At 47.6% G+C, this 71,425-nt stretch overlaps 4 protein-coding genes across 8 annotated transcripts in view; all 4 read right to left on the bottom strand.

Annotated features, from left to right (window-relative positions):
- Nucleotides 1–6,044, bottom strand: part of ADAT1 (adenosine deaminase tRNA specific 1) — a 19,047-nt gene extending 13,003 nt beyond the window's left edge. For 2 of the 3 annotated variants that reach the window (XM_040329576.1, XM_040329575.1), the window contains exons 1-3: nt 5,828–6,043; nt 4,589–4,743; nt 1,819–1,875 (exon numbers count right to left, since the gene is read on the bottom strand). In XM_040329576.1, coding sequence (XP_040185510.1) covers nt 1,819–1,875; nt 4,589–4,743; nt 5,828–5,835 — 220 coding nt within the window. In that variant the 5' untranslated portion in view covers nt 5,836–6,043. Of the gene's footprint in view, nt 1–1,818; nt 1,876–4,588; nt 4,744–5,827 lie in introns of all 3 variants that reach the window. The other variant, XM_040329577.1, reaches the window with a different exon arrangement.
- Nucleotides 6,045–11,659: 5,615 nt separating this feature from the next.
- KARS1 (lysyl-tRNA synthetase 1) lies at nt 11,660–45,876 on the bottom strand. 2 transcript variants are annotated; one of them, XM_040329573.1, is made up of 15 exons: nt 45,753–45,849; nt 40,733–40,915; nt 38,145–38,271; nt 29,600–29,762; nt 27,663–27,756; nt 25,824–26,010; nt 22,468–22,593; nt 21,427–21,546; nt 20,952–21,114; nt 19,079–19,252; nt 17,462–17,547; nt 15,998–16,083; nt 15,741–15,867; nt 13,240–13,383; nt 11,660–11,858 (listed from the first exon to the last, which is right to left on the bottom strand). In XM_040329573.1, the coding sequence occupies exons 2-15, from the start codon at nt 40,870–40,872 to the stop codon at nt 11,775–11,777; spliced, it is 1,821 nt and encodes a 606-aa protein (XP_040185507.1). In that variant the 5' UTR covers nt 40,873–40,915; nt 45,753–45,849; the 3' UTR covers nt 11,660–11,774. The 2 variants fall into 2 exon arrangements, with proteins under 2 accessions (XP_040185507.1, XP_040185508.1); XM_040329574.1 differs by lacking the exon at nt 40,733–40,915 and having other exon boundaries at nt 45,753–45,876.
- An 8,172-nt stretch (nt 45,877–54,048) lies between these two features.
- On the bottom strand, nt 54,049–61,232 carry LOC120917940 (carbohydrate sulfotransferase 5-like). The gene is made up of 2 exons (XM_040329572.1): nt 61,062–61,232; nt 54,049–55,350 (listed from the first exon to the last, which is right to left on the bottom strand). The coding sequence occupies exon 2, from the start codon at nt 55,339–55,341 to the stop codon at nt 54,202–54,204; it is 1,140 nt and encodes a 379-aa protein (XP_040185506.1). The 5' UTR covers nt 55,342–55,350; nt 61,062–61,232; the 3' UTR covers nt 54,049–54,201.
- A 6,898-nt stretch (nt 61,233–68,130) lies between these two features.
- Nucleotides 68,131–71,425, bottom strand: part of TAT (tyrosine aminotransferase) — a 27,618-nt gene continuing 24,323 nt past the window's right edge. For both annotated transcript variants that reach the window (XM_040329569.1, XM_040329571.1), the window contains exons 11-12: nt 71,284–71,382; nt 68,131–68,560 (exon numbers count right to left, since the gene is read on the bottom strand). In XM_040329569.1, the coding sequence (XP_040185503.1) occupies nt 68,417–68,560; nt 71,284–71,382 (243 nt within the window). In that variant the 3' untranslated portion in view covers nt 68,131–68,416. The remainder of the gene's footprint in view (nt 68,561–71,283; nt 71,383–71,425) is intronic.

Below are 71,425 nucleotides of genomic sequence, written 5' to 3'. Positions count from 1 at the left end.
TGTGTATGTGTCTCAATCCAGAGCACTAAGTGTCATTTCTGTCTGCTGCCTCCTTCCTCTGCTATCAGTATAAATCACTTCTGACAAGTTTTCCTGACACCAAGAGAAAAAAGGTGACAGCGGAGGGAACTCCAGCACACAGCCTGTGATTGACCAAAAAATTGGGTTGCCTCTTGTGTTTTCTTGCATTAAAATTCATTAAAGTGTATTAAAAAAAAAAAAAACTGCTGCGCAAATACCGCGCAAGATAAAAAATTGCAATGACTGCCATTTAAAAAATAATTATATATATATATACACACACACACACACACACACACATACACATACATACATACATACATACACACACATATATATATAAAATTGAAAAAATAAAATATATTTTTAAATGGCTGCCATAAAAATGATATATATATATTAGTTCTGTTCTAGTGAGACAGGGAGGAGGAGGAGACAGGGAGAAGGAGGCGGAGGAGGAGGAGACAGGGAGGAGGAGGAGGAGGAGGAGACAGGGAGGAGGAGACAGGGAGGAGGAGGAGACAGGGAGGAGGAGGAGACAGGGAGGAGGAGGAGGAGGAGACAGGGAGGAGGAGGAGGAGACAGGGAGGAGGAGGCGGAGGAGACAGGGAGGAGGAGGCGGAGGAGACAGGGAGGAGGAGGAGGAGACAGGGAGGAGACAGGGAGGAGACAGGGAGGAGGAGACAGGGAGGAGACAGGGAGGAGGAGACAGGGAGGAGGAGGAGGAGGAGGAGACAGGGAGGAGGAGGAGGAGGAGGAGACAGGGAGAAGGAGGCGGAGGAGGAGACAGGGAGAAGGAGGCGGAGGAGACAGGGAGAAGGAGGCGGAGGAGACAGGGAGAAGGAGGCGGAGGAGACAGGGAGAAGGAGGAGGAGGAGACAGGGAGAAGGAGGAGGAGACAGGGAGGAGGAGGAGACAGGGAGAAGGAGGAGGAGACAGGGAGAAGGAGGAGGAGACAGGGAGGAGGAGGAGGAAGAGGAGACAGGGAGGAGGAGGAGGAAGAGGAGACAGGGAGGAGGAGGAGGAAGAGGAGACAGGGAGGAGGAGGAGGAGGAGGAGACAGGGAGGAGGAGGAGGAGACAGGGAGGAGGAGGAGGAGACAGGGAGGAGGAGGGGGAGGAGGAGACAGGGAGGAGGAGGGGGAGGAGGAGACAGGGAGGAGGAGGGGGAGGAGACAGGGAAAAGGAGGCGGAGGAGACAGGGAGAAGGAGGCGGAGGAGACAGGGAGAAGGAGGCGGAGGAGACAGGGAGAAGGAGGCGGAGGAGACAGGGAAGAGGAGGAGGAGGAGGAGGAGACAGGGAAGAGGAGGAGGAGGAGGAGACAGGGAAGAGGAGGAGGAGGAGGAGACAGGGAGGAGGAGGAGACAGGGAGGAGGAGGAGGAGGAGACAGGGAGGAGGAGGAGGAGGAGACAGGGAGGAGGAGGAGGAGACAGGGAGGAGGAGGAGGAGACAGGGAGGAGGAGGAGGAGGAGGAGGAGGAGGAGACAGGGAGGAGGAGGAGGAGACACAGGGGTTCTCCACCTCATCCAACCAGAGTGAACGGCACCCGTGCTGAGCAAGTGATCTCTTGTGGTTACTGTGCAGCAGGGCTGATGCTTGACACGGGACCTGGAAGACAGCGGTGATCACTGTAGTAGCGGCAACTAATACAGAGATTTCCAGTGACATATGCATCATCCCATTGGCCCAAGCTGGACCACAGTAATTATGCAACAAAGTGGCATCTCTGACATTCGGCTTCATTGTTTACCAATTGGTTTCTCCGGCAGCATCCACATGTTATTAGAGATGATTACCTGTTTTGCTCAGTCTCGATTGGCCGATACATTTAGTCCCGGTTCCCAAAGCCACAACTGCCAATGAAATGCAAAGTTTTACAGTTAGATATAGACATGGGGTTCACCCTGGGACATTAAATGAGGTGATGATGATAAGCCAAAAAAAAAAAAACATATCATGGTAATAAAAAAGTAGATTTATTATATTTTATGTTCCAGTTTTAGGCTTAATTTCCATGGACGTTTTAACCACTTAAGACCCGGACCTTTATGCAGGTAAAGGACCTGGCCAGTTTTTGCGATTCGGCAATGCGTCGCTTTAACTGACAATTGCGCGGTCGTGCGACGTGGCTCCCAAACCAAATTGGCGTCCTTTTCTTCCTACAAATAGAGCTTTCTTTTGGTGGTATTTGATCACCTCTGCGGTTTTTGGGCCAGATTCATGTAGATTTGTGGCAGGGTATCGTATCCCGTTTACGCTACGCCGCCGCAAGTTTCCAGCGTAAGTGCTTGATTCACAAAGCACTTGCATGTAAGCTTTCGGCGGCGTAGCGTAAAGCTGTCCGGCGCAAGCCCGCCTAATTCGAATAGGGCGTGTACCATTTAAATTAGGCGCGGTCCCTCGCCGAACGTTCTGCGCATGCTCCGTTTGGAAATTTCCCGCCGTGCTTTGCGCGAAATTACGGCGCCCCGACGTGTTTTTTGAACGGCGACGTGCGTAACGTACTTTTGTATTCCCGGATGTCTTACGCAAAAAAAAAAAAAAAATTAAAATTCGACGCGGGAACGACGGCCATACTTTAACATGGATGGTGTAATTTTACACCATCTAAATAGCGCACTTAACTTTACGACGGGAAAAAACGACGTAAGAGAATGCGACGAACGCGCGTACCTTCGTGGATCGCCGTAAACAGCTAATTAGCATACCCAATGCGGAAAACGACGCGATCTCCACCAAGCGGCGGCCAAAGTATTGCATCCTAAGATCCGAAGGCGTACGCCTGTCGGATCTTAGCCAAATGCTGTCGTATCTTGGTTTGTGAATTACAAATTAAGATACGACGCGGCAAATTTGAAAGTACGCCGGAGTATCAGCAGATTCTCCGGCGTACTTATTCTGTGAATCTGGCCCTTTATTTGTTGCGCTATAAACAAAAATAGAGCGACAATTTTGAAAAAAAAACTCAATATTTTTTACTAGGACGAGATTAAAAAGGACAACGCTTCTGGATGAGCGTAAAAAGAGAAGCACTGCGCCACCTGCTGGACAGAGAGAGCAAGTTCTAAAAACTGGAGAACCAAAAGCAGCGATAAACGCACAGAAACCAGATTCTTCTCTCTATTAAATTCCTATAAGTTCTATAAATAAGCCCCTATTTTTAGCGGCGCTATACCGTCTTAGTTGCCGCGGAATTGCGGCGGCATTCGGCTGCTGTCGGTGCGGCATTAACCCCTGCTAACGGCTGAAAAAGTGTGAAAGCCCCGAGACTGAAAAACTCCTCAGTGTGAAAGGGGCCTTAGCGTTAGGACGCCTGCAAAGCGACCCAGTGTGAAAGGGGTCCGAGTGCTTTTAAGGTGCTTTTGAAGAGATTTCCATTCATTTCAACGGAGAGGGGCTTTTTTTCACCGCCCTGCCCCAGTGTGAAAGCATTTATTGATTTAAATGGAAATAGGTTTTCGTGAGCTTTTCAGGCGCTTCTTTTGGTGCTTTCACGCTAAAAAAAAGCACCTTAATAGCTCACGAAAACCTATTTCCATTCAAATCAATGAATGCTTTTACACTGGGGCAGTGCCCTGGCAGGGCGGTGAAAGAACGCCCCCTCCCCATTAAAATTCATGGAAATCTCTTCAAAAGCGCTCCGTGTTTTACTGGCAGTTTAGAATCACCTCAGTGTGAAAGGGGCCTACGGGTTAGTATACACTGCCTAGAAGGGAGCAGGCTCAAACACTCCATAATGAGGGATTATTTAAATTTATTTTAATAACAAATATGTCATACTTACCTCCTCTGTGCAAGGGTTCTGCACAGAGTGGCCCCGATCCTCCTCTTCTGAGGGCCCCCCCCCCAGCGGCGCTCCTTGCTCCTCCCTGCATTGAGTGCCCCCACAAAGACCCGCATTCCATGGGGGCACTCCCGAGTCCTGCTGCCGTGTCCATTGACAAAGACAGCAGGACTTGCCCCCACCCAAGTCCCGTGTCGCTGGATTTGATTGACAGCAGCAGAGCCAATGGCTGCGCTGCTATCAATCTAGCCAATCAGGACCTGAGACACGAGGCTGGACCTGGCGTGCTTCTCCCCTTTGCTGAAACGATCAGGTTTAGGCAAGTAAAAAGGGGGGCTCCTGCATAACAGGAGGTTTTTCACCCAGACCAATCCTGACATTTCTCTTCTACATTTAAAAATCTCATAATTGTTTTGTTTTTTTTTGCTAGAAAATTACATAGAACCCCCAAATATTATATATGTTTTTTTAAGCAAAGACCCTAGAGAATACAATGGCGGTTGCTGCAACTTTTTATCTTGCATGGTAATTGCGCAGCAATTTTTCGAACGCGTATATATATATATATATATATATTATATATAAAATCGTTCCTTCCCCAGGGTTCAGATTTAGAGTCGGTGACAAAGGCAGCTCAGCTGAAATGTCAATCATATCCCAGCTGTGGACTTCAGTAAGAACCTGAAACAGGATTAAACTTTGACCCCCCCCCCCGCCCACAAAACCTTACCGACAGTTCCTCTTTAGTTGAAATAATGCTTAAAAAAAGAAATAGAAATCACCTTTCTTGGTGCAGGGCGCCCCCTGTGCAGCGTCCACTTGTACGACAGCCGCCAGCAGCGTCCATTCTCTGCTCGGGTCCGGCTGGCCTTGCTTGGGTAACTTGGTCCGGTAATGGTCGTAGCACAGCGCTGCGATTTCATCCGCTGTCCACGTCCTGCGCCAACAGAGAGAGCCAGTCACATTAAATGCCACATATTCACTCCACCTATTAAAGGCCGACTCCACCTAACGCTGATATCTCATTACTCTTCGGGATATTCCCCCCCCCCCCCCAGAATTCTAGATGAGGTCACACTCCTTCCAAAATAAATAAATGAGGATGCAGCTGAAGGATTCAACCAATCAGCATTCACCCAAACCAGAAACATCCGTTTTATATGGAATTATTTAACAAACCCCTTCAACACCAGGCACGTTCACCCCCCTTCCTGCCCAGGCCAATTTTCAGCGCTGTCGCACTTTTACGTCAGGTTGAAAAAAAGACCCATCCAGTTTAACCCCAAAAAAATAAACAAACAAAATAAAAAACACAGTACAATCCCATACACCCAACTCCATACCTTTGAATTGCGTGGTCATGTGACACTGTAACCATGTGACATTTTTATAAATTGTTTTTAAAGCACTTAAGACCCGGACCAAAATGCAGGTAAAGCACCAGGCCCCTTTTTGTGATTCGGCACCGAGTCGCTTTAACTGACAATTGCGTGGTCGTGCGACGTGACTCCCAAACAAAATTGGCGCCCTTTTTTCCCCACAAATAGAGCTTTCTTTTGGTGGTATTTGATCACCTCTGCGGTTTTTATTTTTTGCACTATAAACAATTAAAGAGCGACAATTTTGAAAAAAAATGCAAGCAGTAGTGATTATCCTGCCATGCTGGGACTTATAGTGCCACACTGCCACCAGAGCTCTAAACTGCCCCAATACAAGCCAGGGAAACCTGTGGTTAGGTTCTGCCATGCAGGGACTTGTAGTGCCTCTACAGCTACCCTTTTATGGCCCAATACAAGCCAGTGCTGATTATCCTGGGACTTGTAGTGCCTCCAGAGCAGACAGCTGTCCCAATACAAGCCAGAGCAAGCTATAGTGAAAGCTCCTGCCATGCTGGGACTTGTAGTGTTCCTGGAGCTCCCTCTCTTTATATAGTGCAAAGCAAGTCCAGCCAACCTGAGGGCCCCCAGGCATGCTGGAGGTTGTAGTCCCACAGGTCCTGTTTGTTTATTTCTGTCAATTACCCAGCCATGCTGTTCCCAGGGTTGTCGCGCTCCTGATGACGTCACGCCCAGCAGTTCCTCACGGTGAGGTATTTCGGGGTCTCGGTGTCAGTTTCCCTCCCACAGGAGAAGCTCGTAGAGGGTTTCCTCCCACCACCGTTATCACACCGTATCCGCATTACTGACCCAACAAACTGAAAGCCAAAAGCATTGCGGGCGAGGTAGTGGGGCATTCTGGGAAATGTAGTTCCGGAGGACGAGTGAAGCCTGGAGAGAAGGCCGCACGGCACTACAACTCCCATAATGCAGCACGCCCCCCCTTCTACAGCTGTGACAGGGATTTGACCGCGGAATCCAAATGATTGCTGTGTTATATTAATAAAGTTTTCTATGAAAACACATTCCTCTCACTTCCGTTTTCTTTATTTATAAAATATACAGTTGTCTTTAAAAAATAAAAGTCCTTAATAAAACAATTCCTATCATTTCTAATGGTGGATTTAATGACGTATAAACTTGATGCTGTAAAAACGCTCCTGCATTTATACAGCAACGCCATACCTTTCATCGGTCCCTGGCGGCAAAGGAGCTTACAATCTAATGCCACGCCCAACTATAACACGTATTTCACAATATCCTTATTCTCCAAAGATAAAATCCACCACGTCAAGTGTAACTAACACTTTCTTTTTCCATTTTGGATAAAGGAGGGTTATAACCCCTGTCAGCAATTTTTTTTCCTGTGTCCCATAGGAGAGATTTTCCTCCACTTCCTGTCTTATCGGCCAAGCAGGAAGTGCGGGAATCCCAGAACTAACTCCCAGAGTTCTAATTGAAAGATTTTCCCCTTTCTGGGGAGAACCCAAAATGTGGGATTCTCTTTTACTTTGGAAGACAGGAGAAATAGAGAGCTCCTTAAAGTGGAGTTCCACCCAAAAGTGGAACTTGCACTTTAAGCACTCCTTGCCCCCCTTACATGCCACATTTGGCATGTCATTTTTTTGGGAGGGAGTGACTCATCACATTCAGCTCCCCATCACAGATTGCTCCGTAAGTCACGTTCTGTCGCCGCCATCTTGCTACACCCCACACTCCTGCACAGTCATGATAGAGTGAGAAGGGGGTAAGTGGAAATCTTGCTACACCCCACACTCCTTCACAGTAATAATAGAGTGAGAAGGGGGCAAGCGGACATCTTGCTACACCCCACACTCCTGCACAGTAATGATAGAGTGAGAAGGAGGTAAGCGGACATCTTGCTACACCCCACACTCCTGCACAGTAATGATAGAGCGGGAAGGGGGCAAGCGGACATCTTGCTACACCCCACACTCCTGCACAGTAATGATAGCGATTAGGGGGCAAGCAGACATCTTGTTACACCCACCGGAGTTTTAGATTCCACAGTTATTTTCAACACAAAACGGAGCCTATGTGCTTAAATACAGTATTTGCAAATCTGACGGACTGTTTACATGTTAAATGTGAAAATCAGAGGTGTTCTGTCACATTAGCAACCATGTGAGGTCATCAGGTTTGCTGCTGCTTTTAAAATTTAACATCTAAACAGTCCGTCGGATTTTCAAATACTCTATTTAAGCAAAGAAGCTCAGTTTTGTGTTGAAAATAACTGTGAAATCTAAATCTCCGGTGGGTGTAACAAGATGTCCGTTTTCCCCCTTCTCACTCTATCATTACTGTGCAGGAGTGTGGGGTGTAGCAAGATGGCGGCGACGGAACGTCAATTCCAGAGCAATCTGTGATGGGGAGCGGAATGTGACGAGACAGGGGGCTTCGGTAGGAGTGGGACTTCCTGTCCCACTTCCTCCTTCTGTCCAGGAACTGCCTAGGCGACTCCTCCTCTCGCCTTAGGCGGCCCCTCCCTCTAGGCGATCTCCTGGGATATGTGACAGGTTTCCAGGAGATCGCCTGTCCACTCCGGGAGCGCAGCGCGAATCGCGCATGCGCAGCACGTGCCCGGCCTTGAAGCCGAAAGCTGTCACGGTCGGGTGCCCACATTTTGAATGAAGGCGCCGGCAGAGAGGAGCAGGGCGAGGAGCGCCGCTCCATGCTGCCGCATTGCTGGACTGTGGGACAGGTAAGTGTCTGTTTTTTAAAAGTCAGCAACTACACCTTTTGTAGCTGCTGACTTTTAATAAACATAAAAAGGTTGGAACTCTGCTTTAATGGGGGTGCAGACAGTAATAAGAACCTGAAAGGGGGTCTAATCCCTCTCCTGTCTATTAGTTATATGTTAAGTGGCTACGTGGTTAGCACTTCTGCGGGTTTGAATCCCAACCGAGGCACCACCTGCATGGAGTTTTGTTCTCCCTGTGCGGGTTTTCTCCGGGTACTCCAGTTTCCTCTAACACTCTAAAGCAGGGGTCTTCAAACTACGGCCCTCCAGTTGTTCAGGAACTAAAATTCCCATCATGCCTAGTCATGTCTGTGAATGTCAGTGTGTTACAATGCATCATGGGACTTGTAGTTCTACAACAGCTGGAGGGTCGTAGTTTGAGGATCCCTGCTCTAAAGACATGCTGGGAGGTTAATTGTCTACAGTCTACATTGGCCCCCAGTATGTGTGTGTATGTATATATATATATATATATATATATATATATATATATGAATGAGAGTTAAGGACCTTAGAGTGTAAGCTCCTGCGGACAGGGAGTGATGTGACTGTACAATATACACTCACCGGCCACTTTATTAGGTACACCTGTTTTATTAGGTACACCTGTTTAATTGCTTGGTAACACAAATTGCTAATCAGCCAATCACACGGCAGCAACTAAATGCATTTAGGCATCCAGACATGAGGAAGACGACTTGCTGAAGCTCAAACCGAGCATCAGAATGGGTTAGAAAGGGGATTTATGTGACATTGAACGTGGATTGGTTGTTGGTGGCAGACGGGGCTGGTCTGAGTATTTCTGGGATTTGCACACACAACCATCTCTCGAGATTACAGAGAATGGTGAGAAAAAGAAAAAATATCCAGTGAGCGGCAGTTGTGTGGAGGAAAATGCCTTGTTGAGGTCAGAGGAGAATGGGCAGACTGATTCCAGATGATAGAAAGACAACAGTAACTCAAATAACCACTTGTTCCACCCAAGGTATGCAGAATACCATCTCTGAATACACAACACATCCATCCTTGAAGCAGATGGGCTACAGCAGCAGAAGACCACACCGGGTGCCACTCCTGTCAGCTAAGAACAGGAAACAGAGGCTACAATTGGCACCAAAATTGAACAGAAGATTGGAAAAAACGTTGCCTGGTCTTTTTGCGGCTGATCTCCCGGACTTTGGGGACCCGGTACCAGCCGGCCGTAGGGCCCTTGGACCCCAAGCTTGGCACACATGTAGCCCCACTCTTCCTCTACAAGTGTGCAAAGTTGGTTGTCCGGGGGACCTAAGGCCAGGGAGCACCGATTTTTCAAAGCCGGGCACCCCTTCCATAGACTCCCATGTTAAACGGTAATTTCTCCGGTGACTTTGGTCGTAGGTCCCCTTAATTAGCTCAGCATGAAAAAAAAACTTTCCTGGAGCATTTCAGTCCCTGGTAGTGCAACCGAATCAAACAATCGACTATAGGTGGCAAGGAGCTGTTACTGGGATCTCCAAGATACAGTTATGGACGGGTACAAGTCAGGAGATGGATACAAAGGCTTCATCAATGCCTAGAAACACAGAGAAGTCCTCCAAAGGATTTATATTGTGACCATTTTCTCTTTTGCTCCCTCCGTTTTCGTTTGTTAGCCTGGTCGTCGAGTGTCCTCTGTGGCCGCGTAGTGCCTCTTCTTCTAGGTGGTCCTCTTCTTTGATGGTGGTTCTGAGGCGATAAGCTCCCATATTGGTGGATATTGGCAAATTATGTAGATCAGTGATGGTGAACCTTGGCAACCCCCCCTCAGATGTTTTAAAAACTACATTTCCCATGATGCTCCACTACACTGCATAATTCATGTGCATCATAGGTGTGCGCAGCCTATTGTATTAGGGTGTGCACCCCAAAGCTCCAACACATATGCGTTTGATATATTAACCGGCCTCTTCCGCACTCTCCATCCTGAAACAATGGGAGGAGGGGGGGGGGGAGCACACAGGGGGACCCGGGAAGCAGCAATAAGAGGAACAGGGACATGTATTATTACCGATCCCATGTATTTTCCTCCTGTGGAAGCTTTATGTGGACGAGAGGGAGAGGAGGAGAAGCCTGCTTTCAGCTGCTGCAGGAGGAAAATACAGATCGGTTCCACTAAATTCCACCCCCACCACTTTTCCTGTCCAGGTTCTGAGGGTCGGCAAGGGAGGATTGTGGTTCAATGGCTAACAGGTGACAGGTTGCCAACACCAGGGTTAGGGTGTGCCCAGGCACACCCCTTGCGCACACCTATGATGTGCATAATGGGAAATGTAGTTCCAGAACATCTGGGGTGCCAAGGTTCGCCATCACTGATCTAGATCTTCTTGCTACATGTACTGATGTATGGTCTATATTTGATATCATTTTCTCATGTAATATTTTCTATTTTTCTGTCATTGATTGATTCGTATATCCCCCCCTGATGAAGCCATAAGGCGAAACATGTCGGGATAGCATACGTATATCAGATCGCTGTTTAACCAGAATCTTCGTCACGTGACCGCCATAATAGAAATGTTAAATATAATTTAAAAAAGCAGACATATGCATCCTCGGCTTTCGGGGGTTATACCGGGATGATGCCCGCAGCTGCATTTTTTAGAGCCGGCGATTGGCTTTCCAGTGATAACAACCGATGCGGGGGATGCATTAAGGGGGGGGGGGAAAACGAACCTTTACAACCCCTTTAAATGGTTAAAGGATATCTAAACTTTAAACTCATATAGCAGTTTATCAGTCCCTTCGATATGGTGGCAGTATTAGTCTGGTCAGTGATCGATCAAAATAGTAGTTAGGGGGGGCAGCTGAAGTGGTTAACACAGGGCTCGACAAAATCCGGGCGCCCGGTCGCAATTGCGACAGGAAATTGTGACCTGGCACCCGGGGAAGCTTAGGCCTGCAGAAGGCCGCAAAGCCGCGGCCTCAATTACCGGCCGGTAATTGAGGCCGCGGCATTGCGGCCTTCTCCAGGCCTAAGCTTCCTTCTGTGATCTGGCGCCATCTTGTGGTGGCTGTTGGCATTACAAGTAGTTACATTACAAAGTTCGAATGTGTTTTTCACTGCCACCTCCTTCCCTCTAATTAGAGCCCCCCGATTATTATATATATTTTTTATACTAACACCCTAGAGAATAAAATGGCGGTTGTTGCAATACTTTCTGTCACACCGTATTTGCGCAGCGGTCTAACAAGCGCACTTTTTTGGGGGGGGGAAAAAATACACCTTTTTTAATTAAAAAATAAGACAACAGTAAAGTTTGCCCAATTTTTTTTTTAATATTGTGAAAGATAATGTTACGCCGAGTAAATTGATACCCAACATGTCACGCTTCAAAATTGTGCCATGCTCGTGGAATGGCGACAAACCTTTACCCTTTAAAATCTCCATTTAAAAAATTCTACAGGTTGCATGTTTTGAGTTACAGAGGAGGTCTAGAGCTAGAATTATTGCTCTCGCTCTACCAATCGCGGCGATGCCTCACATGTGTGGTTTGAATACAGTTTACATATGCGGGCGCTACTCACGTATAAGTTCATTTCTGCGAGCGAGCTCGGCGTGACGGGGTGCGTTTTTTTGGCTCCTAGATTCCAAGCAAATTTGTCAAACCCTGGGTTAACATATGTGCAAAAACAGCTCTGGCAGCAAAAGGGTTAATCAGCGATCTACGTAATGGGAGAAAAAAAAACCTCCAGACAGACAGCGCACCTTTATAATTTATTTTCAGTATAAAGCAGAACGAGGCGTATCCAGGTGCAGACAGAGCCCCGGACAAAACCACATTAAACACCCTAAAATCAGAGAGATCGGCGAGGTTACACGGAGGTTCCCGCGGTCGGGCCGGGTGCCGCCTCCTTTTTATTGTCTTCTGGTTTCATTGCGGGGAACAGAAGCACCTCCTGGAAGAATAAACAAGACGGGGATTAGATACCTGGGAGGAGAAGAACACGCCCACACAATGGCCGAGCCAGGGCCGATCCTAGGGTCACAGATGCCTGGGTGCAGAAATATTTCTGGTGCCCCCACATGGGCGTGGTCATCTTTACTAACTCCTCCCCTTTACAAATGTTTCCATGGCTACGACTCAAACACAGAGATGCTCCCCTAAGAAGTCTTCAATAGTGTCCCCCATCAGAGCCCCCCCAGCAGGTTCCCACATCAGAGCCCCCCCCCAGCAGGTGTCCCACATCAGAGCCCCCCCCAGCAGGTGTCCCACATCAGAGCCCCCCCCAGCAGGTGTCCCCCATCAGAGCCCCCCCCAGCATGTTACCCCCATCAGAGCCCCCCCAGCAGGTGTCCCCCATCAGAGCCCCCCCCAGCAGGTGTCCCACATCAGAGCCCCCCCCAGCAGGTGTCCCCCATCAGAGCCCCCCCCAGCAGGTGTCCCCCATCAGAGCCCCCCCCAGCATGTTACCCCCATCAGAGCCCCCCCAGCAGGTGTCCCCCATCAGAGCCCCCCCCAGCAGGTGTCCCCCATCAGAGCCCCCCACAGCAGGTGCCCCCCATCAGAGCCCCCCCCCACAGCAAGTGTCCCCCATCAGAGCCCCCCCACTGCAGGTGTCCCCCATCAGAGCCCCCCCCACAGCAGGTGTCCCCCATCAGAGCCCCCCCCCCAGCAGGTGTCCCCCATCAGAGCCCCCCCCCACAACAGGTGTCCCCCATCAGAGCCCCCCCCACAGCAGGTGTCCCCCATCAGAGCCCCCCCCCACAGCAGGTGTCCCCATTAGAGCCCCCTCACATAAGGTGTCCCCATAGATCAGTACTTGTCCAATAGATCCCTGTAGCTCAGGCGCGCTGGGAGCAGAAGCACATTACAGGGGGGCGGGGCATATGTGGCATCTTTGGTTACTAGGAGGGTGGCACTCGGAGAGCATTTCTGGGAGTGTATGGGATGATTGGCAGCAGCTCCGCCCAACCCAAAAGCCTCTCATCACACCGCCTATGGGAGAAGAGCCGACACACGCAGAGGGGGCGGGGCAGACAGGAGACATAATAAATTAGTGGAGCCTAGTACCGCAATATGTTACGGTACTAGGCTCCGCTGTGGTACCCAGCCCGGATTTCGGGTATGCGCTCTTGTCAGTTGCCAGCGGAGAGAGCAAGCGGGATGGGGAACCGCAGCACCATCTACATGCGTTCCACCTCTGGACACAGACAAGGAGGAGGGCAGCACTTTGGAGCTTTGGCGCCCCCACCTCTGCGGCGCCTGGGTGCGGAGCACCCCATGCACCCTGCCAAGGATCGGCCCTGGGCCGAGCGTCCTTTACAAACCCAACATACCTTGATGTTGTTGGAGTCGGTTAAAAACATAGTAAGGCGGTCGATGCCCATCCCCCAACCAGCTGTAGGGGGCAGCCCATACTCCAGGGCGGTACAGAAGTTATCGTCGATGAACATGGCCTCGTCATCACCCGCTGCTTTGGCCTGGGAAAAAAGCACAAGAAAAAAAGAGTTTATATCAGATTTGTGGAGGATCTACTACACCATGGGTGCTCAACCTGGGGCCCTCCAGCCGTTGCAGAACTACAAGTCCCATGAGGCATAGCAAGACTCTGATAGCCACAAGCATGACACCCAGAGGCATGATGGGACTTGCAGTTTTGCAACAGCTGGGAGGTCCACCAATTGCATATCCCTGATTGACACCATGGGTGCTCAACCTGGGGCCCTCCAGCTGTTACAGAACTACAAGTCCCATGAGGCATTGCACAGCCAACAGGTACAAGGATGACTCCAAAAGCAGAGGCATGATGGGACTTGTAGTTTTGCAACAGCTGGAGGGCCACAGGTTGAGCTCCCCTGATCTACCCACTGGCCTAGGAACCCCCCCTGGGAAATCTCTGTATGAGCTGGAGTGCTGTTCTGGACTATACCCCTCCCCCCTCACCCTGCAGGACAATCACATGGAAAATTAAGGACACCGGGACCCCAAATGTCAGTCATTTCATGTGACATCGGCTGTCAATTTATCATTTTGGAACCTCAAAGAATGATTTCTAATACATAATTTCTCTTGGTCTGGGAACCCCCTGTAACCACTTGCACACCCCTAGGATGTATCCGTATACAGCGCCTGGAAAAAGTATTCATACCCCTTGAGATTCCCCACATCTTCTCATGTTACATCCAAAACCATAAATGTATTTTATTGGGATTTTATGTGAGAGACACAAAGTGTCACATAATTGTGAAGTGGAAGGAAAATGATACAAATAAATATGTGAAAAGTGTGGGGGGAGGGGCATTTGTATGGCGCCCCCCAGAGTCAATACTGTAGAAACCCCTTTCTCTACAAGTCTTTTTGGGGGGATGTCTCTACCAGCTTTGCACATCTAGAGAGGGACATTTCTCCTCCATTCTTCTTCTTTGTAAAATATCTCAAGCTCTGTCAGATTGGATGGAGAGCGTCTGTGATCAGCAATTTTCAAGTCTTGCCACAGATTCTCAATGGGATTTAGGTCTGGACTGTGACTGGGCCATTCTAACACATGAATAGGCTTTGATCTAAACCATTCCATTGTAGCTCTGGCTGTACTTTGGGGTCGTTGTCCTGCTGGAAGGTGAACCCCCGCCCCGGTCTCAAGTATTTTGCAGACTCTAACAGGTTTTCTTATAAGATTGTCCTGTATTTGTCTCCATCCATCTTCCCATCAACTCTGACCAGCTTCCTTGTCCCTGCTGAAGAAAACCATCCCCACCACATGAGGCTGCCACCACCATGTTTCATGGTGGGGATGGTGTGTTCAGGGTGATGTGCGGTGTTAGTTTTCCCCCACACATAGCGTTTTGCTTTTAGTCCATTTTGGTGTCATGTGACCAGAGCTCCTTCTTCCACATGTTTGCTGTGTCCCCTCCCCCACATGTTTGCTGTGTCCCCTCCCCCACATGGGCTTCTCACAAACTGCACACAGGACTTCTTATGTCTTTCTTTCTCCAATGTCTTTCTTCTTCTCACTCTTCCATAAAGGGCAGATTTGTGGAGAGACCACTAATAGTTGTCCTGTGGACAGATTCTCCCCCCTGAGCTGTGTAGCTCCTCCAGAGTTACCATGGACCTCTTGGCTGCTTCTCTGATGAATGCTCTCCTTGCCCGGCCTGGTCAGTTTAAGTGGACGGCCATGTCTTGGTAGGTTTGCAGTTGTGCCGTACTCTTTCTATTTTCCGATGATGGATTGAACAGAAGCTCCGTGAGATCTTCAAAGCTTGGGAGATTTTTTTTATAACCGAACCCTGCTTTATACTTCTCCACAACTTTATCCCTGACCTGTCTGGTGTGTTCCTTGGCCTTCATGATACTGTTTGTTCACTAAGGTTCTCCAACAAACCTCTGAGGGCTTCACAGAACAGCTGCATTTATACTGAGATTAAATGACACACAGGTGGACTCTATTTACTAATTAGGTGACTTCTGAAGACGATTGGTTCCACTAGATTTTAGTTGGGGGTATCAGAGTAAAGAGGGCTGAATACAAATGCCCCCCACACGTTTCATATTCATTTTTAAAGAATGTTAAAAAAAGTATTTTCATTTTCCTCCCACTTCACAATTATGTGACACTTTGTGTTGGTCTATCGCATAAAATCCCAATAAAATGCATTTACGTTTTTGGTAACATAAGAACATGTGGAAAATTTGAAGGGGTATGAATACTTTATCATCCCGCTCTAGAGTGAAAATGCTGCTCCTTCGCAGACACGACGCAGCGAGCGAGTGTTGTACTGTGAAGTGCAGCTCATATCCTGCGAACACATCAGGGATTTGCCCCGTGTGATTCAATCACCTGAGCTTGATCTTCAAACAGCCCCCTCTGCCGGATCGGGTCGTTCATCTCGGTGTAGGCATTGCAAATCTCTTTCTTCATGATAAAAAGCTCAAATCTTTCCGTCAGTCCCTTTTCTGACCGGTGCCTGACGCAGAAACAAGAACAAAGTTACATCAACGTCACCAACACATATACATATATATATAAAAAAATAGGAAGCAATTCTAGATGCAGAACAAAAAGCTTCTTCAGAAGGGATCTGGTGAGAATCTTACCATTTGGCAAGAGGGCTCATGATCTGAGGATGGTCAATAATATAAGTGGGATTGATACAAGTTACTTCCAGGAATTCACCAACCAGCTGCAATACAGAAATGCAGAAAGTTTAGTGATTAAGAATGAGAAGCTTTTCACAGATTTAAAGTAAAAAAACACCATAATCCTCCCCCCCACCCAGAGGCGCAACTAGAACCTTCAGGGACTCGTGCAAGAACCCACGAAGGGCATCCCTGAACCCCCCACCATCCAAGTCCCCGGCTTCCAGTCCTGGAAAGGTCTCCATCTACATCCTCCCAGAACCCTGCCTCCCACGTTCCCCCCTAGGGCCTGCATCCAGTGCGCTCTGACACAGCTGATCACAGTAAAGAGCAAATCACAGCAGCCCTTTGCCGGTGACTTGTCCTTAAGGTTCCCCTTGGTTCCGGCTATAACGGGAAAGTTCCTTCAAGGACTGCGCAGGCGCAAACTTGCCGACGGAAATCTCCGAACCTCGCCCGGCATCCAGGCTCATTCTTTAACATCCCCGTGGATTGGAGGATGTTAAAAAAAGAGCCAGAAGGCCGAGCGAGCGGAGGGAGCCGTCCGAGCGCAGCGAGGACGTGAGGCCGACTGGCCACTTTCCTCGAAATCCACGTCGCCCTGGATGCCGGCCGAGGTTCGGAGATTTCCGTCGGCAAGTTTGCGCCTGCGCAGTCCTTGAAGGAACTTTCCCGTTATAGCCGGAACCATCTCGGCAGATCACTTTGCGCCAGCGCAGGAACTTTCACGATAGCCGGAACCAGCTCGGCAGATCACCGGTTATTTAGCTGCTGGGCTTCACACTTCCTTTGGTGCACACAGGAAGAGATGGGCAGGAGGAGACAGGGCTGTATTAATGAGAGGGCATTGCCCAGGGGCCCCAGATGCATGGGGGGCCCCTGCACTTTCCACAAAGCAGCTGGTCCTTGAGCCCACGCTGCCCTAAAATTGCCCCATGATGGCACTGAGAGTGATAGATGCAAAGGGGAGGCAGTCTACCTCCTACCTACTTAAAGCCTGTTTACCCGCACTGTCATCATTATAGGGGCCCCAGAGCATTTCTTTGCCCAGGGGCCCATGATGGTATTAAGACGGCCCTGGGAAAAGAAGGAGCAGTTCGGCACTCTCCTCTCCCATCCGTGCGAGAGAGGAGGGAGGGGGAACTGACAGTGCAGGCTCTGGGCTGTATGAGAGAGACGCTCTCAGCTCAGAGTCCCGCTGAGGAGACACTGATGATCAGTGTAAACAATGTACAATTAACAGCTCTCGGGTTCCTCACACAGAGACAGCGTGGGGCCCTTTTTGCGTCAGAATTCAAAAGATCCTTAACAGCCAAAAAACACAATGTACTACGTAAACGTCTCTGAGCCAATACACGGACTTGTAGTCTTTGCCAGTACTCCAATCTGACCAGTGTGAACAGGCATAGTAAGGACCCCTACCTTGTCCAGTAGCCTTGCAGTGGTCCTTGGATGGGGGCATTCAACTTCCTTCTCTGCACAGATGTCATCTAGCAGCTTGCGAGTCTCTGGAAACACAAAAAATAACCGATCAATAAATAAGTCCAATAACCAGTTGCCGACTGCCCAATAGCAGCTCTACTGCTCTGTGCAGAACTTATCTCTATATCTATCTCTATATATATTTATATCTCTCTCTCTCTCGCTATATATATCTATATCTATATCTATATCTATATCTATCTATATATATATATATATACACACACACACACACACACATATATACAGATAGATAGATATATACAGTGGAACCTCGGATTGCGAGTAACGCGGTTAATGAGCGTTTCGCAATGCGAGCGCTGTATTTAAAAAAATCCTAACTCGGTTTGCGAATGTTGTCTCGCAAAACTAGCAGGATTCAAGCCAAAGCGGTGTGCAGTACTGCGTTTGGCCTGAGGTGGGCGCAGGAGTCGAGCGGAGCCGAACGGCACTGATCGGAAATACTCCGCTCCTGAGGTTTGCCAAGCTGTCCTTCGGCCTTTCTGTGCGTTTCCGAGGCTCTCCGGTGCCCCCCCACCTCTGGCCATATGTGGTAATGCACGCTATTGAAGTCAAGGCAGAACAGTTTTTGTTTCCATTGACTTCTATGGGGAAACTCGCTTTGATATGAGAGTACTTTGGATTACGAGCGTTCTCCTGGAACGGATTATGCTCATAATCCGAGGTTCCACTGTGTGTGTGTGTGTGTGTGTGTGTGTGTGTGTGTGTGTGTGTGTGTGTGTGTGTGTATATATATATATATATATATATATATATATATATATATATATATATATAAATCTAGATCTATAGATAGAGATATAAATAGATTGATAAAGATATATATATATATATATATATATATATATATATATATATATATATATATATATATTAGTGGAACCTTGGATTACGAAAATAATCCGATCCAGGAGAACGCTCGTAATCCAAAGTACTCGCATATCAAAGCGAGTTTCCCCATAGAAGTCAATAGAAACTAAAATTCATCGTTCCGCACTATGGCATGCATTTTTTATTGAATATGTTTTTATTAGCAGAAATTAAAAAAAAATGTTTTATATTTTCAATAATTTTTTTATGCCAAAACAATAAATAATAAACAAAAACGCAGACGTGATCAAATACCACCAAAAGAAAACTATTTGTGATTAAAAAGATGACAAATGGAATTGATGTACAGTGTTGCATGACTGCACAATTGTCAGTTCCAGTGCGTTTTTAATGCGCTTCCAGATCCTTCTTTTCTCATTGTAATGGGGTCCGGTGCGTTTTGGTGCATTTTTTATGCGTTTTACCGTGTTCCAGTAGTTCCGTGCAGGAAAAAAATGCAGCTTGTTTTATTTATTTTTTCTAGAACTGGAAAGCCCCGGAACTGACTGCACCGGTGTGAACTACGTCATTGGAAACCAAATAACCGACTTTTCATGCGTTTTTGATGCAGAAAAAAAAAACGCACTGGACTGCATGTGTGGTGAACTGTTAAAAGTTAAAGCAGAAAAACACAAGTTGCTGCATCCGGTGTAAACATTCCCTTACCTTCCGTATCAAACTGGTCTGTTGGGGGGAGTTTCTTGCCCAGGACTTTCTCCAGCTCGTGCACCATGCTGATCCTTCTGAAGGGGGGGGTGAAGTCGATTTCCTGGGCTGGTCCATCAGGTCCTTCCGGGTGATAGACGATTTTGTAACTACCGTGTATGTGCTTCACCATCCCTGCAAGAGAAATGAAATGAGATTTCCTCTAAATCCGGGGGGGGGGGGGGGGGGGGTCCAACCCACAGCACCAGAGAGTTTAGCATGTGGTCCAGGCCCATCTGGAGAGAAGCAGGGGATGCCGTACAAGCAAAGCCGGAGAGCTTCAGAAATACTTGGGGACACCTTGGCTGATCTCGGAAACCCTCAGAAACACTCGGGAACAGAGTATTTCCAATTGATTTCGAGTATTTCCGAATGGCTCCGAACTGTTCCGCGCAGTGGCGGTTCGTCCATAGAGGGCGCTGGAGCGCCGCCCCCTCTGGCTCTCACCGCCACGGAGTCTAATAACATACATTCATGCATTGCATGAATGTATATTATTGTTGCCGGCTGCCGCTGGTCTATTCAGAGATGGCCGGAACTTGAGCGCCGACAACCTGAATAACGGCAGCTGGTTGGCTGTGCGGAAGTGCCTATCAGAACCAGCGGCTTTCCGAGTACAGCCCTTGGCTCCCGGATGTCTTATCCTCGGAACGTACGGGGGGTGCGTCCGTTGGATAAGACTGACGGCTGTCTCAGCCAATCAGGTTCACCGATTCTGGTTATCGGTAACCTGATTGGCTGAAGCGTCACCAAGGCGGGAGACGAGGACATCAAGGGACGTGGAAGGAGTAAGGTAAGTGCATTTTACAGGGCACAGCGGCGACAAAGGGTACAGTGGCATCAATGGGCACAGTGGTGACAATTAAGGGGCACAGTGACAATGGGCACAGTGCCGACAATTAAAGGGCACAGTGGTGACAATTGATGGCACAGTGACTGCATTTGATGGCATGGCACAGTGGTGCGAATTGATGGCACAGTGGCTGCGTTTGATGGCATAGCACAGTGGCGACAATTGGCACAGTGACTGAGTTTGATGGCATGGCACAGTGGTGATAATTGATGGCACAGTGGCTGCATTTGATGGGCACAGTGAGGCTGCAATTTTTTTCTTTTTCTTTTTTTCGCTTGTGCCCCCCCCTAAAAATTACTACGAGCACCAGCCGCCACTGGTTCCGCGTGTCACTGGCGCCCCCCCCGCACCTCTGGCCAAATGTGGTGCTGCACAACCCATTAACTCGCAAACCGAGTCAAAAAAAAAAAAAGTTGCTCATTATTCAAAACGCTCGTTAACCGTGTTACTCGTAAACCGAGGTTCCACTGTATATGAATGTGTGTTAGGGACATTAGGTTGTAAGCTCTTGGGGGCAGGGACTGATGTGAATGTAAAGCGCTGCGTAAATTGGACAGCGCAAATTTCAAGTACCTGAAAGAAAGAAAAGAAGAAAAAAAAAAAAAGAGCTGGGCTTGAACAAAAGCGAGGTGTACTCAATGGCTTAGCGGCGCTTTACCGTTGGAATTGCGGCGGCATTTGGCCGCTAGCGGTGCGGTTTTGCCCCCAAAAAAGGGTTAATACATTTTTTTTGTCCGGCTGCAGAGGCGCATTGCCGGCGGTATAGCCGCAGTTTCCCATTGCTTTCAATGAGAAGGAGCGGTGGAGGAGCGGTAAACACACCGCTCCTCTCACCGTTCCAAAGATGCGGCTAGCAGGACTTTTGGAGAGGTCCTGCTAGCGCACCGCTCCGGGTCGCTCTGCAGACGCTATTTTTATCGCAACAGCGCCTGCAAACCGCTCCAGTGTGAAAGGGGTCTACATAAACAATCAATGTCTTACCTGTCAGCAGCTTTTCGGTGATTTCCATGAGGTCGTGGTAATCTGCATAGGCCATGTAGAATTCACAGGTTGTAAATTCAGGGTTGTGGGTCAAGTCGATTCCTTCATTCCTGAACTGTCTGCCCACTTCGTATACGCGGTCAATGCCCCCGACCACCAGCATCTGCAAGAAAAATTCCATTCATCACCATCGGACGTCCAGTCAGGATAAGTGAACCACCGCCCGGCTGCCATACTGCTAATAGGCCGGGCAGGAAGTGGTTAACCAGTTAAGACCCGGACCATTATGTAGGTTAAGGACCAGGCCCCTTTTTGCGATTTGGCACTGCGTCGCTTTAACTGACAATTGCCCTTCTGTCTACGTATATTGTCGTGTGGCGGTCCTTAAGTGGGTAATGTCGCCCACATTCAGTATAATCTGTAATAAAAAAAAACTTGCGACCCCCCCCCCCATCCTGTGTCACCCCACACCCACCTTGTGATAGAGCTCGGGAGCGATCCTCATATACAGGTCCATGTCCAGCTCATTGTGATGGGTGATGAAAGGTTTGGCAACGGCACCTCCAGGAATAATGTTCATCATCGGAGTTTCAATCTGTCGACAAAAGACACACAATCCTTAGAACGATATATGTGACCAGATGGCGTAGTTACTAAAAGGACGGTGTGCGCAGGGGGTGGGATCTAGAGGGAAGACCAATGAATGTGTTGTGGGGGTGGGTCAGGTCTTGCTGGACTGAAGGTCGATTCCCACCCCAGTCCCATGTGAAAAGCGCAGTGGAACCTCGGATTGCGAGTAACACGGTTAACGAGCATTTTGCAATCCGAGCGCTGTTTTTTTTTTTTTTTTTAAACCCTGACTCGGTTTGCGAGTGCAAAGCGGTGTGCGTAGTAGCGCGTTTGGCCTGAGGTGGGGGGTGACGAGGCCGCCGATGTGACGAGACCCGACGAGGCCGCAGATGGACGCCACGCAAGACACCAAAACTAAGTACTAAAATGTTTTTTTTTACAGGAATGCAGGTCCACTTTAGGGGTGCGCGCTATACGCCGGATCGCGCAATACCCCGGTAAATACGGTCGTTTTTATTCTATCCTATTCAATTTATTTTTCTTTATTTAGATTTAAAGGACACAATATGATATCCCTGAGGAAGATCAAATTTTAATGATTGTTTTGAAACGCGTCGGAGGAGCCACTTTTCCATTCTACCCCTGTTGGGGAATTTTGTATTGTGGCCTTTTTGTTATTTATATGCCTGTATTTTTTTCTGCTATGTGATATTGTATTGATATGAGTTTTTCTACCATTTTGTATAATAAATTAACTATTTTTTTTTTTTATTTTTTTTGATTATTACTGTTGCCCACATAATCCCAACCCTAGAGGTTTTCATATTCACAATTTTCATGGTGGCAATTACATGGTCACCGGTATAGGCTGGTCTATTTATCCTCGTAATCCGAGGTTCCGCTGTATCATGTCGTTTTATTACTATACAGAGGTGAAAATACTTACCTCGAGGAATCCCAAGTCATCCAGAAACCTGCGGAGGTAGGTGATGATTTTTGATCTGGTGATGAACTTTTGCCGCACGTAATCGTTGAGAATGAGGTCCAAGTATCGCTGCCGGAATCTGGTCTCCTGCAAGTCAAGCAAATCATGGATGGTGAACATTCCACAAACACACAATACAACATTCTGGCCTCTGCCAATGGCTGTGTGTCATCCGAATAAAAGAGGCCAATGACTCGGGGCAATAGAGAAGAGTTACATTTTTTTTTTTTTTTTTTGAATAACCAACATTTTATACTTGCCTGCTCTATTTAATGGTTTTGTATAGGAGCAGCCCTGATCCTCCTCTTCTCGGGTCCCTTTCCATACCTTATGGTCCTTCCCCCTTGCCCAGTGTTCCCATAGCAAGCCACTTGCTATAGGGGGTACTTGTGCATATTCACTCCCTAGCTGCCCCCCTATTCATTGACACACACGAAGCTAAAGCTCAGCTGCGCCTCCCTCTCACTCCTCAATGGCTATGATTGACAGCAGAAGTAAAAGGCTCCCGCTGCTGCCTCTGTCCAATGAGGAGGGAGAGCCGAGCAGCTGCTCTCAGGCATATCACTGGATCGAGATAACGCTCAGGAAAGTACCGTATTTATTGGCGTATACCGCGCACTTCTTTGCCCTGAAAATCAGGGCAAAATCGTGGGTGGGCGATATATACGCCGATACCCGCGCTGAGTTTGAACCCCCGAACTTGAAGAAAAGTTCCTGGAAAAAAAAAATACAGTTTGGATGCCCCTCGTCGGTGTCTTGCCCGTCGTCCATCGGCGGCCTCGTCCGGTCCGGCGTCCTTCTGCGGCTATCGTGGTGTCCTCCCCGCTCGATCCCCGCTTCCCGCGCTGAGTTTGAACCACTGCGCCGGCATATACCGAGCGCAGTACACTCGGGTATAGTCGGGCAGGCTCGGCTCCTCTCACGGTCATGTCCTGTGCTTCCTGTACGTCCTTTACGCGAGAGGAGCCGAGCCTGCCCGGCTATACCCGAGTGTACTGCGCTCGGTATATGCCGGCGCAGTGGTTCAAACTCAGCGCGGGAAGCGGGGATCGAGCGGGGAGGACACCACGATGGCTGCAGAAGGACGCTGGACCGGACGAGGCCGCCGATGGACGACGGGCAGGACGCGATGGACGACGGGCAAGACACCGACGAGGGGCATCCAAACTAAGTATTTTTTTTTTTCCAGGAATTTTTCTTCAAGTTTGGGGGGGGGGCGCGCTATACGCCGGGGCGCGCAATAGGCCGATAAATACTATAAGGAAAAGAGGGTGGGGCTGCATGTAGAAGGGCTTTTTTTTACCCTAACCTTTACCCGTCTATAGTGGAAAGGTGGTTACAGGCTTAAAATGCCGAGAGGGCACCCATGCCTCCTGCGCCACGCTCTGTGATCGCGGTGTCCTTCAGACTCTGTTGATCGCAGATCGGTGTAAAGGGCCAATCACAGTAGCCCTTTACCACGTTCATCAGCTGTCAGCCAATGACAGCTGATCACAAACAGAAGTCGGTTATTGTTTTTTTTTTTTTTCTCACGAAGAATAAAGCCGATAACCGACTTCTGTAAAAGGGACATCAGTGCCCAACAGTGCTGCCACATATCAGCGTCATCTATCAGTCAGTGCCCACCAGTGCTGTCCTGTCAGCGCCCACCAGTGCAGGAGAAAAATTACCTGCTTGCAAAACTTTATAAAAAACTATGAAAGATGTTTTGTTTTTCCAAAGTTTCTGTCTTTTTTTGTTTGTTTACCAAAAAATTAAAACCCTGGGGGTGACTGAATACTCCAGAGTTCGGACCCTCCAGAGTTCTCGCAATGGGTAGCGGAGGTTAATAGTGTATTGCCCTATAAGAAACTGGTCTACTCCCATAGGGGGTGCCCCTTAAAGTACAATAAGATTTGGGATAGGTGGCTCAGGGAAACTGCAACCTGTGCTTGATCAGGACTGATCATAGTATAGCCTTCTGGCCTTCTTAGATCTCCTACGGCAGGGGTGTCAAACTCAATTTCATCACGGGCCACATCAGCATTATGATTGCCCTCAAAGGGGCCGGTTGTATCTGTAAGATTAGATGTCCAGCACATCCCTCCCCTTTACATTAGATGTCAAGAGCCACCCCACAATCCGAAGTTGAGTCCCCCCCCACTCTGTTACATCACAGTGCACCCCCCTTTCCTTATGCTGCTGCTGGGAAGAAGCTGAATGCATTGCTTAAAAGCAGAAAGTAAGGGTCTGGAGGAGGACCAGAGGAGGGCTGGAGGTGCGAGGGCCACATGAAAAGGTCTGGAAGGCTGGATTTGGCCCGCGGGCCTTGTGTTTGACACCTGTGTCCTACGGTCTATTTACACCGGAAAGGGGAATGTATGTCGCAGCGCAACATGCACACTGTATGGATACGACCAACTGTTCACGGTACCAACAACTACGTTTTGAATTGATGCGTGCAATAATGGAGGATGTTGTTTCATGGCTTTATTGAGAGATACGGTTTGATATGCACAATGTTTGTCAAGACAGACTGTCGTATGTATTTTTTTCTTTTTGTTCAATAAAGCATTTGTTTAAGGAAAAAAAAAAAAAGGCAGCAGCTACAGTGAAAGTAGCGGCTGACTTTAAAAAAAAAAAAATTGCAGGTGAAATCCCGCTTAAAGGTGAAAAACCTCATTTAGTGTAGCAGCCCCCCCCCCCCCCTGTGCCCCCATTTTACTTACCTGAACCCGGTCTTTCCCACACCGGAATGAGCACAACAGTTCCAGCCTGTGTGTCAGGTCCTGATTGGATAGATTGATAGCAGTGCAGCCATCGGCTCCCGCTGCCGTCAATCAAATGGCTCCTCCTCTTCTTGGGTGCCCCCCCGAGGAAGAGCAGCTCTCCAACAGGGCACCCAAGAAGAGGAGGAGCCAGGAGCGCAGCTGAGGGACCCCAAAAGAGGAGGATCGGGGGGCTACTCTGTGCAAAGCCAACTTTTTTTATTGTACCTTTAGATATCCTTTACTGCATTTCAGTAAAACAATCTTCTGTCTTTAGAAGCACTTTAAGCAGAGAACTGCTGCCACCAGATAAACTGACCAACCAAAGAGGACAGCTTGATAATGAGATGGGGGAATGCCTGGAAATGGCCGTCCATTGAAACATCTCTGTTAAAAGAAATAGGATTTTTGTACTCACCGTAAAATCCATTTCTCTGAGTTCATAGACGGGCACAGCATCCTTTGACGGTAGGGAAGCGGATATAACCCTACTGTCAAAGGATGCTGTGTCCGTCTATGAACGGAAGAGAAAAATGGCCGTCCATTGAAGAGAAGAGTGTGGTGCCGTACCTTGTCTTTCAGGCCGAAGTGCAGGTGCGGCAGCATGTGCAGACAGGGGGAGAGCAGCGTCATCTCTCTGGGGATAATACTCAGTTCCCCCTTCTTGGTTTTCCCGGGGTTCCCCCTCACCCCGAGAATGTCTCCTCTGCGCAGCTTGTTATTTATTGCTATAAACTCTTCTTCCGACTTGTAAAATCTGTTGGGGAGGAAGATATGGTCGTTACATGGCATGACACACGTGGCTTTAACTCCTAGATCGTGAAATATTGTCTAGCATGTTCCAACAAAGGCTCAAAAGGTTCCCGGTCCGAAGCTCCGTGACCGCGGGACCCGATCGCCGCTGGAGTCCCGCGATCGGTCCCCGGAGCTGAAGAACTGGGAAAGCTGTGTGTAAACACACCTTCCCCGTTCTTCACTGTGGCACCGTCATCGATCGTGTGTTCCCTGATATAGGGTACCCCAATCACATCTACAGCCACACCCCCCTACAGTTAGAAACACAGATGAGGTCATACATAACCCCTTCAGCGCCCCCTTGTGGTTAACTCCCAAACTGCAATTGACATTTTCACAGTAAACAATGCATTTTTATAGTATTTTCTGCTGTGGTCCCAAAAATGTGTCAAAATTGTCCGAAGTGTCCGCCATAATGTCGCAGTCAAGAAAAAAAAAACGCTGATCGCAGCCATTAGTAGTAAAAAAAATAAAATAAAATAAAAATACAATAAAACTATCCCCTATTTTGTAAACGCTATAAATTTTGCGCAAACCAACCGATAAACGCTTATTGGGCTTTTTTTTACCAAAAATAGGTAGAAGAATACGTATCGGCCTAAACTGAGGAAAATATTTTTTTTTTTTTATATATTTTTGGGGGATATTTATTATAGCAAAAAGTAAAAAATATTGCATTTTTTTTTCAAAATTGTCCCTCTATTTTTGATTATAGCGCAAAAATATAAAAACCGCAGCGGTGATCAAATACCACCAAAAGAAAGCTCTATTTGTGGGAAAAAAAGGACGCCAATTTTGTTTGGGAGCCACGTCACACGACCGCGCAATAGTCAGTTAAAGCGACGCAGTGCCGAATCGCAAAAACTGGCCAGGTCCTTTAGCTGCATTTTGGTCCGGGTCTTAAGTGGTTAAAAACAGTGTAAAAATAAAATCAAGTAAAATATATATATATATATATATATATATATATATATATTTTTTATAAAGCACCCCGTCCAGATGAGCTTGTGCGCAGAAGCGAACACATACGTGAGCAGCGCCCGCATATGAAAACGGTCTTCAAACCACACATGTGAGGTATCGCCGCAATCGTTAGAGCGAGAGCAATAATTCTAGCCCTAGACCTCCTCTGTATCTCAAAACATGCAACCTGTAGAATTTTTTAAACGTCGCCTATGGAGATTTTTATGGGTAAAAGATTGTCGCCATTCCACGAGCGGGCGCAATTTTGAAGCGTGACATGTTGGGAATCAAATTACTCGGCGTAACATTATCTATCACCATATAAAAAAACAATTGGGCTAACTTTACCGTTGTCAATTTTTTTAATTAAAAAAAGTGCTTTTTTAAAACAAAAAAAAAAAATGCGCTTGGAAGACCACTGCGCAAATACGGTGTGACAAAAAGTATTGCAACGACCGCTATTTTATTCTCTAGGGTGCTAGGAAAAAAATATATAACATTTGAAGGTTTCTAAGTATACTAGCCCTTTATGCTTTACCTTTGCAGGGAAACAGAGGAAGTAAAACCCATCTGGGTTTACTTCCTCTTTAAGTGGTTTATACATCCTACACCACGAAGCCTGACAATCACTTTAACTTATAAAACACTTACTTTGAATTTGCCATGACTTGCAGCTTCACTCCTTCACCTCGGAGATCATAGAAGATAAGTTTGGCTCCAGAAATGCGCTTGGCATGGATCCGGCCTGAAACCAAAGGAGGAAGATACAGCTGTCACCATGAACACCATACAGTTCACCAGTAATGATCGGCTCCGGCGTGTTGGGATCAAACCCATTAGGAAGCAGACACTGCACCCCGGACCAATCACATGCTGCCTATGATTGGCGGTCTGCAGTGACCGCTTCCTGGCGTGTCCAATCCCAACAATCACCAGCCATAGAGGATATTGGCATTAAAGCGCAGAGTTCAGAGGTGGAAACTGGCCTGGGGCAGGAAGGGGGTGAAAGTGTCCGGCAGGCAATTGGTTATACTAGTAATTGTAAAAAAATAAAATAAAAAATAAAAACATAAAAAACAACAAACATTCATTTATAGCGTTTTTAACCACTTCCATAACGGACACTTACACACCTTCCCGCCCAGACCAATTTTTAGCTTTCAGCACTTTTGCACTTTGAATGACAATTGCGTGGTCATGCTACACTGGGATTTTTATTTTCTGCAAAAAAAAAAAATATGACCGAATTTTTTTTTTTTTGTTTCTGTTATAAAATATTGTAATTAAGTACATTTTCTCCTTCACTGATGGGCACTGATGAGGTGGCACTGATGTGGTGTTAGGGTTAGGGTTCAGGTTAAGGTTTCCCATTGAAGAATATGGCTAGGACTCAGGAATTGGGACCTCCCCCAAAGGTCAGAAGGTGGGTTCCCAGAGGTCAAAGGTCACAGGGCGTGGTTGACCCACCCCCACCAAAGTGTACCGCCTACCCCAACTAAGTCGGGGAATGAACAAGTCGGGGAATGAACAAGTCGGGGAAAGACACTGATGTGGTGGCATTGATGGGCACTCATGATGAGCACTGATATGCGGCATGGATGGGCACTGATAGGCGGCAAGAATGGGCACTGATAGGCGGCACGAATCGGCACTGATAGGCGGCACGAATGGGCACTGATAGGCGGCACGAATGGGCACTGATAGGCGGCACGAATGGGCACTGATAGGCGGCACGAATGGGCACTGATAGGCGGCACGAATGGGCATAGATGGGCACGGATGGGCACTGATAGGTGGCATGGATGGGCACTGATAGGCGGCACGGATGGGCACTGATAGGTGGCACGGATGGGCATAGATGGGTACTGATAGGTGGCACTAACATATGTGTTGTACTAATGGATGCCAATCAGTGCCAAACAATGCCTGCCAATCAGTGATGCCCATTGTGGGCACTGATTGGCATCCATTATTTCTGTCGTGGTCATCCCTGGTGGTCTAGGGTGGCATACCTGTGTTTTGCATCCCTGGTGGTCCAGTGGGCATCCCTGGTGGTCCAGTGGGCATCCTCGGGAGGGCTGCGCTGATAATTGATCAGCACAAACCCCCCCCCCTGTCAGAGGAGCAGCCGATCGGCTCTCCTCTACTCACGTCTGACAGACGCGAGTGAGGAAAAACTGATTACCGGCTTTTCCTGTTTACATCGTAATCAGCCGTGATTGAACGCGGCTGATCACGTGGTAAAGAGTCTCCGTGAGAGACTCTTTACCTACATCGGTGTTGCGGGGTGTCAGACTGAACTGACGCCCCCGGGGGCGCACATCGGCTCAATATCCTGAGGACCTCATATGACGTCCACTCAGGATAGTGAAACCACTTTGCCGACGTCTTTTTGCTATAGGGCGGGCGGCAAGGGGGTAATAAATATTTTAGATAAAAAAAAAAGAAGAAAACAACCCAAATCCCTTCTGGATTCCCTTGAATCTCCCGAGCAGATTACATACCAGGCCAGATGAACACAGAAATGGCCAATTACACAAAAATCTTCAAATTCGACCCAAATCAGATCTGGGTGACGATGAACCAACCTGCCACGTTCACCAATTCCTCCAAGTGGTCTCCGACCTGCAGGTCGTTGTATTTCTGGATGTACTCTGTGAGGGACATGTCCACGTGAAACTTGTGGGGATAGGGGTCATCCTTGGTACCTTTCAGCTGTTGGATGGCTTGGGTCCTTATTTTATAATATTGCTGTGGAAAAAGAAAAACACATTGCAAATATTAAACACTGGAACAATAAAATTTCGAACAGGAAAAAAAAAATAAAAAAAAAAATAAAATCTTCCAACTCTGGTTACACAAAACAGTGTTGGAGTGCTCCTGATGACATCTGGTGTGATGAAACGCGTTGAACGGGGTTTTGCACTGTAATGCTGATGGATGTACTGGATTTATCAGTTTTTTTCAGTGGTGCGGTGCTTGGGAGACATTTCAGGCATTTTAATTGGGTTAAGCACTTGTCTTGTTTGCAAAATTTGATTTTAACCTCTTGACGACCGAGGACGTCCTGGGCTTTGTGCGGTGATATCTGAATGATGGGTTCAGCTACAGGCATCATTCAGATATCGCCGTCTTTAGCCGCTGATTCAAGCGGTGATCCCGCCGCTTGATCGTTCTTTTAGGCAGCGGGAGGGGACGTCCCCCCCTCCTGCCGCCATCCGGTGCTTCTCCGGGCTCTCCTGTGCCATCGGGGGCCCGGAGAGCGAATCGGTTGGCGCTGCTGGAAAGCATAGAGATGATTGGTGACCAGATGGTCACCAGTCATCTCTATGATCGTCGGAGGCCCGGGCGCGATGTGATGACGTCACGCCCGGTACCCAGGAGTAAACAAAGCCGCAATCGCGGCTGTTGGCATGTGATCGGTGATTTTTTTTTTCACTGATTTCATGCTTGTAAGCCTGGAGGAGAGATGTGGGGGGAGGGGGAGGTCTCATTGACCCCGCCTCTCTCCATAAAGAGGACCTGTCACACTGATTCCTATTACAAGGATGTTTACATTCCTTGTAATAGGAATAAAAGTAATCCAAAAAAAAAAAATGTAAAAAAAAGTGTAAAAATAAAAAAATTAAGTAAAAAAAAAAAAAAAACGCCCCTGTCCCCGTTATCTCGCGCCGCAGAAGCGAACATGCATGCAGGTCCTGCCCACATATGTAAACGCCGTTCAAACCCCACATGTGAGGTATCGTTGCGTGCGTTAGAGCGTGTGCAACAATTCTAGCCCCAAACCTCCTCTGAAACTCGAAAATAGTAAACCTGTAAAAAATTTTAAAGCGTCACCTATGGAGATTTTTAATTACCGAAGTTTGGCGCCATTCCATGAGTGTGCGCAAAATTAAAGCGTGACATGTTAGGTATCTATTTACTCGGCGTAACATCATCTTTCACATTATACAAAAAAATTGGGCTAACTTTACTGTTTTGTTATTTTTTAATTCATGAAACCGTTTTTTTACCCCAAAAAAAGGTGTTTGAAAAATGATTGCGCAAATACCGTGCGAGGAAAAAAAGTTGCAATGACCGCTATTTTATTCCCTGGGGTGTCTGCTAAAAAAAATATATATAATGTTTGGGGGTTCCGATTAATTTTCTAGCAAAAAAAATTGTGATTTTTACATGAAGGAGAGAAGTGGCAGAATTGGCCCGGTGGTAAAGTGGTTAATTCCGCAAATTCAGCAACCATGAGTTAAGTCCTAACAGCTGCCTGTCACAATGTGGGCTTATCTTTATTATTTAGATTCTGTCAATTAAAATGCAATAAAAAAATTATCATTTTGTCATTTTAAAAATGAATAAAAAAAACAAACAAAAAAAAGGCCCTTTAAGAGCTATGGGTGAAAGTGCCGTGTTGACGTCGCTTCGGCCCTGCAATGGTATGGAGAGGGGTGGGGGTATCTTCCCCCCCCTCACTCGTACCAAGCACAGAGGAGGATCTGATTGCCTCCAGTAAGCGGCGGAGGGCACCAGAGAGAGTGGATGGATGAGGGGGGGGGGGGGAGGGGCCGCAGGGACCACTTATCTTAAACTGGAGCGCTCACTGAAGAAGATGATACCGGGGTAGCTAGCGGTTAGAGTCCCACTCTGGCGGTCTCTCTCTTCACTCATATAGTGCATAACATAAATAAATCTCAAAAGTGAGAGATATAACCCCTCCAAAAGGAAAAAATGAAGATATGAAGAATTACAAAAGAAGAAAAATCCTGAATAGTCCAGTCGCAGTGATGGGGAACCTTGGCACCCCAGATGTTTTGGAACTACATTTCCCATGATGCTCCGGCACTCTGCAGTGTAGCTGAGCATCATGGGAAATGTAGTTCCAAAGCATCTGGGGTGCCGAGGTTTGCCATCTTGTGTCAGGGATCAGTGGAATATGAGTAAGGGAACATTTTGTCTAACTTCCCCGAGGGTAGGAGGATACCAGAATCCCGAATGTTATGGAGAAATCGAGAATGACAACGTCGGATACCACAACACAGAGGATACAAAGGTTGCGCCATTCGCTGCTTTTCCCAGGCCACAGAGCTTTGCATGCAGGGAGCGCCCTACAGAAAAAGGGAAGTTTAAGCAGGACTTCACCCAAAAGGGGAAGTTTTGCATTTCTGTCTCCACAGCCCCCTCCCCCACCACCACTTTTGGTCACAAATGCCCCCCCACCCAACACACACTTTTCACATATTTGTACCAATTATCGTTTTCCTTCCACTTCACAATCACGTGACACTTTGTGTTGGTCCATCAAATAAAATACATTTACGTTTTTTGGTTGTAACATGACAAAGTGTGGAAAATTTCAAGGGGTATGAATACTTTTTCAAGGCACTGCAGCCGTTGACTGGAATTCCACTTTAACCACTTAAGGACCGCCTCCTGCAGATATACGTCGGCAGAATGGCACGGCTGGGCACAAGCACGTACCTGTACGTCCTCTTTAAGTGCCCAGCCGTGGGTCGCGCGCCCGCGGACCCGATCGCCGCTGGTGTCCCGCGAACGGTCCCCGGAGCTGAAGAACGGGAAGGGGTGAGTGTAAACACAGCTTCCCCGTTCTTCACAGTGGCGCCGTCATTGATCGTGTGTTCCCTGATATAGGGAAACACGATAAATGACGTCACACCTACAGCCCCGCCCCCCTACAGTTAGAAAAAACATACGAGGTCACACATAACCCCTTCAGCGCCCCCTAGTGGTTAACCCCTTCACTGCAATTGTCATTTTCACAGTAATCAGTGCATTTTTATAGCATTTTTTGCTGTGAAAATGACAATGGTCCCAAAAATGTGTCAAAATTGTCCGATGTGTCCGCCATAATGTCGCAGTCACGAAAAAAAAAATCGCTGATCGCCGCCATTAGTAGTAAAAAAAAAAAAATAATAATAAAAATGCAACAAAACTATCCCCTATTTTGTAAACGCTATAGATTTTGTGCAAACCAATCGATAAACGCTTATTGCCATTTTTTTTTTACCAAAAATAAGTAGAAGAATACGTATCGGCCTAAACTGAGGTAAAGTAAAAAGTAAAATTTTTTGTTTTTTTTTTCAAAATTGTCGCTTTATTTTTGTTTATAGCGCAAAAAATAAAAACCGCAGAGGTGATCAAATACCACCAAAAGAAAGCTCTATTTGTGGGGAAAAAAAAGAACGCCAATTTTGTTTGGGAGCCACATCGCACGACCGCGCAATTGTCAGTTAAAGCGGCGCAGTGCCGAATCACAAAAACTGTCCGGGTCCTTAACCTGCATAAAGGTCCGGGGCTTAAGTGGTTAAGAATACACACTTAGATTGACTTTTCCCATTTGTTCCTAACCAGGGATAAGGTTTCTCTTGCTGGGCGTTGGACATTCTTTGAATTCTTCGTCTAACAGCAGCTGATAAGGAGGCAGCCGCTGGGAAAGAAGAGATCAAAACCCAATTCCACTTATTTAAAAAAATAAAATAAAAAAAACACAATATTGTTTACTTTTTTGCTATATAAAATATTCCCAAACATTAAAAAAAATAAAATAAAAATGTCTTCATCAATTTAGGCCAATATGTACATATCTTTGGTAAAAAATGAATAAATTAAAAAAAACACAATAAGTGATTGGTTTGCACAAAATGTATAGCTTTTGAATAGAGAGAGCAGACTGCGCAAAGGACAAAACAATAACAAAGCTGCTGAACACTGAGGGTCAATAAGTCCTTGGTCAGAGTATGTAAAAAAAGCAGTGCAGCGCTACTAACAAAATGATGAAAGTCCAAAAAAAAAAAAAAAAAAAAAAAAATTTATCAAAATGAAGAGAGGATAAGGGTGACTTCTGGAACCTCAATAGGTGATCGGATGAAGACTCCTTATAAAACAGTCAAGTATCCTTAGATAAAAGTACAAGCCGCTCACCTTAGCAGATGGACCTGTGGGTGAGCAGCAGGTCGAATGCGCTGTCCCTCTTAATAAGGGGGTATTATAAGGTATTATAAGATGATAACGGTGCCTCCTCGGTCGATCCTTTTCTCCAAACCGACTTTCAGTGGCGGATGGTCATCTGGTATACTCTCATGTAGTTGAATGGCATGAAAAAGTATAAAGTAGACACATAGTGCTCTCCGTATAGTAACCAAAATACAATAAGTTTATTTAAAATAAAAGTACTCACAAAAGAGGCACTATATCCTAGTGCGTAGAATATGAGCATATATCGATAAAATACCAAGTAGGTGGCTGTCCTGACACCATAGCCCCTTATCCGCTGAAGAAGTCCTGTACCTTGGGACGATACGCGTGCGGGGGGCTTCCAATTTTGATGTCAGGACAGCCACCTACTTGGTATTTTATCGATATATGCTCATATTCTACGCACTAGGATATAGTGCCTCTTTTGTGAGTACTTTTATTTTAAATAAACTTATTGTATTTTGGTTACTATACGGAGAGCACTATGTGTCTACTTTATACTTTTTCATGCCATTCAACTACATGAGAGTATACCAGATGACCATCCGCCACTGAAAGTCGGTTTGGAGAAAAGGATCGACCGAGGAGGCACCGTTATCATCTTATAATACCCCCTTATTAAGAGGGACAGCGCATTCGACCTGCTGCTCACCCACAGGTCCATCTGCTAAGGTGAGCGGCTTGTACTTTTATCTAAGGATACTTGACTGTTTTATAAGGAGTCTTCATCCGATCACCTATTGAGGTTCCAGAAGTCACCCTTATCCTCTCTTCATTTTGATTAATTTTTTTTTTTTTTTTTTTTTTTTTTGGACTTTCATCATTTTGTTAGTAGCGCTGCACTGCTTTTTTTACATACAAAATGTATAGCGTCTACAAAATAGGGCAGGGATATGCAATTAGCGGACCTCCAGCTGTTGCTGAACTACAAGTCCCATGAGGCATAGCGAGACTCTGACAGCCACAAGCACGACACCCAGAGGCAGAGGCATGATGGAACTTGTAGTTTTGCAACAGCTGGAGGTCCGCTAATTGCATATCCCAGAAATAGGGGATAGATTTATGGCATTTTTATTATACGTTTTTTTTTTAAATAGTAAAGGCGGTGGGTGACCAGCGATTTTTAGCGGGACTGCAACAATGCAGCGGACACTTGACACTATTTTGGGACCAGTGACTATTATACAGCGATCGGTGCTATAAAAATGTACTGATTATTCTAGCGGGCTCAGCTCAGAGGGGATTGATTTCAGGAATATATACTATACTGAATGCCTGGCCCATAGAGGTGAAAGGCAAACATGCATACATGATCAAATGGGAAAAGGCTTCCCTGTGGAACAATGGCACGAGATCTGTGTACAGGCGGCTAAGAGCTCGATTTGCACGCTATATAAAGAAAACATCTACAAAATCCTATGTTTCTGGTATATGACTCCGGACGTCCTCCACGCCATCTATCCCTTTAGCTCGGATCGCTGCTGGCTCTGCCTGGGGGGCGATGGGCGACCCTTCTCCATATTTACTGGGGCTGCCCGCCGATTGTCTCCTTTTGGGACTCGGTCCGACAGTTACTGGAGCGACTCCTAGACAGGCAGATCCCCCCCCCCACCCCAAAATACTTTATCCTAGGCCTCCCATCGATACGACTCCCGTCCCTATATACCGTGTTTCCCCGAAAATAAGACCGGGTCTTATATTAATTCTTTCTACAAAAAAACACACTAGGGCTTATTTTCAGGGGATGTCTTATTTATTTATGGTATGTACAAAAAAGTTTCTCCCCCTGTCTGCTCTGGAGTCAGCATTGTGAAATTCTGTAATCCCAAAAATAAACCTTTGTTTAAAGACCTTATAAAATGATGTAATCCGTTCTGTAAAAAGATAATATCATGTGCAGTGTGTCTCCTTGTGTAACATTATTGTGGAAAATACCTTATTTACAGTGCCGCTTGCCGCTCACGTGACCCGCTGGAGCTCTTCTTTCCTACTCCAAATAGTGCAGAGGGAGGGGCCAAGATCCCCAATGACGTCAGCCTCACTCTGAGTACTGCAGTGGGTAGGGGCTTAATAAAGTTTTATTGAAAAAAAAAACAGCTGACATCAGCCGGGCGGGTCACGCGAGCGCCCAGCAGTGCTGTAAATAAGGTATTTTCCACAATAAAGTTACAAAAGGGAGACACGCTGCACATTATATAATCTTTTTACAGAACGGATTACATGTTTTTACAAGGACTTTAACTAGGGCTTATTTTTGGGGTAGGGCTTATATTGCAGCCATCCCAGAAACTCACGCTAGGTCTTATTTTCGGGGTAGGGCATATTTTCGGAGAAACAGGGTAAGAAGCTAGCCCGACACATCCTCGCGGCGGCCCGATGCCTGGTGGCGTTGCACTGGAAACGCCAAACCCCCCCCCCCCCCACACCTGAGGCCTTATACGCCAGGATCAAGGATGTGGAAACCATGGAGAAAATGACCGCCAAAATGCGGGACCGACTGGAGGCTCATGATGCAGTCTGGGAGTTGTGGCACCACCGGGAGGACCCACCGTGAGAAGGTACGGGGTCCGCTTTGATGACACTTTCTCTCTGTTCTACTCTCTCTGTCTTTTCTTATCTCCCCTTCCTTTCTTATTCCGGGAAACCACGAGTGTCTCCGACTGCTACATTACTTAGAAGTTAGAAATGTTGTTCAAGTTGACCACAGAATGCAAAATGTTTCTTGAAGGCTAAGGCCAGCTTGCACTTTAACACGATGACACCTGTATCTTTATTGAGCAAGTTGGCGAAGCGATATATGTTTAGCAAAGATAATGAACACTCCATGGTCCATGGTTAATGTACTTCTTCCTGTTTTATCTGTGCTAGCTAACTGCACCGAACGGTTGTATCTTTTGTAAACCTGAACCTTTGACCAATAAAATTGTTATTGATAAAAGAAAAAAAAATGTACCGATTACTGTGTAAATGTCACAGTCAGGGAATGGGGTTAACACTAGGGGGCGATCAAGGGGTTAAATGTGTTCCCTAGGGAGCGATTCTAACCGTGGGGGAGGTGACTGACTGGAGGAGGAGAGAGATCGCTGTTCCTGATCACTAGGAACACACGATTGCGCTGTAATTCCCTGTCTGAACGGAGATCTTTTTGTTTACATTGGCAGATCCCCGTTCTGGCTCTCTGAGGAACGATCGCGGGTGGCTGCCGGACATCACGGCCACGTGCATCGGCTCCCCCGCCGTGCAACGGGTGCTCGCGCGCCCCAACTATAGCTGTTAAAGGGACCGACCTACGGCGGTTCGCGGGAACGAGCCGACCTGCCGCAGTATAACGACGCCGGCTGGTTAGCAAGCAGTTAATTACAGTTTTCGTGCGGGTGCACGCCCCCCGGCTCGCCACCGCAAACATGAGAAATTGGCCGCACACCACCACAGAGCTGGTGGTATACTTGTCCCTACAGGTAAGCCTACATTATACCTGTAGGTGCTTGCAGTATCTCCTTAACCCACATGGTTAAGGAGATATTTGCAGAAAAGCAGGCGCATGCGCGCCATTGACAACGGCGCAGGCGCACTGATCGTGGCGGCTCCTGAATGAGAGCCTGCCAGAAAGTGACGGAAATGTGTGCATGCGCGGGGATCATGCCGTTCCTCGCGCATGTGCGGGAGTGACGTCATCACCGCGCCAGTCAGTCACAGCGCCGGAGCAGTGATACCCGGAAGTCATTCCGGGTATCATGGCAGCGACCGAGGACGTGTCCGAGGACCGCTGCGGGGGCTTCGATCTAAGGTAAGTAATTGATAATGAACCAGTCATACTTAGCTCGTTATGCCTTTGCCTTGCAGGTTTTATTTATTTTTACGGGTATACAACTGCTTTAATATCTTCACGATCAGGAGAGCAAGACAGGACAAACTGTTGACGTGTTTCACCCGTTCACATGCTTCTTCAGAACAGCGCGTAATCCAAGTTTGAAACGAGTCAACAGTTTGTCCTGTTCTTGCTCTCACGATTGTGAAGATATTAAAAAGAACAATTTTGCACCAGCTCTGTGGCGGTGTGCGGTCAATTACTCTCTAGACACTGAGGCTCAGATTCCAATTTGGGGAGGGGGAGGGGCGTCCCTACATGGGAAATAAGAAACTTACATTGGGATCGAGGCTTTCCTCGTCCAGCTCATCCGTCTTCTCGCTTGGCGTTTTCTCGCATTGCTCTTTTTGTTTCTCTTCCTTTTCAGCGGCTTTTTTCTCGGCCTTCAAACGTCTTTTCAACTCGCTGAAAAAAATAAAGAAGAAGAGATGAGAGTTAATGAGCGCGGTGTGCAATGCTGCCATATTATCTCATTTACTATTACAGAGTAAATTAAATCTGTAGAGACGCCATCAATCTTCCCCTCTGATTGGCTGCTACACAAGTTATCACTTCCTAGTGGTGGCAATGCAGACAGACTCCTCCCCTTTTTTCCCCACAATGCAGCGCTCCATCCTGATCATCCTATTGGAGTTTCACCGACTTACACCAAAGTCTGGAAAAGACTTGCAGGGTGCGACCGAGATCCGATTCAAGTCAAGCCACACACACTTTAATAAACGATCGGATGTCTCTTCCGATCGATCTCTTCCAATAGGAATGATCAATTTATAGTAAACAACCCATTCAAACGCTACGCCAGACACGGGAATACGGAATTACGTTTAACCGCTTGCCGACCAGCTCTTGTACAGATACGGCATCAGGGTGGCTCTCCTGCTCAAATCGCCTTCTATAAACACAGCGGATCTTTTAAGAGACATAGCAGGCGCACGCACATGTCCGCTGCATGCCAGGGGGGGACCCGATGCGCGTGACCGGCGGGCAAGATCGCCGCCGGCCACCTGCGATCACAAGAGCCGGGGATTTGTGTATGTAAACACAGAAATCCCAGTTCTGGCAGGGGAGGAGAGACGAATCGTGTGTTCCTACCAAGTAGAAACAACGATCTGACTCCTCCTCTAGTCAGTCCCCTCCCCCCCACAGTTAGAAACACACCTAGGGAACACATTTAACCCCTTGATCGCCCCCTATTGTTAGAGCCAGAACTGTGATTTGTGTGTGTAAAACACATACACATCCCTGTCCTGACAGGGGAGTAGAGACAAATCTGCTGTCCCTAGTGATCAGGAACAGCGATCTCTCTCCTCCCCCAGTAAGACCCATCCCCCCCACAGTTCGAAACACCTCCCTAGGGAACATTTAACCCCTTTGATTGTTCACTGCTCCTAATGCGTTCCAAAAGAAGCTGCTGGCAGGACTTTTTCTGATGCCCTGCCAGCGCACCGCTCCCTAAGGGCTTTCACACTGGAGTGTGAGGAGCAGCTGTTTAACCGCTTAAGGACCGCCTCCTGCACATATACGTCGGCAGAAGGGCACAGCTGGGCACAAGCACGTACAGGTACGTCCTCTTTAAGTGCCCAGACGTGTCCGAAGCTCCGTGACCGCGGAACCGATCGCCGCTGGAGTCCCACGATCGGTCCCCGGAGTTGAAGAACGGGGAGAGCTGTGTGTAAACACACCTTCCCCGTTCTTTACTGTGGCGCCGTCATCGATCGTGTGTTCCCTTTTATAGGGAAACACAATCAATGACGTCACACCTACAGCCCTGCCCCCCTACAGTTAGAAACACATATTAGGTCATACATAACCCCTTCAGCGCCCCTTGTGGGTAACTCCCAAACTGCAATTGTCATTTTCACAGTAATCAGTACATTCTTAATGCATTTTTTGCTGTGAAAATGACAATGGTCCCAAAAATGTGTCAAAATTGTCCGAAGTGTCCGCCATAATGTCGCAGTCACGAAAAAAATCGCTGATCGCCGCCATTAGTAGTAAAAATTTTTAAAAATGCAATAAAACGATCCCCTATTTTGTAAACGCTAAAAATTTTGTGCAAACCAATCGATAAACGCTTATTGCGATTTTTTTTACCAAAAAATAGGTAGAATACGTATCGGCCTAAACTGAGGGGAAAAAAAACGTTTTTTATATATTTTTGGGGGATATTTATTATAGCAAAAAGGAAAAAATATTTAATTTTTTTTCAAAATTGTCGCTCTTTTTATGTTTACAGCGCAAAAAATAAAAACCGCAGAGGTGATCAAATACCACCAAAAGAAATCTCTATTTGTGGGGGAAAAAAGGACGCCAATTTTGTTTGGGAGCCACGTCGCACGACTGCGCAATTGTCAGTTAAAGCGACGCAGTGCCGAATCGCAAAAACTGGCCGGGTCCTTTAGCTGCCTAAAGGTCCGGGGCTTAAGTGGTTAAGGGCGGATTGCAGGCGCTATTTTTAACGCTATAGCGCCTGCAAATCGCCCTCAGTGTGTCTAAGAGGGTCTAAGGCTCCGTTCACATCAGTGCAACTTGTCATGCATGTCAACCTATAGGAAAAAAACAAATATGGAGTCCGCCCATGGATTGGAACCCCCCCCCCCCCCCCCCCGGGGCTGAAACAGGAGATTCAGATTGCAGTCCAGGGACCTCGCCTGTGGAACGCGCTACCAACCACCACTGGAGTCGGACCACTTGGCCTTCAGCAGAAAGATTAAAACCCATCTCTTCTGAGGTCAAGGGGTTCCTTACCCATGGAATGGATACAGCGCCCAGAGGCGATTCAGTTGGCATGTGTTGCGCTTTACAAGTCACTCACTCATGGAAAAAAGAAGTTGGTGGGGCACAGAATACGGAGAAGCACACCAACCTTTTTTTCCCATGAAGCGCATGGCCAGTGCAGAGCGGAGAGGAGGAAACGGGAAGGTGCTTGCCCAGGAAATTGTCCTGAAGTGCCCGCTGGGCCCAGACCGGGCACCTAGCCAGCCTGAGGAGCGCTCGAGACATCATAGCAAAAACTCCTCCCAAAACCCGCGCAAACTGGCGTTACCACCTAGCGAGGAGAGACAACAAGGGAAGATTAGGAACGGCAGCAAAATAAACATCTACTTCACGTCAAGAGGAATTTCTTTCCTTGTAAACCCTCCACACACCCGGTGAAGTGAACAGCCTCAGGTGATAAACAGAGAGGAACCAAATCTCCCTACATAAGTTTTACCTCCATATCTGCTGTCTTCACATTCATATTCTGTTTAGGAAGTTCAGATCTTGGGGCAGATTCAGGTACCTGCGCGCCTAGTTACGGCGGCGCAGCGTATTGTATTTACGCAACTTACAGGAGCAAGTGCAGTATTCACGAAGCACTTGCTCCGTAAATTGCGGCGGCGTAGCGTAAATGGGGCCGGCGTAAGCCCGCGTAATTCAAATGTGGAGGGGGGGGCGAGTTTTATGCTAATGTGTGATGACCTGACGTGATTGACGTGTTTTACGAACGTGCACATACCCCAGTGTGCATTGCTCTCAAGTACGCCGCAACGACGCATTGGTTTCGACGTGAACGTAAATTACGTCCAGCCCTATTCCCAAACGACTTACGCAAACGACGTAAAAAATTCAAATTTCGAACCGGGAACGACGTCCACACTTAACATTGGCTGCGCCTCCTAATAGCAGGAGCAACGTTACGCCGAAAAAGCCTCACGCAAACGACGTAAAAAACTACCGCCGGGCGCACGTACGTTCGTGAATCGACGTAACTAGGTAATTTGCATATTCTACGCCGACAACAACGGAAGCGCCCCTAGCGGTCGACGTAATATTGCACACAATTATACGCCGCCGCATTCAAGTTACGTCGGCGGAGGACGCCTATTTTTTAAGCGTATCTGCCATTGAGAATCGGCGTAATGTTTTAGGGGTGGTGTACACATCGCTTCCCAAACCGCTCCTAAGATGCAGCTTGCAGGACTTGTCCCCCCGTCCCCGTCCCGTCCCCGTTCCGCCGGCACAGCACCCCAGTGTGAACGCACTCGGACTCTCACACTAGGGCGGCGGGGGAGGCGTTTTTCAGGCGCTATTTCTAGTGCTAAAACGCCTGAAAACTGCCTCAGTGTGAAAAGGGTCATATAGAACACAGAGCAAACAAATCAGAAGTGAAAGTAAAGCGGTCGCCGCGCTGTCAGATGATGGGGGAGGAGTTAGGAAAATCCCCGGATGACTCAACCCGAGACTTTCAACCGCTACTAAAGGCAAAGCATTCTTTTTCTTTCCGTGAAGAATCGGGAGGGCGAGGCTCCAATCGGACTTTGGACACATTAAAGGTCGCGGCTCATTCTTTTCAGTGACTCAAAAAGGTCGCAGCGCCTTTGAAGCGGTTCCTGCACCAACTTTGATGTGACTTAAAGCGGAGCTCCGCTAAAAAAAAAATTCAAAGTCAGCAGCTGCTGACTTTTAATATTAGGACACTTACCTGTCCCGGACTCCAGCGCCGTCTGCAGCAGAGGATGAGCGATCGCTCGTCACTCTGCTACGCCCCCCCGCCATCCTCGGTGAGGGAACCAGGAAGTGAAGCGCTCCGGCTTCACTGCCCGGTTCCCTACGGCGCATGCGCGAGTCGCGCTACGCCTGCCGATTGGCTCCCGTTGTGTTCCCAGAACACAACGGGGGGGACGGGGGGTGACATCATGCCCGAGACTGTGTGGCCGGAAGTGGGTGCAAATACCTGTCTTTACCTGCACCCCCCTCCCCCTGAAAGGTGTCAAATGTGACACCGGAGGGTTCCGATCAGCTGGAGTTCCACCCACAAAAACGACTTCCATTAAATCAGGCGTCCCCCCAGCTGTTGTGAAACTACAAGTCCCATGAGGCAATGCAAGGCTGACAGTTACAAGCCTGACACCCAGAGGCAGAGGCATGATGGGACTTGTAGTTTCACAAAAGCTGGAGGGCCGCCAGATTGAGACCCCTGTTTTAAAGGGTAACTTTCACCTTTACAAAAAAATCTGTAAGGTAAACTTACACAGGACCCCCACCCATCTCGCTGACCTGGACCACGGCGATCTTGCGTTCTAAGCCCCGGTTTATCCACGTCAGGAGTCCGGGGCTTAGAAATCCCCTTGGTTAAAAAACAAACAAAACGTGGGACGTTTCAGAGGATTCAAATGGCGGGGAAGACCTCGCGCGGGGGCCGGAGGGGGGAGACCTCGCGCGGGGGCCGGAGGGGGGAGACCTCGCGCGGGGGCCGGAGGGGGGAGACCTCGCGCGGGGGCCGGAGGGGGGAGACCTCGCGCGGGGGCCGGAGGGGGGAGACCTCGCGCGGGGGCCGGAGGGGGGAGACCTCGCGCGGGGGCCGGAGGGGGGAGACCTCGCGCGGGGGCCGGAGGGGGGAGACCTCGCGCGGGGGCCGGAGGGGGGAGACCTCGCGCGGGGGCCGGAGGGGGGAGACCTCGCGCGGGGGCCGGAGGGGGGAGACCTCGCGCGGGGGCCGGAGGGGGGAGACCTCGCGCGGGGGCCGGAGGGGGGAGACCTCGCGCGGGGGCCGGAGGGGGGAGACCTCGCGCGGGGGCCGGAGGGGGGAGACCTCGCGCGGGGGCCGGAGGGGGGAGACCTCGCGCGGGGGCCGGAGGGGGGAGACCTCGCGCGGGGGCCGGAGGGGGGAGACCTCGCGCGGGGGCCGGAGGGGGGAGACCTCGCGCGGGGGCCGGAGGGGGGAGACCTCGCGCGGGGGCCGGAGGGGGGAGACCTCGCGCGGGGGCCGGAGGGGGGAGACCTCGCGCGGGGGCCGGAGGGGGGAGACCTCGCGCGGGGGCCGGAGGGGGGAGACCTCGCGCGGGGGCCGGAGGGGGGAGACCTCGCGCGGGGGCCGGAGGGGGGAGACCTCGCGCGGGGGCCGGAGGGGGGAGACCTCGCGCGGGGGCCGGAGGGGGGAGACCTCGCGCGGGGGCCGGAGGGGGGAGACCTCGCGCGGGGGCCGGAGGGGGGAGACCTCGCGCGGGGGCCGGAGGGGGGAGACCTCGCGCGGGGGCCGGAGGGGGGAGACCTCGCGCGGGGGCCGGAGGGGGGAGACCTCGCGCGGGGGCCGGAGGGGGGAGACCTCGCGCGGGGGCCGGAGGGGGGAGACCTCGCGCGGGGGCCGGAGGGGGGAGACCTCGCGCGGGGGCCGGAGGGGGGAGACCTCGCGCGGGGGCCGGAGGGGGGAGACCTCGCGCGGGGGCCGGAGGGGGGAGACCTCGCGCGGGGGCCGGAGGGGGGAGACCTCGCGCGGGGGCCGGAGGGGGGAGACCTCGCGCGGGGGCCGGAGGGGGGAGACCTCGCGCGGGGGCCGGAGGGGGGAGACCTCGCGCGGGGGCCGGAGGGGGGAGACCTCGCGCGGGGGCCGGAGGGGGGAGACCTCGCGCGGGGGCCGGAGGGGGGAGACCTCGCGCGGGGGCCGGAGGGGGGAGACCTCGCGCGGGGGCCGGAGGGGGGAGACCTCGCGCGGGGGCCGGAGGGGGGGAGACCTCGCGCGGGGGCCGGAGGGGGGAGACCTCGCGCGGGGGCCGGAGGGGGGAGACCTCGCGCGGGGGGCCGGAGGGGGAAGACCTCGCGCGGGGGCCGGAGGGGGAAGACCTCGCGCGGGGGGCCGGAGGGGGAAGACCTCGCGCGGGGGCCGGAGGGGGAAGACCTCGCGCGGGGGCCGGAGGGGGAAGACCTCGCGCGGGGGCCGGAGGGGGAAGACCTCGCGCGGGGGCCGGAGGGGGAAGACCTCGCGCGGGGGCCGGAGGGGGAAGACCTCGCGCGGGGGCCGGAGGGGGAAGACCTCGCGCGGGGGCCGGAGGGGGAAGACCTCGCGCGGGGGCCGGAGGGGGAAGACCTCGCGCGGGGGCCGGAGGGGGAAGACCTCGCGCGGGGGCCGGAGGGGGAAGACCTCGCGCGGGGGCCGGAGGGGGAAGACCTCGCGCGGGGGCCGGAGGGGGAAGACCTCGCGCGGGGGCCGGAGGGGGAAGACCTCGCGCGGGGGCCGGAGGGGGAAGACCTCGCGCGGGGGCCGGAGGGGGAAGACCTCGCGCGGGGGCCGGAGGGGGAAGACCTCGCGCGGGGGCCGGAGGGGGAAGACCTCGCGCGGGGGCCGGAGGGGGAAGACCTCGCGCGGGGGCCGGAGGGGGAAGACCTCGCGCGGGGGCCGGAGGGGGAAGACCTCGCGCGGGGGCCGGAGGGGGAAGACCTCGCGCGGGGGCCGGAGGGGGAAGACCTCGCGCGGGGGCCGGAGGGGGAAGACCTCGCGCGGGGGCCGGAGGGGGAAGACCTCGCGCGGGGGCCGGAGGGGGAAGACCTCGCGCGGGGGCCGGAGGGGGAAGACCTCGCGCGGGGGCCGGAGGGGGAAGACGCCAAATAAACAGGTACAACTTATGTAAAAGGATTTGTATCATCTCTGGAGGCCAGTCACTTCACTGGCTACATGGAATGGGGAGACATGGAGAGGGGGAATCTCCCTAATGGGGACACAGACAGCAATAAAACCTGACAGGGGGTCTAATCCCTCTCCACTTCATCCAAAACTAAAGATGAAGGAGTTGTCGGTCCTCTCTGATCCTCTGGGGAGGATTTCATTTTCTAGACTCATCCAGAGTCCATTCTGTCCCATTCCAGCCTCAGAGCTGCAGTTACATCAGCCAGTCCCCCCCGCACTGCTGGGAGTTGTAGTTCCCAGTCAGCCCCCCGGCCCATTCACCCGGATCGGCTGACGCTCATCAGGAGACTACAAATCCCACAATGCCTCACTCCCAGTTCCCGTAATGGAAGCGGCTACAGACCACATGTCCTGGCACACAGCCCGCTCCTCCCCCCTCCTCACAGTCCCCGGTATGTCCCCCGCTCTCCGGGAAGGAGCCGCAGCCCGGAGATCCGCTCACTTTTTGCTGAGTTTGGCATCGCCGTCCGTAGGAGCCGCAGTCTGGACGTCCGCCATGATTCTCAGTGCAGGTGAGAGAGAGGAAAAGAATGAGAGAGGGCACTTCCGGTTTCCAGGAGGAACTCTCTAATATCAACTTCCGCCCACCCCTTTTCCGGTTGGGGGAGGGGCTGTGTGACGTAGAAGCCCAGGATTGGCTCTTGTGTTGTTGAGGCCGCAATAAAGTTTAGTCGCTATGGTTACAGTGGAGCCTATACAGTACAAAGTGTACATGATACAATATTTACATTTTATGTCACTATTATTTCATCATAATTTTCATTTACAACCAGTCCACATTCCTGAAAGAGAGAAAGAAGGATGGGAAGAGAGAGAGAAAGGAAGAAAGAGGGATGGAGAGATAGAGAAAGAGAGAGAGAAGGAGGGAGGGATGGATTAAAAGGGAGAGAGAGAAAGAAAAACAAGAAGAGATGGAGAAGAGAGAGAGAGAGAGAAAAATAAAGAAAAAATAGAAATGAGAGAAAGAAGGCTGGAGAAGAGAGAGAGGAAGAAAGAGAAAGAAAAATGGAGGGAGAGAGAAAGAAAAAAGGGATGGAGAATTGAAAGAGAGAGAAAGAAAGTAAGAAAGAAAATGAGGGATGGATGGAGAGTAACAGAAAGAGAGAGAGGGAGATAGAAACAAAGATAAAAAAGGACGAAGGGTGAGAGAGAAAGAACGATAAAGAGGGACAGAGCAGAGGAAGTAAAAGAGAGAAAAAAAGAGGGAGAGAGAGAACGAAAGAAAGAAAAAGAGAGGAGAAAGAAAAAGAGAGGGGGAGAAAATAAAGAGAGAAAGGAAGGGAGAAAGGAAGAAAGAAAAAGAGAGAGGGGCAGAGCAAGAACGAGAAAGAAGGATGGAGGGAGAGAGAACGAAAGAAAGAAAAAGAGGAATGGAGAAGAGAAAGAAAGAGAGTGAAAAAGTAAGGGAGAAAGAAAGAGATTACGGGAAAGTAAAATAAAGAGAAAGAGGGATGGAGGGAGCGAAAGAGAGAGAGAGAGAAGAAAAGGGATGGAGGGAGAGGAGAGAAAGAAAGAAAAAGAGGAATGGATGGAGAGTACGAGAAAGAGGGTGAGAGAGAGAGAGAGAAAGTAAAGAGAAAAAATTATGGAGGGAGAGAGAAAGAAAAAGAGAAAGAGGTATGGAGAAGAGAAAGAGAGAGAGAGAGGAAGGAAGGGAGAAAGAAAAAGAGGGATGGATGGAGAGTAAGAGAAAAAAAGAGGGAGAGAGAGAGGCAGGGGAGAGGGAGGGTGGGGGAGGGATGGCGAGAGAAGGAGAGAGAGAGGGAGGGCAAGAGAGGCGGGGAGAGGGAGGGTGAGAGAGGCGGGGAGAGGGAGGGTGAGAGAGGCGGGGAGAGGGAGGGTGAGAGAGGCGGGGAGAGGGAGGGTGAGAGAGGCGGGGAGAGGGAGGGTGGGAGAGGCGGAGAGAGGCAGGGAGAGGGAGGGCGAGAGAAGGAGAGAGGGCAAGAGAGGCGGGGAGAGGGAGGGTGAGAGAGGCGGGGAGAGGGAGGGGGCGAGAGGCGGGGAGAGGGAGGGTGGGAGAGGCGGAGAGAGGCAGGGAGAGGGAGGGCGAGAGAAGGAGAGAGGGAGGGCGAGAGAGGCGGGGAGAGGGAGGGTGAGAGAGGCGGGGAGAGGGAGGGGGCGAGAGGCGGGGAGAGGGAGGGTGGGAGAGGCGGAGAGAGGCAGGGAGAGGGAGGGCGAGAGAAGGAGAGAGGGAGGGCGAGAGAGGCGGGGAGAGGGAGGGTGAGAGAGGCGGGGAGAGGGAGGGGGCGAGAGGCGGGGAGAGGGAGGGTGGGAGAGGCGGAGAGAGGCAGGGAGAGGGAGGGCGAGAGAAGGAGAGAGGGAGGGCGAGAGAGGCGAAGCGAGGGAGAGAACTGGGGGAGTGACATTTACACAGTAATCTGTGAATTTTTGTAGCACTGATCGCTGTATAAATGTCAATGGTTTCAAAAATGTGTCCCATCTGTCCGCCGCAATGTCGTAGTCTCGCTAACAATCACCACCAGTACTAGTAAAAAAATTATAATAAAAATATCATAACGTTTGCAGACGCTACAGCTTTTGAGCAAACAAATCAATAAACGTTTATTGCAATTTTTTTAATAAAAAATATGTAGAAGAATACATATCACCCTAAACTGAGGAAGAAATTCATATTTTTTTATTTTTTAGGGGGATATACAATATTTTTTTTTTTTTCAAAATTGTCAAAAAAATACAAGCGCAGAGGTGATCAAATACCACCAAAAGAAAGCTCTATTTGTGGGGGGGGAAAAGGACATACATTCTATTTGGGTACAGCGTCGCACGACCGTGCAATTGTTAAAGTAACGCAGTGCCGTATTGCAAAAAATGGCCTGGTCATGGGGGGGGGGGTAAACCCTCCGGAGCTGAAGCGGTTAAATACCACCAAAAGTAAGCTCTGCCTCAAAAAAAAAAATTATAAAAATCTAATATGTGTACAGTGTTACATGACCGCGCAATTGCCATTCAAAATAGGACAGCGCTGAACGGTGAAGATTAGCCTGCGCAGGAAGGGGGTGAAAGTGTCCGGTAGGCAAGGGGTTATACTAGTGATTGTAAGAAAACAAACCTAATTTTATAAAGCTTTAAATACTTCAGGCTCCGCCCCCCCCCCCCAAAAAAAATATAGACCACCAGCTGCAGATAAACAGGTGCAACTCATGTAGGAGGATTTGTTTTTTTACTAACGTATTAAATTGTATTGTAATTGTACTATCTGCTCTTATGTTGTAAGGCGCTACACAAACTGTTGGGGGCTATATAAATCCTATATAATAATCTCTGCGTATCATTGTAACCATGTAAAAATATTCATACCTGGAATTCTCCTATAACATCACAAAATGAATATGGCATCTGTACCCTGTGCATCGATTAGAATTATATATGTGAGTTTCATATACATATGTGTGTGCATGTGTGTCCTAATTAAAAAATATATATATAAAATGTAAAAAAATTTATAAAAAATTGTTGATACACCTTCTGTCCACATGGTGGTGGAAGAGTACAGATTATTTTAGTGTCCGCGTTCTACTACACTTGGGCTTCATGCACACACTGGGGCCTTATATATAAAATATATATATTTAAATATATATATATGTATATATATATGTGTATAAATATATATACATATATGTATATATATATATATATGTATATATATATATATATATATATATATATATATATATATATATATATATATATATATATATATATATATAAATATATATATTTAAATATATATATATATATATAAAATATATATATAGTATATATATTTAAATATATATATTTTTATAAATATATATATATTTTTATAAATATATATATATATATATATATATATATATATATATATATATATATATATTTATAAAAATATATATATTTAAATATATATATATATATATTTTTTTATAAATATATAAATATATATATATATATATATATAAATATATATATATATAAATATATATATATATATATTTAAATATATATATTTTTATAAATATATATATATATATATATATATATATATTATATATTTAAATATATATATTTATTTAAATATATATTTTTATATATATATATTTATATATATATATATATATATATATATATATATATATATATATATATATATATATATATATATATATATATATTTATATTTATAAAAATATATATATATTTAAATATATATATATTTATATTTATAAAAATATATATATTTAAATATATATATATAATATATATTATATATATATATTTTTTTTTTTTTTCTCTCTGCCTCTAGACTCTTGCAATTGCCTATATGTGCAGCATTGCATGGGCACATAGGCTAACATGGAGGGGCTTTTACAGGCAGAAGAAAAATGTCTAGCGCCTGTACACCAGCCATTTTTTAGCTCAAGTGTGCATGATTGTGGCTTCACAGCCAGGCACGCACTGCGCATGCGCGTTGTGAATGGCCGGGGCAATCTTCTCTTCCGGGACCTGTGACGTGTCCCAGAAGATTGCAGGGAGGGAGGAGGGGAGAGGTGAACTTCCTTTCCGGCTCCGCGGCGCCAGGGGAGGAAGTGGGAACTGGGTGCCTTTCAAAACTGGGTACCCGCTCCCCCCCAAAACAAATGACATGCCAAATGTGGCATGTCAGGGGGTCACCAGTACTTTAAAGAAGAAGTTCCATTTTTCCATTCAGAAATTCCGATCCATCCGAATCTCGGGATGAAGGAGAGTATACACAGTTGGGGTGGTCAAGTTCTTAAAGTGGACCTCCACCCTCTTAATTTCCTTTTCCAGGACCCGGGGTCCCTTGCTTGCCTACATTCTTGCCCAGGCTAAATATCTCAGGAGGCTTCTCTGCGATCTCCACCACACTGCGCATGTACCACATCATCGGGGAGCTGGCTGCAAAAACCAGGAAGAGACAGCCGGCCCCCTACACATGTGCGAAGATAAGATGGCACCTCGGGACCCGGCCTGCAACAGTGGAATGGGGGATTAAACCTGACAATGCCGGGCTCGCTGGGATCGATGGGATCGCTGGGATCGATGGGATCGATGGGATCGCTGGCTGTGTGACTATGGCCCAGATTCTCAAAGGGCTTACGACGGCGTAACGCAATGTACGCCATTGTAAGTCCTAATCTGGGCCGTCGTATCTATGCGCCTGATTCTTAGAATCAGTTACGCATAGATATCCATTAGATCCGACAGGCGTAAGTCTCTTACGCTGTCGGATCTTAAATGCATTTTTTTTTTTCGCCGCTAGGTGTCGCCTCCGTCGTTTTCCCCCCGTCGAGTATGCAAATTAGCAAAATATGCAAATTCCCGTACGTACGCGCGGTCGACGCAGTGAAGTTACGACGTTTGCGTTAGATTTGCGGCGCGTAAAGTTGCCCCTGCTATATGAGGGGCAACCAATGTTAAGTATGGGCGTCGTTCCCGCGTCGAAATTTAAAAATTTACGTCGTTTGCGTAAGTCGTCCGTGAATGGGGCTGGACGCCATTTACGTTCACGTCGAAACCAATGACGTCCTTGCGACGTCATTTGGAGCAATGCACCCTGGGATATTTTCAGGACGGCGTGTGCGCAGTACGTTCGGCGCGGGAACGTGCCTAATTTAAATGCTCCACGCCCCCCTACCAGGCTCATTTGAATTAGGCGGGCTTGCGCCTGGAGATTTACGCTACGCCGCCGCAACTTTACAGGCAAGTTCTTTGTGAATAAAGCACTTGCCTGCAAAACTTGCGGCGGCGTAACGTAAACCAGATACGTTACGCCCGCACAGTTTTACGCCCAGATACGAGAATCTGGGCCAATGTTTTTTTGAGGACAATACAGCAGACAAGGTGAGGTTCCTCTTTATCATGTGAGCGCCGTCCATTCCAAGCAAGGCAACAGGTTCACTCTTAGTAATTACATCAGGATTACATCACGCGGTGAATGATTCACCAATCACACGTCGTTCACTTTATTATTATATGACCCGAGGTGAGGGACTCGCGTGGGGACACAAGGTTACTGTTCATAACATCATCCTGTGCCCTTCAATCCAACATGGTCAAAGCGGCAGTTTCCAAATGTTTCTCTCGGGGATCCCCGTTTTCCCAAAAAGTCCCCCTTTGTCTTCTTCTGATGTATAGGCTCTCAGCATTTATAAATAGAGTCCCTACTGTTCTATGAATGGGGTCCCCATTGTTCTCCTGACTGTTTTTATAAATAGGGCCCTGACTGTTCTATAAATAGGGTCCTAGGAGTTTTATAAATAGGGCCCTGACTGTTCTATAAATAGGGTCCTAGGAGTTTTATAAATAGGGCCCTGACTGTTCTATAAATAGGGTCCTAGGAGTTTTATAAATAGAGCCCTGATTGTTCTATAAATTCCCTCTGTTCTATAAATAGGGTCCTAGGAGTTTTATAAATAGAGCCCTGACTGTTCTATAAATAGGGTCCTAGGCGTTTTATAAATAGGGACCTGACTGTTCTATAAATTCACTCTGTTCTATAAATAGAGTCCCTACTGTTTTAGAAATAAGGACCTGACTGTTCTATAAATTAGGACCTGACTGTTTCATAAATAGGGTCCTAGGAGTTTTATAAATAGGGACCTGACTTGTTCCTCTAAAGCCCTGTACACACGGTCGGTCCATCCGATGAGAACGGACTGAAGGACCGTTTCATCGGTTAACCGATGAAGCTGACTGATGGTCTGATGTGCCTACACACCATCAGTTAAAAAAAACGATCGAGTCCAACGCGGTGACGTAAAACACAACAACGTGCTGAGAATAATGAAGTTCAATGCTTCCAAGCATGCGTCGACTTGATTCTGAGGTCTTGTAACCGATGCTTTTGCATACTGACCGTCGGTTTAGACCATGGGTGCCCAACCAGTGGCCCGGGGGCCACATGTGGCCCGCGGAGCCCTCTGATGTGGCCCGTGACCTCCTGCTCTGGCATGGCTGGTTGGCAAGCCGCAATTGCCAACCTGCCATCCGAGAGCATCAGTATTGTAAATGAAGTTGGCGGTAGAGGAAGCAAGCGGCTTTTCACCACACCTGCAGGATATACTTGACATCTATGTCAAAGTGCAGCTAACCGGCGGGAAAATCACAGGTACACTGTGCCGCAATAGACTGCAGACCATCAGTGTAAAAGCAGCCTTAGGCCCCTTTCACACGATTGGTCTGACCCAATCAGACCCTCCATTCACCTCTATGGAGCGGCAGATGTAAACAGACTTTTGTCCGTTTACTACTGCCTACCTCTAATCCGATCTGCTAAAAAAAACAGAAGTGGATCTGTCCCCTTCCATCTGATTGGATCACAGGGCCCATAGAGTAGATTGGGCTGTGTGTCTGTTTCTGCTTTGCATATGCAGATTAGACACAGACCTGTCATCTGCCCACATCGCTCCTTGTGGCCCGCGACTGGTTACTAAGTCGCTTAAGTGGCCCTCGGCCTGCAAAAGGTTGGGCACCTGGTTTAGACCTATCGGTTAGGCGTCCATCGGTTCAATTTGAAAGCAAGTTCTAACATTTTTGACCGAAGGATAACTGACTGATGGGGCCCATACACGATCGGTTTGGACCGATGAAACGGTCCTTCAGTCCATTTTCATCGGTTTTGACCGACCGTGTGTACGAGGCTTAAATTCCCTCTGTTCCATAAATATGGTCCTTATCATTCTATAAATATGGTCCTTATTGTTCTATAAATAGGGTCTCCACTGGTTTATAAATAGGCACATGACTGTTCTATAAATAGGGTCCTTATAGTTTTATAAATAAGTTCCCCACTGTTCTATAAATAGGGTCCTGACTGTTCTCTAAATTCCCTCTGTTCCATAAATAGGGTCCCTACTGTTCTATCAATAGTGTCTTTATTGTTCTATAAATAGGGTTCCCAACTGTTCTATAAATAGTGTCCTTATTGTTCTATAAATAGGGTCCCAACTGTTCTATAAATAGGGTCCCTCTTGTTCTATAAATAGGGTCTGAACTGTTCTATAAATAGGGTCCCCGGTGTTCTATAAATAGGGTCCTGACTGTTCTATAAATAGGGTCCACACTGTTTTATAAATGGGATCCTTACTGTTCAACAAATAGGGTTCCCAACTGTTCTATAAATAGTGTCCTTATTGTTCTATAAATAGGGTCCTGGCTGTTCTATAAATAGGGTCCTAACTGTTCTATAAATAGGGTCCCCACTGTTCTATAAATAGGGTCCTAACTGTTCTATAAATAGGGTCCCCACTGTTCTATAAATAGGATCATTACTGTTCTATAAATAGGGTCTCCACTGCTTTATAAATAGGGTCCTGACTGTTCTCTAAATTCCCTCGGTTCTATAAATATGGTCCCAACTGTTGTTCTATAAATAGGGTCCCTAACTGTTCTATAAATAGGTTCCCCCGCTGTTTTATAAATAGGGTCCTGACAGTTCTTTTAAATTCCCTCTGTTCTATAAATAGGATCCTTATTGTTCTATAAATAGGATCCTTATTGTTCTATAAATAGGATCCTTATTGTTCTATAAATAGGATCCCCACTGTTTTATAAATAGGGACCTGACTGTCCTACAAATTGGGTGCTAATTGTTGAAATGCTGGAAATAAGGAATTATTGACACCAGTTGAGGCTCACACTACAAGAGAATTTTTTTTTTATATGACTGACGTGTCTTTAATAATATTATGACAGATTTTCACCATTAACACAGATTTTATATATATTTTTATTATATGTAAACATTTTTAAATGAATGAATAGATCTAGATATATGTACAATATACTGTAAATAAACCTTTAAAAAGGCTGAAATATCTTTCATATTTATGACCTGCGCAGACATTTTTTATTCCAGTCTTGTCTCATTATGGGATCGGTAGCACGTTATCCAAAGAAAAGTCTTTTTGCGCCTTTGCACTCTCTAGCATTCTGTACCCGAACAGCGCCATCGCTTCTCTACAAATGCTTTGAACCCTTCCGATGCTCTCAAACGGGAGCGCCATCCGCCAGGCTCTGGAGGTGTTTTGCGCATCTCGAGAGGAGATGACAAAGTTTGGTCCACGTCCCTTTCCATGTGTCATATTATGGATCCAGTCTTTAAGTTTTGGGTTAAAAGGAAGCCTGGCAAACTCATAGACCTCCTTGGCCCTCCCCAGCGGGTCTCGGACAATGTCCTCATAGCGCACCATCATGTAGCGCTTTTGGAGTTTGCTGGGAATTCCAAACATGGCGGTCTCATAAATCTCAGCTTGGCTCTTACAAACCTTTTCCATCGCTCTAAAGGAAGTATCGTTTTTGCTGCCTGTGGTCCCCCTTAGCATGATGTTGGTGTCTGGTGCCAACTGTGGAGTCACTTCCACGCGAGACTGAAAGATGGCGCGCGGGTCCCGCACCAGATGGAGGATTTTTAGGTTCAGAGATGGATCTTCGAGCAATGGGTAAAGCACTTTCAAATCAAAAAATCTCACTTCCTTGACCACAATATGATTATAGGACTTGCACGCTTTTTCAATGGTGTCGAACGGGTACTTGGTGCAAAATTCCTTGCATCTCAATTGCGGTATGATGTCATTGCGGTTAAAGGCGTAGCAAGCAGGCGGGGAACACAAGGCCCGGCTGGTCTCCCATTGAAACAGATGGGACTTGGTTCTTTGACGGGGCATGTAGGCATCGAACACCGACATGTCGCAATGGAATACGGACCTGATGAGATCCCGGACCGCCATGTGCAAAACCTCAACTTTGTTCTGGCCCATTTTAGTCCACACGTGCCAAGCCGGCTCCATCATGTAGAAGACGTCGGGGTGTTGGCTGAAGAGCTGGCCGGTGAACGAGGAGCCGGATCTCCAGGAGGATAGGATGAGGAGGTGAGTCTGATCTTGTGTGGGCACCGCGGGAAGGGGATTAAAATGCATCTTCATTATTATCATGAAGAATCCGGCAGTTTGGGCGGCCATCAGTAGAAGAGTGGCCAGTTTACTGGAGCTGACCTTCCACATAATCATGGGCGGAACCTGAGGAGGACAAAGGAAACAGAGGTAATACCAACGCGTGGGTTCCATTTCATATCATAGGAAGCCAAAGCTAATTAGAAATTAATATTTAAAGCAGTGAGGGCGCAGGAGCGCCGCCTCCCCAATGGTGTCCCTAGGGGGGGCCAGAGGGGGCCCTGACCCCCCCCAACATTATGCTGTGCCCCACCATGTGCCCCCCCCCCCCAAAAAAAACTCTTTCACAGCCCAGCGAGTCCAGCCACAGAGAGGGGCAGATGGTTTGTCCTGTTCCCCCTATGTTCCCCCCCTAAATATGAAAGCTGGAGACGCCACTGCCGCCCCCTCTCTCCCGTCACCCCTCTATCACCATAGATGCCTCGTACACACGATCGGTTTTCCCAGCGGTCAAAAGTCCGCCGGGAAAACCGAGAACCTGCTTGGTTGCTTTTGTACACACGGCCGGTATTCCCGACAGGAAAACTGCCATGACAGCTTTGGTCGGGAAAACCGGCCATGTGTATGCTCCACTGCAGAATCGTGACGCTGAGAATCGTGGCGGGGAAAAAAAAAGAGAACAAGTTCTCATTTTTTTGCTCGCAGTTTTCCTGACGGGAAAACTGCTATGGAGCATACACACGGCCGGTTTTCCCAACCAAAAGCAAACATGGCAGTTTTCCCGTCGGGAAAACCAGTCGTGTGTACGAGGCAAGAGAGATTCATGCATTGCATGAATCTCTCTATGGTAGCCGTCAGGGACGCCATCAGGGGGGTACAGGCATTACACCTGTTAGAGGCCCGATGGTCCCCAGGGCCCCTTACAGGTCCGGCTGGCCCCCCTCCCTTTTTTTTGTCATTACACCTGTAAGCGGCACGATGGTCCCAGGGCCCCGTTGAGGTCCGGCTGCCCCCCCTCCCTTTTTTTTTTGCACTACATCTGTAAGGGGCCCGATGGTCCCCAGCCCCCCCCCCCTGCTTATTATCCAGGGCCCCCCCCTTATTATCTTGCTTTAGGAGAGAGATTACACTTGTTTTTTTTCATCAGCACCCCCCCCCCCCGGTTCTACGCTCCAAAACTGCCTAAAGCTGTGTAAGGGTCCCCAAAATTTGTGATGGCCGCCCTGGTCGCCGCCGCCGCCCCCTATATTCAGGTGTCCGGGCCGGGCATCTGAATTACAGTGGCGGGGGGTGTTTTGGAAGCACCTGATTAGAGCCGTGGGCCTTGTATACATAGGCAGACAGCCGACAGTCGTTCTGACTCTCCTCAGAACGATCGGCGGGTCCCGGCTGGACAATACAGTGATCAGTGCTAAATAAAAAAAATGCACTGTCACTGTACTAATATCGTCAGGGGCAATCAAAGGGTTAATTGTGCTCCTGGGGGGGGGTTGCTTTCTAACTATGTGGGGGGGAGGTGCTTTGACTAAATGGAAACTTGTCAGAAACACAAGATCTCCATGTTTCCCCTCTGGCAGAACGATCGGCGGGTCCCGGCGGACATTGCATCCGCCGGACCTGATGATTGGTGTCCAATCACAGCGGGAAGCAATGGCGTCCCTAGGGGGGGGGGCAGAGGGGGCCCTGACCCCCCCCAACATTATGCTGTGCCCCATCATGTGCCCCCCCCCAAAAAAAAAATTGCTATCTTGAGTATGGGCAGTTGATTCATGTAGCATTTACTTCCTAGATTCCACCTGCCCTTAGCTCAGGCACACCTTAAAAACCCTGTGTGTTTTTTTTTCTTTCCTTTTGCATACAATTGGGATGTGGTGCCTAATTTTGGACCCGAAACCTTTGACTAATTCCATTTAAGTTTCATTCTACTTGTAAAAAATGACTCTGCATCTACTTCCAAAAGGTCACTTAATCCGATTGGCTGACATTTGGCCACGGCCCATGGTCTAAAAATCATCAGTCAGCCGTCTTCCAGTGCCCTCAGCTGTGTGCTGTGTGTGCCCGATGAACCGCTGAAGCCGGGACGGGAACACAATGGAAATGCGTGATCTGTAAAGTTAGGCGTGATTGTTTAGGGCAGAGAACAATGGCCGGAGATTCAGTACCAAAGGGCCTGTAATGTGCGCTTGGCAGGGTTACTGTGCGCGACGTAAAGCCCAAGCCCAGATCTTTTATTTTCATGTCTCCCATTTCCAGTAAAAAAGAAAATAAGCATGTCTGGCGGCAATACTCGCCTTCAATCTGGAGCTGTCCCCCTACAGTACCTGTTCTTTGCCACAAGATGGCACATGGCCATGGCAGAGCACCCAGGGTGGGCGCATAGTGGTTGAAGAGCCCAACATCAGTTGTAAAAACTTGGAGGGTTCCGGACAATTGACTGATAGCAGAGACCGCGAATACCCATCCCACTGATGGCAGAGACGGCGAATACCCATCCCACTGATGGCAGAGACCGCGAATACCCATCCCACTGATAGAAGAGACCGCGAATACCCATCCCACTGATAGAAGAGACCGCGAATACCCATCCCACTGATAGAAGAGACCGCGAATACCCATCCCACTGATAGCAGAGACCGCGAATACCCATCCCACTGATAGAAGAGACCGCGAATACCCATCCCACTGATAGAAGAGACCGCGAATACCCATCCCACTGATAGCAGAGACCGCGAATACCCATCCCACTGATAGAAGAGACCGCGAATACCCATCCCACTGATAGAAGAGACCGCGAATACCCATCCCACTGATAGCAGAGACCGCGAATACCCATCCCACTGATAGAAGAGACCGCGAATACCCATCCCACTGATAGCAGAGACCGCGAATACCCATCCCACTGATAGCAGAGACCGCGAATACCCATCCCACTGATAGAAGAGACCGCGAATACCCATCCCACTGATAGAAGAGACCGCGAATACCCATCCCACTGATAGCAGAGACCGCGAATACCCATCCCACTGATAGCAGAGACCACGAATACCCATCCCACTGATAGCAGAGACCGCGAATACCCATCCCACTGATAGAAGAGACCGCGAATAACCATCCCACTGATGGCAGAGACCGCAAATACCCATCCCACTGATAGAAGAGACCGCGAATACCCATCCCACTGATAGCAGAGACCGCGAATACCCATCCCACTGATAGCAGAGACCGCGAATACCCATCCCACTGATAGCAGAGACCGCGAATACCCATCCCACTGATAGCAGAGACCTCGAATACCCATCCCACTGATAGCAGAGACCGCGAATACCCATCCCACTGATAGCAGAGACCGCGAATACCCACCCCACTGATAGCAGAGACCGCGAATACCCATCCCACTGATAGCAGAGACCGCGAATACCCATCCCACTGATAGCAGAGACCGCGAATACCCATCCCACTGATAGCAGAGACCGCGAATACCCATCCCACTGATAGCAGAGACCGCGAATACCCATCCCACTGATAGCAGAGACCGCGAATACCCATCCCACTGATAGCAGAAACGGCGAATACCCATCCCACTGATAGCAGAGACCGCGAATACCCATCCCACTGATAGCAGAGACCGGGAATACCCATCCCACTGATAGCAGAGACCGCGAATACCCATCCCACTGATAGAAGAGACCGCGAATACCCATCCCACTGATAGCAGAGACCGCGAATACCCATCCCACTGATAGCAGAGACCGCAAATAATCATCCCACTGATAGCAGAGACCACGAATACCCATCCCACTGATAGCAGAGACCGCGAATACCCATCCCACTGATAGAAGAGACCGCGAATACCCATCCCACTGATAGAAGAGACCGCGAATACCCATCCCACTGATAGAAGAGACCGCGAATACCCATCCCACTGATAGAAGAGACCGCGAATACCCATCCCACTGATAGAAGAGACCGCGAATACCCATCCCACTGATAGAAGAGACCGCGAATACCCATCCCACTGATAGCAGAGACCGCGAATACCCATCCCACTGATAGAAGAGACCGCGAATACCCATCCCACTGATAGCAGAGACCGCGAATACCCATCCCACTGATAGCAGAGACCGCGTATACCCATCCCACTGATAGAAGAGACCGCGAATACCCATCCCACTGATAGCAGAGACCGCGAATACCCATCCCACTGATAGCAGAGACCGCGTATACCCATCCCACTGATAGAAGAGACCGCGAATACCCATCCCACTGATAGCAGAGACGGCGAATACCCATCCCACTGATAGCAGAGACCGCGAATACCCATCCCACTGATAGAAGAGACCGCGAATACCCATCCCACTGATAGCAGAGACCGCGAATACCCATCCCACTGATAGCAGAGACCGCGAATACCCATCCCACTGATAGCAGAGACCGCGAATACCCATCCCACTGATAGCAGAGACCGCGTATACCCATCCCACTGATAGCAGAGACGGCGAATACCCATCCCACTGATAGCAGAGACCGCGAATACCCATCCCACTGATAGCAGAGACCGCGAATACCCATCCCACTGATAGCAGAGACCGCGAATACCCATCCCACTGATGGCAGAGACCGCGAATACCCATCCCACTGATAGCAGAGACCGCGAATACCCATCCCACTGATAGCAGAGACCGCGAATACCCATCCCACTGATAGCAGAGACCGCGTATACCCATCCCACTGATAGCAGAGACCGCGTATACCCATCCCACTGATAGCGCCTCATAACTCCCAACTGTCCCGGATTTTCGAGGGACTGTCCCTGAATGGAGAAACGTCCAGATGTCCCTCATTCCTCCTCATGTGTCCCTCATCATACTGATCCCTAAACTCTGCATCCCTTACTACTCATCCCTAAACTCTGCATCCCTTACTACTGATCCCTAAACTCTGCATCCCTTACTACTGATCCCTAAACTCTGCATCCATTACTACTAACCCCCTAAACTCTGCATCCCTTACTACTAATCCCTAAACTCTGCATCTCTTACTACTGACCCCTAAACTCTGCATCTCTTACTACTGATCCCTAAACTCTGCGGGCTGGATTCACGTAGATCGGCGCATCTTTGAGGCGGCGTAGCGTATCCTATTTACGCTACGCCGCCTTAAATCAGAGAGGCAAGTGCTGTATTCTCAAAGCACTTGCCTCCTAAGTTACGGTGGCGTAGTGTAAATGGGGCCAGCGTAAGCGCGCCTAAAATGTAACTATATTGCTACACATAGAGGCTCCTCTCTTCTCTTTTATACTCAGTTGTGACATGACACTACTTGTATATCAAAACATCGCTTGTATATCAAGTCAAAATTTATGAAAAAACTTAGCTTGTCTTGCAAAACGCTCTCAAACCAAGTTACTCTCAAACCAAGGTTTTACTGTACTACTGATCCCCGTACACTGTATTTCTCTTGTTATATGATATAATAATATGATATATGATATAATAACTTGTACCATAATTTTTTACCTAATAAAAAGTTTGTAAAAAAAGATTCCTCCAGTAGCTTTGCTTTGCAAGTCAGTGAAACTTCCACTAACGCACTTCTCTTGTATCTAAGTAAACTTTTCGCAGAGACAATTTGCTGGCGTTTTCCTTTAATGACCCAACCCCAAAATGATTAAAACGTAGTTGTTTGGCGGACTGCGCATTACAATAAAATTCGCACTGATAACACATCAGACAACATTTCCCAAATGTATGTAAAAATTCGAGTAATTCGACTCTCTGCTTTGCTTTCAAACCACAAGAAAATGTAACATTGATAAAGTCTTTCTTACAATTCCTCACCTTCAAGCCAACGTCCCCGACGTGTTCCCGTGTAATTCTTCTTCTGTCACTCTCTGGGAAGGTTCCCAAGTTTGGCACCTGAGCCCGGCTCCGAGGATCCTCCTCCGTGTCCTGCTTTGCATTTCACAGACGGCATAAAGAAATAAATTAAAGGGGTTGTAAAGGTAAAAAAAAAAAGTTCCCTAAATAGTTTCCTTTCCCTCAGTGCAGTCCTCCTTCACTTACCTCATCCTTCCATTTTGCTTTTAAATGTCCTTATTTCTTCTGAGAAATCCTCACTTCCTGTTCTTCTGTCTGTAACTCCACACAGTAATGCGAGGCTTTCTCCCTGGTGTGGAGAAAGCCTCTTGAGGGGGGAGGGGGCGCGCAGGAGGGTCAGGACTTTCTCTACTTTGCAGATAGAGAAAGGAGCTGTGTGTTAGTGGGCATCCTGACACTCCTGCTCGCCCCCTCAAGAGGCTTTCTTCACACCAGGGAGAAAGCCTCGCATTACTGTGTGGAGTTACAGACAGAAGAACAGGAAGTGAGGATTTCTCAGAAGAAATAAGGACATTTAAAAGCAAAATGGAAGGATGAGGTAAGTGAAGGAGGACGGCACTAAGGTAAAGGAAGCTATTTAGGGAAAAAAATAATTGTACCTTTTTTACTTTTACAACCCCTTTAAATTGAGTTGTATGAGCCTCGTATGAATACATAAGGGGGGATATGATCTCCATGTATAAATACATAAGAGGGGGATATGATCTCCATGTATAAATACATAAGGGGGGGATATGATCTCCATGTATAAATACATAAGGGGGGATATGATCTCCATGTATAAATACATAAGGGGGGGATATGATCTCCATGTATAAATACATAAGGGGGGGATATGATCACCATGTATAAATACATAAGGGGGGATATGATCTCCATGTATAAATACATAAGGGGGGGATATGATCTCCATATATAAATACATAAGGGGGGATATGATCTCCATGTATAAATACATAAGGGGGGGATATGATCACCATGTATAAATACATAAGGGGGATATGATCACCATGTATAAATGTATAAGGGGGGATATGATCACCATGTATAAATACATAAGGGGGGGGGATATGATCACCATGTATAAATACATAAGGGGGGGGGGATATGATCACCATGTATAAATACATAAGGGGGGAGATATGATCACCATGTATAAATACATAAGGGGGGGGGATATGATCTCCATGTATAAATGTATAAGGGGGGATATGATCTCTATGTATAAATACATAAGGGGGGGGGGATATGATCTCCATGTATAAATACATAAGGGGGGGATATGATCACCATGTATAAATACATAAGGGGGGGATATGATCTCCATGTATAAATATATAAGGGGGGATATGATCACCATGTATAAATACATAAGGGGGGGATATGATCACCATGTATAAATACATAAGGGGGATGTGATCTCCATGAATAAATACATAAGGGGGGATATGATCTCAATGTATAAATACATAAGGGGGGGGGATATGATCTCCATGTATAAATACATAAGGGGGGGATATGATCTCCATGTATAAATACATAAGGGGGATGTGATCTCCATGAATAAATACATAAGGGGGGATATGATCTCAATGTATAAATACATAAGGGGGGGATATGATCTCCATGTATAAATACATAAGGGGGGATATGATCTCCATGTATAAATACATGAAGGGGGATATGATCACTATGTATAAATACATAAGGGGGGGATATGATCACTATGTATAAATACCTAAGGGGGGGTATGATCACTATGTATAAATACATAAGGGGGGGGTATGATCACCATGTATAAATACATAAGGGGGGGATATGATCACTATGTATAAATACATAAGGGGGGGTATGATCACCATGTATAAATACATAAGGGGGGGATATGATCACTATGTATAAATACATAAGGGGGGGGTATGATCACTATGTATAAATACATAAGGGGGATATGATCTCCATGTATAAATACATAAGGGGGGGGGGATGATCACTATGTATAAATACATAAGGGGGTATGATCTCCATGTATAAATACATAAGGGGGAGATATAATCACCATGTATAAATAAATAAGGGGGGATATGATCTCCATGTATAAATACATTAGGGGGGATGTGATCTCAATGTATAAATACATAAGGGGGGGGGATATGATCTCCATGTATAAATACATAAGGGGGGGGATATGATCTCCATGAATAAATACATAAAGGCAGGGCTTTTTTTCAGGGGGAACTTGGGGGAACTCAGTTCCACCACCTCTGGCTCAGACCCTTTGGTGCCTGCTCACCACAATCACTTGTAAACACAGAAGTCTGGTTTCTGTGTTTACAAGTGACAGCTTTGTAACCCCCTGAACTCTGAACTCTGCATTCTGTATGTAATGCAATTCTGGTGTTTAATGCCCCTTTTAAGACCCTTATACTGTTTGTGAAATCTGAACAGGTCGTAGTTGAGTTCCTGCACCTATTTTCTGAGGAAAAAAAGCTCTGCATAAAGGGGATATGATCACCATGTATAAATACATAAGGGGGGATATGATCTCCATGTATAAATAGATAAAGGGGATATGATCTCCATGTATAAATACATAAGGGGGGGATATGATCTCCATGTATAAATACATAAGGGGGGAGATATAATCACCATGTATAAATACATAAGGGGGGATATGATCTCCATGTATAAATACATAAGGGGGGGATATGATCTCTATGTATAAATACATAAGGGGTATATATATATATATATATATATATATATATATATATATATATATATATATATACTGTATTCCTTTTTCTTCTTTTTGACATGTATTTACTTTTGTTTTGTTTTTTCTCTTTTTCAAATGTGCCTTATTGCTTTTTATAGCTTTCAGTGTCCTTCATCTACATCCTTGTGCTTTGCATTTGTTGGACATTTGTTGTTTCTACCATTGATGAGCCCGGCTTCTCATGTTCCATCATCCAATGGAAGGGAAAGCGACTCTTATTTGCGACTCCTATTTGCTTAATTACATGGCAGCTAATGATGCCTTTATATTCTCCCTCTTCATGGAGTCTCTATCCACCATGATTAACCACTTAGTGACCGGCCCATTGTAGCTTTAGGCCCCTTTCACACTTCTGCGACTTGTCCTGCTTTGCACCCCATGATTTTCCAATGAGTACCGACCATTCATATCTTCGACTTTCAAGTAGTCCCTGCACTGCTTTGATGCGACATGAGGTCACCATTAGGCCTAAAGGGACCCCTGGGACTTTGCTACAAATGTCTAATGCCGCGTACACACGATCGGATTTTCCGATCAAGCTTGGCTTGCATACACACGGTCACACAAAAGTTCTCTGAACATTCGTCCGTCAAGAACACGGTGACCTACAACACTACGACGAGCCGAGAAAATGAAGTTCAATGCTTCCGAGCATGCGTCAAATTGTTTCCGAGAATGCGTCGGAATTTTGCGCGTCGGAATTGCTACAGACGATAGGAATTTTTTCAACTTTAGGGAAAGCCTGCTACTCTCAGCAGGGCCGATCTGCCCTATAGGCTCACTATGCAAGCCGCTTAGGGCCCCACAAAGCTGCGGAGGGCCCCCCAAATTACTAGAGGCACCGCCTGGTGAGAAGTCATTTTCGGCCCCTCACCCCGTTTCTCAACTTGCTGGCTGCATGGGAGAAGAGGTAAGAAGTCAGCACCCCCGCGCTTCTCACTGTAATGTAAGATGTCATTTCCGACAGCAGAACACCCCCTCCCCCAGCTTCTTAACCTTTAACCACTTAAGGACCGCCTCCTGCACATATACGTTGCCAAAATGGCACGGCTGGGCACAAGCACGTACCTGTACGTCCTCTTTAAGTGCCCAGCCGTGGGTCGCGGGCGCTCGCCCGCGACCAGGTCCGAAGCTCCGTGACCGCGGCCGCAGGACTCCAGCGGCGATCGGTCCCCAGAGCTGAAGAACGAGGAGAGCTGTGTGTAAACACACCTTCCCCGTTCTTCACTGTGGCGCCGTCATTGATTGTGTGTTCCCTGATATAGGGAAACACGATCAATGATGTCACACGTCCAGCTCCGCTCCCCTACAGTTAGAAACACATATGAGGTCACACATAACCCCTTCAGCGCCCCCTAGTGGTTAACTCCCAAACTGCAATTGTCATTTTCACAGTAAACAATGCATTTTTATAGCATTTTTTGCTGTGCAAATTACAATTGTCCCAAAAATTTGTCAAAATTGTCCGATGTGTCCGCCATAATGTCGCGGTCACGAAAAAAATCGCTGATCGCCGCCATTAGTAGTAAAAAATTGTTTTTTAATAAAAATGCAATAAAACCTTCCCCTATTTTGTAAACACTATAAATTTTGCGCAAACCAACCGATAAACGCTTATTGCGATTTTTTTTTACCAAAAATATGTAGAAGAATACGTATCGGACTAAACTGAGGAAAAAAACAATTGTTTTATATATTTTTGGGGGATATTTATTATAGCAAAAAGGAAAAAATATTGAATTTTTTTCAAAATTGTCGCTCTATTTTTGTTTATAGCGCAAAAAATAAAAACCGCAGAGGTGATCAAATACCACCAAAAGAAAGTTCTATTTGAGGGGAAAAAAAGGACGCCAATTTTGTTTGGGAGCCACGTCGCACGACCGCGCAATTGTCAGTTAAAGCGACGCAGTGCCGAATCGCAAAAAGGGTCCTTTACCTGCATTTTGGTCCGGGGCTTAAGTGGTTAATGTGACATGTCACTGTTGGCAGCGCCCCCCTCAGCTTCTCAACTTTAATGTGACATGTTATTTAGCTTAGGGCCCCAGGGAGTTCAGGATCGGCGCTGCTCTCAGTCACAATCACAAATTACACATAGTGCCGGGGGCAGTACCCTATCAATTAACACACACCTTATAACATGTTTTTTCTTTTATTTAATCATCTTTATTAATACAAAAAAAAACAATAACTTATTTAATTTACAATAGAAATATATCATACAGAAATAGCATGCATTCAGAAAATGTTATATAAATGGAAATAGTTACTTTAAGTATACTGTAAATAATACTATATTAGATAATACATATAACATGATATTCATACAGTTCACTCCATGATGGGTTGGTAAGCGAAAACTGTGAGCTAAAATAATAATAAAAAAAAAAGGTAGACTTTTTCAAATAAATACTTTTCCATTTGAAACCTTTGAAGATATCGCTAGCAGTAAATACATATGAGAACTACATACTACGGTAGCATAACTTGGCTAGGATAATAAAAAAAAAAAGTGCCATAAAATACTGATTTTTTTTTTTTTTCTCTTTTACATTTAACTCTGAAAATGTTCAATAAAACAAAATAATACAGAAACCACAATATAGATAAAAATGGAGCTCCATTCTAAAAAAATGTATTTGGTTTTGGACAGAGTCGGAATGCACTAGAACTTTTTATGCCTTCCACTCACTTCCTGTTCTGGAGACACAGCAAGAAAGTAGAGGCAATCTTCTGAAACCCCTCTTAGCCATTTTCCTAGAATTTCCCTCTCTCTTAGTCCCTGTGAAAGTGAATGTCACCCAGGAGGACATGGACAACAACAAAATTATGACTATTTTTTTTGTTTCTCTACCAAAAACTTGAAAAAGAGTTCTAGCGGGAGTTTGCAATTTAAGAACTTTGCTTGACTTAGAACAGTGGTTCTCAACCTGGGGGTCGAATGACGATTTGCCAGGGGTCACCGAATCCTGGGAGGTTCCTGAAGACCGCGTTATTCTCCCAGCCTTTTCGCGGCCACCCCCTGGAACCTGTGACCACCCAGCTGGGCTGTTCCTGGAGCCCGTGGCAGCCCACTCAGCCTCTTCACAGCAGCCCATTCAGTTTACGGCATGGCTGGGGGGGCGGAGACTGGAGGTCAGCTGACTGGTGAGGAACGTGAAGTGGGAGGGGCTGGAGGAGACCCTATCTCCTGATTTCGATATAGGTGTCACTGCTATGAGACACCACAAAGTCGGAGGCACAATGAGTAACACTACCTCTGATTCTAGTTGCCATGAAAGGTCCCAACTACAGTTCTCAGATCAGCAGATGACCTTGATCAAGAGCACCTAAGTTGGCTGATCAGAACTATATTTAGTTTATGTCGGATCTTTCAGATTTGGGATTCTGCACGTTCGTTATCATTTGTTAAAACGAAAGCGAAAATACCAGAAATTCGGACGAACATGCATTCAGACGAAAACGAATGTACATGTCTACTTGGAATAAACATAGATCTATACTCAAAAAATTGGGCCAGACTCTTCTAAGTTACTATCATTTTAGGGCCATATGTCTTTGTTCTTGAACCTTGTAGGTTCAAATATACCGTATTTATCGGCGTATACGCGCACTTTTTTGCACATTTTCAGGGCAAAATCGTGGGTGCGCGGTATACGCCGATACCCGCTTTCCCGCGCCGAGTTTTGAATACTGCGCCGACATATACCGAGCGCAGTACACTCGGGTATAGTCGGCCAGTCTCGGCTCCTTCCGCGCTCACGTCCTGGACGTACAGGACGTGAGCGCGAGTGTTGCCGAGCCTGCCCGACAATACACGAGTGTACTGCGCTCTGTATATGTCGGCGCAGTATTCAAACTCAGCGCGGGAAACGAGCGGGGAGGAAGCCGCAGAAGGACGCCGGACCCGACGAAGAGGACACCCGAAGCCCGCAGACGGACCCCGGACCCGACGAAGAGGACACCCGAAGCCGCAGAAGGACGCCGGACCCGACGAGGCCGCCGATGGACGCCGCGCAAGACACCAAAACTGTAAGTACAAAAAAAACTTTTTTCCACAGGATTGGGGGCCACTTTAGGGGTGCGCGGTATACGCGGGAGCGCGTTATACCACGATAAATACGGTACATTAGACCGCTTCCATCTGATATCTGCAGTCTCAGCAGAGAAGAGAACTGAACTGTCTACAGATCACTTGAAGACGACCTCAGAATGAAAGCATTGGCCAAGGATAAAAAATATTTTAAAAAACACAAAAAAAAAACGGTGAAACTCTCCTCCTAAGTCAATCAAAATCAATTCATCAAAATTGTTTAGATACAGTATATATAGCTTGCTACCATGCGTAGAGACACCTCCATTTTTTTAACGTAATATGTTCTTTGGTTATTCAAAGACTAAAGACTAAAACATCTTTTGTCATGGAGTATAGGAAATACTTGTTAAGGTTTTTCTAGCAGTTCGATGAAGATGAAATGTATCAAATGGGTGATGGAGTTATTGAGGAACACCTCACACGGTGAGGATACAGAACGTCTTGTTATTTGTCGCACTCCAGGTCCTGCACAGCCTCTCCACCTTGGTAATGCTCCAGGCAGAACTCCCGAATGCGCCGGCAGGCCTCTAACATCAATTCATCTGGAACGGTGAGCACGATCCGAAAGTAGTTGGGATATTCAAAGCACTAGAAAAAAAATTATTGAATGAAGAATTACAAGGATGTTGGTGGTTGTGGTATAAGATGTACCAATGACGGTTGGAGTGCTAAGTGGAAGGGGTAGGCCTGCTATGGTTACCTAATTAGTCTCAGTGTTGTAATAGGAGAATAACTGCTGGGAAAAGTACACACAGATTCATAGCTCCAAAAAAAGCAAAAAAACACACACGCCTAGTGAAACAAAAAAAGCTGCTCCAGATGAGTGCGTCTCTGGTTAATCCCCACACACACTAGTCAGGTGCTAGCCCAGCTTGCATGCTGTGTAACATGAAGAAATAATTCCGGGCGGCTGCACTTCAAAAAATCTTTTTATTAAAGCTTCATATGACAAGTGGTTGACAGATGGAGCAGGGGACAGAGAGGTAGACGTGTTTCTGATGGACTGTGATGGGCAGCACCCAGGATGTCCATGTGCAGGAGAGAACAGTTTTGAGCGGAGCTATGAATAGTTTTGAGGAAGGGGGTTAGAAGATATCACCTCACTGCTGGACTTGTCATTTGATATGCCAGTTTCTTATTATATTAGTGAGTATATCATTTTTTTGGATCCACAAAATATTTATAGTGGAAATGCATTAGGCGTGTGTAACATGAAGAAATAATTCCGGACGGCTGCACTTCCAAAAATCCTTTTATTGAAGCTTCATATGACCAGTGGTTGACAGATGGAGCAGGGGACAAAGAGGTAGATGAGTTTTGCTCAAATGTTAGCGCTTAGTCATTACCTATTGGAACTAGTCACCACAATCGCCTACATACTGCTCTAATGTGTCATCATTAGGTTACAGCTGAACTAACCAATTAAAATTAGTACTCAGCTGGTGTTACAAAGAAAACCCCGGCTAGAATACATGGTACTTCCCCTCAAATCTGATGTAAAGAGTTCGGTCCAAATCCACTGCCAGAAAAAATCTGATACACAATTGAACTTGGAGCGTGTCGAGTTTGCTCAGAGTTCATTTGGTGTATCAGATTTTAGATAGGATTAGGGCTAAGGTTAGCATTAGGGGTTAGGGTTATGGTTAGGATTAGGGTTAGGATTTAGGGATAGAGCTAGGGTTAGGTTTAGGACTAGGTTTTAGGATTAGGGATAGATCTAGGTTTAGGGGTTAGGATTTGGAGTTAGGGGATTAGGGTTAGGGTTTAGGAAAAGAGCTAGGGTTAAGGGTTAGGGATAGTGCTAGGGCTAGGGGTTTAGAGATAGGGTTAGAGGGTTAGGATTGGGGGTCAGGGTTATGGTTAGGGTTAGGGTTTAGGGATAGAGCTATGGTTAGGGTTAGGATTAGGGATAGATCTAGGTTTAGGGGGTAGGATTTGGAGTTAGGGGATTAGGGTCTAATAAAAGAGCTAGGTTTAGGGTTATGGTTAGGGTTAAGGGATAGTGCTAGGGGGGTTAGAGTTTAGGGATAGAGATAGGGTTAGGATTAGGGGTCAGGGTTATGGTTAGGATTAGGGTTTTAGGGACAGAGCTAGGGTTAGGATTAGGGTTTGGGGGTTAGGGTTAAGGGATTATGGTTAGGATTAGGGGTTATGATTAGGGTTAAGGATAGAGCTAGGGTTAGGATTAGGGATAGATCTAGGTTTAGGGGTTAGGATTTGGAGTTAGGGGATTATGGTTACGGTCTATTAAAAGAGCTAGGTTTAGGGTTATGGTTAGGGTTAAGGGTTAGGGATAGTGCTATGGTTAGGGGGGTTAGAGTTTAGGGATAGAGATAGGGTTAGGGGGTTAGGATTAGGGGTCAGGGTTATGGTTAGGATTAGGGTTTAGATTAGGGTTTTAGGGACAGAGCTAGGATTAGGGTTTGGGGGTTAGGGTTAAGGGATTATGGTTAGGATTAGGGTTAAGGGGTTAGGGTTAGGATTAGGGTTAAGGATAGGGTTAGGATTAGGGATAGATCTAGGTTTAGGGGTTAGGATTTGGAGTTAGGGGATTAGGTTAGGGTCTATTAAAAGAGCTAGGTTTAAGGTTAAGGGTTAGGTATAGTGCTAGGGTTAGGGGGTTAGAGTTTAGGGATAGAGATAGGGTTAGGATTAGGGGTCAGGGTTATGGTTAGGATTAGGGTTTAGATTAGGGTTTTAGGGACAGAGCTAGGGTTAGGATTAGGGTTAGGGGGTTAGGATTAGGGGTCAGGGTTATGGTTAGGATTAGGGTTTAGATTAGGGTTTTAGGGACAGAGCTAGGGTTAGGATTAGGGTTTGGGGGTTAGGGTTAAGGGATTATGGTTAGGATTAGGGTTAAGGGGTTAGGATTAGGGTAAAAAAGGGGGAGTAGCTCAGTTTGGTGGGGGCAAAAGTGTAATCAAACTTTGTTTTAAGGTTTCTTTACCTTTTTAAGCCAATCTCTCCCTTACATCCCCTCCCACCTATCCTCTTTTTTCTTTTTCCTAAAGCAAAACTTTAAACCCCTTTTTTACGCATTGTCCACTGTCACATATTTAGGACCCAGCCGGCCACGTGCTCTCGGATTCAGATATGTATGGGGATTCTAAATGGTGTTGTGTCGCAAATAGCATAGTGATTGGTCGGTTAGGGGGTAAGACTCCATCTTACATTTTTGGTGAGTTTTGTAAAATGTATACATTAAAATGGAAATGATGATTGCAGGATGACTTGCCTACCCAGGATGAGTTCTACACAATTTTAATGGAAGTTGACTTCCTCTTTAAGAATTAAAGTCTGTAAAGACTTACTGTAGCCGGGAGACAAAAGACGGACTGCTCAGATATCATTCTTTCCGTGAAATCCACATCGCTCTGAAATTCTGGAAAGTGTTCCATGTCAATCCCAACCTACAAAGTAAACAGAAGAATACAAGAAACAAATTAGGCTGTG

This window comes from Rana temporaria, chromosome 11 (genome assembly GCF_905171775.1).
Source record: "Rana temporaria chromosome 11, aRanTem1.1, whole genome shotgun sequence".
NCBI classification, from domain to species: domain Eukaryota; kingdom Metazoa; phylum Chordata; class Amphibia; order Anura; family Ranidae; genus Rana; species Rana temporaria.
Note: the sequence above shows the minus strand (reverse complement) of the source record. Positions and strands in the feature narration are given on the sequence as shown.

Coding starts and splice junctions, on each gene's coding strand:
- KARS1 (XM_040329573.1), bottom strand. CDS start 40,872: ATGATGTCTCGAGCGCTCCTCAGGCTGGCTAGGTGCCCGGTCTGGGCC. Junction 26,011..27,662: donor CAAGTCATGGCAAATTCAAA/GTAAGTGTTTTA, acceptor CCTCCCCAACAG/ATTTTACAAGTCGGAAGAAG. Junction 17,548..19,078: donor AGACCAGTTTGATACGGAAG/GTAAGGGAATGT, acceptor TTGTGTTTCCAG/AGACTCGCAAGCTGCTAGAT.
- LOC120917940 (XM_040329572.1), bottom strand. CDS start 55,341: ATGATTATGTGGAAGGTCAGCTCCAGTAAACTGGCCACTCTTCTACTG.